The 72,089-nt window shown below is 33.8% G+C and overlaps 1 protein-coding gene and 2 pseudogenes across 2 annotated transcripts; 1 reads left to right on the forward strand and 2 right to left on the reverse strand.

The window, feature by feature from the left end:
• The first annotated feature begins 15,563 nt into the window (after nucleotides 1-15,563).
• Nucleotides 15,564-19,837, forward strand: LOC120170102 (disease resistance protein At4g27190-like). Of its 2 annotated transcripts, XM_039178120.1 has the most exons (5): nucleotides 15,564-18,236; nucleotides 18,510-18,751; nucleotides 19,179-19,289; nucleotides 19,650-19,718; nucleotides 19,804-19,821. In XM_039178120.1, exon 1 carries the CDS (start codon nucleotides 15,655-15,657, stop codon nucleotides 17,617-17,619), a length of 1,965 nt encoding a protein of 654 aa, XP_039034051.1. In that variant the 5' UTR covers nucleotides 15,564-15,654; the 3' UTR covers nucleotides 17,620-18,236; nucleotides 18,510-18,751; nucleotides 19,179-19,289; nucleotides 19,650-19,718; nucleotides 19,804-19,821. The 2 variants fall into 2 exon arrangements, with proteins under 2 accessions (XP_039034051.1, XP_039034050.1); XM_039178119.1 differs by having other exon boundaries at nucleotides 19,650-19,837.
• Nucleotides 19,838-21,004: 1,167 nt separating this feature from the next.
• Nucleotides 21,005-22,539, reverse strand: LOC120170092 (annotated as a pseudogene).
• A 33,966-nt stretch (nucleotides 22,540-56,505) lies between these two features.
• Nucleotides 56,506-58,536, reverse strand: LOC120170112 (annotated as a pseudogene).
• Between the last annotated feature and the right edge of the window lie 13,553 nt (nucleotides 58,537-72,089).

Consider the following 72,089-nt stretch of genomic DNA (forward strand, 5'->3'; position numbering starts at 1 on the left):
ATGTTGGAGATTGTTTGTGGGGATCATGTGGAAATGTGGAGGATGAGGTGGAAGGTTAGGAGCCTGATTAGTTTTGTGTTGGTTGATGGGAGTTTCGATGTTGTGATTCGTTGATAGCATTGGTGCTTTGGTATCATTCAATGTTATTTCTACAGCAGCCCAAGACTAAGGCTTTCGGAGAGTCCAACTGTTAAGGTTTTTCACCAGATTTCACTTTGTATAAATGTCGTGACTTAGGTTATTCACCAGACTTCTCGTGGGTCCCAGATCTTTATAGTAATAAAGAATAAGGCTGTATTTTGCGGGTCGGGGTGAAGGTCATTGGGATGTCGGTTTTCAATCTCGTTTTAGGTTTTAGTTCCTTCCATTAGTATATTTCTGTTGTATTCGTAGTACGGGTTTGGGATTTGTAGTAGGTTGGGTTTGAGCTTGTGTGATATGTTAAGCTGTGTGTTTTTTCTTATTTTATCTCTTATACCACATCATGGTACATTCTTTTTTCCTATTTAGGATTAGGAAATTTTTTAATGAGATTTTCGAAGTGGTTTACTTTGTAAACGTTCGTTATGCAAGGTATCATATTTCAAAAAAAAATCCAAACCCAATTATAGAAACACAGAGACTCCAAACCTATTGAAGCTAGGCTTGAAAAAAAATAGAGGTTCTCAGATTTTTCTAGCATCAACCAAGAAGAGATCAAGAAAGCAAAGAAACAAGATGGTGACGGCTACTCCTCCCTTATGTGCAAACGGCTGCGGTTTCTATGGTTCGGTAGAGACCAAGAATTTATGCTCCCAGTGTTACAAACAGAGATATTGAAACAAGAGCTGTCCAAAACGAATGATCCTTCTAGTTCACCGGCACAAATCCCACCTGTTTCTGTGATCCATGTGTGAAAGCTGGAACAAGAAGCTTGGTTTGATGGGTTTTACATGTCGGTGTGGCAAAGTTTTCTGTCAGCTTCATGGTTACCTCTCGGAACATTCCTGCAACTATGATTTCAATAAGGCTGATCGTCAGGTGTTAGCTAAAGCAAATCCGGTTATTAAGGGTGACAAACTGAAATCCAGGATGTAACTCTTTTTCTCTTGTATAAATGGTCAGCTTTGTTTTCCCTCATCTTTCTTCTTGCGGCAACAATTAGACTACTAATATTCTATTCAATGGGACATCAAATTCAGATGCTTATATATCTTGTTTGTGGTTATAAATAGTAAAGATTAGTTCTAAAGACGAAAGGATGAATATGCACAATAGTAACCAAACTAAAGAAGACCACCATTCAGGTCAAATTTTTTATTCAACCGAACCTAATCCAAAAATTAAACCCCCAACTCACATCCGACCTAATTCATATATATATATAATTTTTATTTTTATTAGGTAAGAACCTACTAAAAAAATATAAAGAGAGATATTATTGCAATTATCCTTAAATATATAAGGCGTATTTATAATATTTTCTCGGACCGGGTCATGTCTTTTTCACCATAACCTTGAGTTCAACCCAATTACGTCTTTAAAAAAATACGACTTAGCCCAAATTCAATTTAAAAAAAACTCAACCTGATTAGGTCGAATAGAGTCAGGTTCAAGTCAAATGTCCATCCCTACATGCATTTTTCACTTGTCACATTTCCTCTGATTAATTTCTACATTAAACATGATCTCTATTTAATTTATTACTTATGTAATATGCATGTTCTCTGGTTATTTTATGCACCTAGAAATCATATCGAGTTTTATAACTAATTTTTGATTTTATTGTACTTTCATATTGACCCTTACTCTAGGCTTAGATTATGTGTTATCATAGGGTCTCAAAACTCGCCCCATTTGCAATATTACTATGCCCTATTGTCCTAACATCTTTAAAAATGGGTTGTGAATTTTTTTGAAGTTTTGCTTCGAATAACTATTAAATATGATTTGAGAGAGTCGTCGTCAATCCTTATTAAGGTATAATTGGATAACCCAAAATCTTGTTACTTTAATAAAATAAAAATAACAAAATTGATCTACTTATCAGAGAAAATAAATTCGAAAGTTGATTACGTGTGAAAAAAATCAGCATCCCACAATATTGTTTCGGTACCTAATCAGTTACATTGTTGTCTTAAGAATGGAAAAAATATGGATTTAAAGTTTAATTAAATTAGTGATCTCTTAAAAAATAAAATAAATTATGTTTATACCTTGAAAGTGAAATAAATTCTTGAGTAAATAAAATATATTATAAAATATACTGGCTATGAGAAGAAGAAAAAAAGATTAAATACTGGCTATGAGACTGAGAACAATGAAAAGATTAAATTCAACAAAAATAAACATACACACAAAAAAGAAAAAAAAAATAAGAAACACGGATGAGTAAGACTAAATAAAGGGAATAAACTAAAAAAAAGAATCTTGCAAGGCTCAATTGAAATAAACAAAATAAAAAAGATTAAATTAAAATAAATGAGAATATAAAAACGTAATTAAAACGTTGGCGTGATTTTATGAATATATCGAGTCTAAAATCACACCAATTGTCACCAGCTCACGGTCGTTACAAAATTCGTTAAAAATCAATCAACTAATTAGCATTTGACACATGATCTATTTTGTAATTTTTTAAGAAATTCATAAATTAAGAAAACCCTTATTTTTTATTTTCACAAAACACCCCTAAATTCACAGAACCTCAAATATAAACCCAAAATTAATCTTGACAATGAACACCATCACTGCTGACGATCACCCGCTCAGGATCAGTCGACCAACATCTCTTCTTTCGTGTAGTTAAAATCAATGTGTTAAGATAAGACAACTGTAACCCCCACAGACCGATAAGGATAACCAGATCCGACCCTGATGTCACATTTGGGCCACCGGAGCGACCCACTGTAAAAATAGCGAAAAATTTAAAACTTTTTCTTAAAACTTGTAAACTCATAAAATCATTTATGAGTACAAAATAAAAGTTATCACTATTTAAAAATAAAACAGATTTCCAGACTCGTATATAAATCAAAATACAATTACATGCCCCCTAATCACATGTATCGTACTCTGCAAACAGCACCGGAAGAACTTCCTTACTGATGACGATAGTTGCACTGGTACAATTTTTTTAACTTGAAAAGATGAGTAATAGAGTGAGCTTTGGAAAGCTCAGTAATACAGAACTACCAGATGATGCTGAAGAACGTGCAGATATAGATAAACATATTTTTCCTTATCGATTCAGACATTTACAGATCTTTATACTGAGCAGAGATTCTACGGATATTTCAGGTAGTAACAAATAGTATTCATTTCAGATGGAAATATTTCGGATGTCTAGGTTCAGGAGATCAGAATAGGTTTTCTAGTGCGTTCCCGTAAAACAAGTAAAAAGATACATATCTTTTAAAACAGTAGCATTTTAAAACATATTTACCCTGTACACAAAGCAGAGGAGCATGCAAAAACGATAAGGTCTTATCCTTGCACATAGAAAAAGAGCCTGGGAAACTGTAAGGCTTATCCTTGCACACAGCAAAGGAACCTGGGAAAACTGTAAGGCTTACCCTTGCACACAGCAAAGGAACCTGGGGAAACTGTAAGGCTTACCCTTGCACACAACAAAGGGAACCTGGGGGAACTGTAAGGCTTACCCTTGCACACAGCAAAAGGAACCTGGGGGAACTGTAAGGTTTACCCTTGCACACAACAAAGGGAACCTGGGGGAACTGTAAGGCTTACCCTTGCACACAACAAAGGGAACCTGGGGGAACTGTAAGGCTTACCCTTGCACACAGCAAAGGGGCCTGGGGGACACTGTAAGGATTACCCTTGCATACAGCAAAGGGGCTTGGGGGACACTGTAAGGCTTACCTTTGCACACAACAAAGGGACCTGCTGTAACGGTAATTAATCCTTTAAAATATGAAAATGTTCCATATTTAGAAATCATGTACAAAAATACTGTAACCAAAACCCATATCAAAATATGAGGTAAATCATATATCAAAATAAATTATATTCAGAACATCGGGTATCGTCTCATAAAAATATTCAGTATGTGATTTATCAAGATCATATTTTTCAATGAAAATAGGAAACCCGATAACATTTTTCATGTAAACATAGTTCATAAAACCATTAGATTTCATGATGTCATAAATAAGGAATAATTCATATTTTTTGGTAAAACCCGTAATCGGAAAACATATAACATGTTGCCATGATTCATAAACCAGTAAATCAATAATTTCGATGAAACTCATTTAAAAACATATAAAATCTTCATGTGGTACATGTAGAACACACTAGGATATCCAAGTATTTCTCAGAGACACTTAGTAGTTATCAGAATGGATAACATGAAACTGATGTAATTTGATCAGATTCTAAAATGAGGTCATATTGAAGGGAATCAATTGCTAACCAATCTAATCCGACATTTAAGGTTGATACTTTAGAATTTCGATATGATTCATGTGCATAAGGAAAGTGTTCAGAAACTTTTTACAAAATATGGCGTTTGATTTGATTATCAAACAACTCTTAGGTGAATAGTTCCTAGAACTAATACTTGTCGATTTGTCAATTGATTGTTCTTTCAGGATATTTACTCTTTAATACCATAAATTCTTGTCCATAGATCATCTTCAAAATCATCGCTGAATAAATCTTCCAATGTCTTTATTTCATGTTCACGCTTCCACTATATCATGAAATGCTGACGTGCTTGATTTGTAGTTCAAGATCCATAAGAACATTACATCATGTATGTTCATTAACGTTTCCATACTCATCCAAATCACTTATTCAATCCTCATTCCTTGTGGTTACTTAATTTATTTAGCATTCAAGTCCATTCCAGATACTTCGGGATTTTCCAGAGTAATTCAAGCGTTCCTGATTTTCGGACACATGTTGCACTTCCGTTCCATTCAATTTGGTCTTCGTGGTTGATTTGTCGAACAAACGCCCAATTCTTAGTACTGAATGTGATCCAGAGTTAAGCTAAGCTGAATACTTCCAAAATTTATCATCGAGTCAAACTTAAGAAGACGAACACGCATTCCAATAATATCTATGCTATTCAGGCATTGACATAGCTTTAGGGTTGGTCTACTCACTTAAATTGTGTTTCATTACTTTTAAAGGTAGGCCAATACCTATGCTTATTTGGATTCCTTAATTAATCCAAGGCATTTACTTAGTATAGGTCATGAGGGTATTTTGGTAATTTTGGTATTCAGTTTTATTCCATTCATTTCAGAGCTCGAGGATATACAATCATTCCTGAGCCTTGTGATATTCTTGGGTCATTTCTATTACAAGGGTATTTTTGGTCATTTTACAGATTCAATGTACTTTAATCCTTTCCTTCCGTCTGATCTTACTATTAAATTCAATCTTATCATTTATTTCAGTCATTTCGAACAATTCTGACAACATAACACCCCCGACAAATTGTTCTTCAGGTATTTACTCATAACTCGGATATTTCCGGGTCAAGTGTCTTCTCAAATTTTACAAACGGAATATCATGAATTTTCCTGAACTAAGTCACAATCTTAATAATCAAATCCGTACTTAATCGAGTTAAGTATGAATCCTCAAAGTATTTTCTCATTCAGGGTCAACTCAGACTATTTTACCTCTCAAGGGCATTTCTGTAATTTCTTAACCAGATAATTTCAATATTAGCTCTTAACGAAAATAATTATAATTTAGAGATCCTATGATCAATTACTTTCCCGAACATTCTCTTATCTTGAAATGATTCCTTAATAGAATTCTAATATCTTGCACAAACCCTCTAGGGGTTAAAAACCGGTTATCCGTATTTCGTAAACAAAATCTAGCATTTCTTAAGCACATTTGTAGTTTTATCATATCAATATATCCTTTCAGAGTTATTAATCAACTTCTAGGGACAATTCTTGACATCTTACAACTTAAGGGTATTTTCTTAATTTTACCCTACCAGAGTATTATCATAATTTCCCATCCAAGTACCTTTAACATTTAACCTTTGATGAAATAAACTATAAGTTACAAATCCATGTTGATTTCTTTATCACTAAGCACAAAACTTGTAATTTAATTCTAACAATCCCTCAATTTCTTATAAAAATCATCTGAACCATAATCAATTGCTGAACCCTTTTACCGTATTCAAATCGAGTGTAGAAACTAATTAACTAAACAAATGAGACCAACATTATCTTAATCATGCATTTACCAATATTCACATGTTCCATAAAGCATAAAGAGGTAGTAAAGTATTACCTCAATTTCCGTGCAATAATGATCGACCATAAAAATTCCATTCAAACGCCCTTGATCTTCAATTCAACTTCCAATAATTCCTTTGATATATATTAACATAAATTATATAAAAAACGGAGCTTAATTACGATAAACGGATCGAATCAGGTGATAAATTAGTGAAAAATAGCTTACCGGGTTCGAATTTGGCAAAACGGACTTCGGATTCGGATTCAGGACGTCGAAAGCATAAAATATGACTTTTTGGAAATTTGGAATTTACAGTCAAAATCAAAGTCAACGGGTTTGACTGGCAATTTCGAGGCCTTCGGGTTCGAATTTCGAAAAACGGTCAACGGGTCGGGTCAACGAGTCGAGTAAACGGGTCGGGTTGGGTCGGGTTATGACCGGTCAAAATAGGAGCAAAACCGGTCAAACTGATCATTTTTTCTTCCCCACGCGCAATGGCGGCGCGTGAACAGTACCCTGATATCGGAAAATTCCCAAAAAAATTCTTAAAAATTATTTTAAGCGATTTCGAGATACTTATAAAGCTCGGTTCAAATTTTTGAACGACGGAGAGCTCGATTTCAACGAATCGAAAACTTTGACCGCTTCACCTCCTCACGCGCCGCCGTCGACGGAGACCAAGGATGACACCAACAGACTCGGAACGATACAAGGAACACGATGGTGTGGGAGGTGTCGTAAATGGATCATCGTATCGTCGTGAATCGACGAAAAACCAATTGAAATTGAGTTACTACTGACGATACTTTCGACTGAAATTAACGACGAACGACAACGATTCACGACGAAAGGTTTGAGGGGTTTTGTTCCTCGGTTGACAACGAACACGATGATGGTTTCGGCTCGTCGATCGGAGTTCGGACGGTGAGTAGATCGGAGTTGAAAGTTGGTTGATCAGAGAGGGAAAACTGGAAAAATTTATGCTGAACTGCGCACGGGGAGAGTTTTATAACTCATCATATAAAAAAATGGTTAAATTCTAGGTTTAGCCACTAAATTTCCTGCACTTCTTAAAACGGTCTGCCAACTTTGAAATTTTTCAATTTAATCCACTGTTTCTTTCAAAATACCAATTAAATCCACCAATTTATAATTTCTTAAATTTAGCCCCTAAATTGGGGTGTTACAATTCTCTCATCCTTAAAAGAATTTCGTCCTCGAAATTAATTCATGTCACATAATTACATAAATGAAACTTCCATCAGTTCTTTCATATCTTTCATGTAGCTCTTATAGAAATATGGATCCTCCACTAATTCTTAACTAGTTGAGTATATATTCTTATCAGAACTCTCCCTCATTTCAATAAAAGAATCCGAACGAAAATGTCCTTGAGTAATCAATTAAGTCTTAGTCATGAGAATAGGCTCATAAAGCAGCAGCGTATCCCAATTTCATTTCTAGAGTCGAGTTAGAATTTCTCAACTGAATAACTCTCACATGGCTCGTGAGGTACTTTACATCGTTTAGACAGATGTTACTGATGTTCATTTTTGTACAAGTATAACCTTAACGGATAGAAACTTTGGTTTACTCGTTACAGATAGGGACTCAGCCCTGAAGTTCCGGCTCAGAGAGATACGATTGTAGTCTAGGGACATGTATTGATCAGACATATTTTAACATTCGATCGGCCGGTCTATCTTGAAAATTTTTGACTCAAACCATAGCTCTGATACAACTAAATGTAACCCCCATAGACCGATAAGGGTAACCAGATCCGATCCGGGGTGTCACATTTGGGCCACCAGAGCGACCCACTGTAAAAATAGTGGAAAATTTAAAACTTTTCTTAAAACTTGTAAACTCATAAAATCATTTATGAGTACAAAATAAAATTTATCACTATTTAAAAATAAAACAGATTTCCAGACTCATATATAAATCAAAATACAATTACATGCCCCTAATCACATGTATCGTACTCTGCAAACATCACCGGAAGAACTTCCTTACTGATGACGATAGTTGCACTGGTACAATTCTTTTAACCTGAAAAGATGAGTAATAGAGTGAGCTTTGGAAAGCTCAGTAATACAGAACTACCAGATGATGCTGAAGAACGTGCAGATACAGATAAACATATTTTTCCTTATCGATTCAGACATTTATAGATCTTTATACTGAGCAGAGATTCTACGGATATTTCAGGTAGTAACAAATAATATTCATTTCAGATGGAAATATTTCGGATGTCTAGGTTTAGGAGATCAGAATAGGTTTTCTAGTGTGTTCCCGTAAAACAAGTGAAAAGATACATATCTTTTAAAACAGTAGCAGTTTAAAACATATTTACCCTGTGCACAAAGTAGAGGAGCATGCAAAAACGATAAGGTCTTATCCTTGCACATAGCAAAAGAGCTTGGGAAACTGTAAGGCTTACCCTTGCACACAACAAAGGGAACCTGGGGGAACTGTAAGGCTTACCCTTGCACACAACAAAGGGAACCTGGGGGAACTGTAAGGCTTACTCTTGCACACAGCAAAAGGAACCTGGGGGAACTGTAAGGCTTACCCTTGCACACAACAAAGGGAACCTGGGGGAACTGTAAGGCTTACCCTTGCACACAACAAAGGGAACCTGGGGGAACTGTAAGGCTTACCCTTGCACACAGCAAAGGGGCTTGGGGGAAACTGTAAGGCTTACCTTTGCACACAACAAAGGGACTTGTTGTAATGGTAATTAATCCATTAAAATATGAAAATGTTCCATATTTAGAAATCATGTACAAAAATACTGTAACCAAAACCCATATCAAAATATGAGGTAAATCATATATCAAAATAAATTGTATTCAGAACATCGGGTATCGTCTCATAAAAATATTCATTATGTGATTTATCAGGATCATATTTTCCAATGAAAATAGGAAACCCGATAACATTTTTCATGTAAACATAGTTCATAAAACCAGTAGATTTCATGATGTCATAAATAAGGAATAATTCATATTTTTCGGTAAAACCCGTAATCGGAAAACATATAACATGTTGCCATGGTTCATAAACCAGTAAATCAATAATTTCGGTGAAACTCATTTAAAAACATATAAAATCTTCATGTGGTACATGTAGAACACACTAGGATATCCAAGTATTTCTCAGAGACACTTAGTAGTTATCAGAATAGATAACATGAAACTTATGTAATTTGATCAGATTCTAAAATGAGGTCATATTGAAGGGAATCAATTGCTAACCAATCTAATCCGACATTTAAGGTTGATACCTTAGAATTTCGATATGATTCATGTGCATCAGGAAAGTGTTCAGAAACCTTTTTACAAAATATGGCGTTTGATTTGATTATCAAACAACTCTTAGGTGAATAGTTCCTAGAACTAATGCTTGTCGATTTGTCAATTGATTGTTCTTTCAGGATATTTACTCTTTAAAACCATAAATTCTTGTCCATAGATCATCTTCAAAATCATCGCTGAATAAATCTTCCAATGTCTTTATTTCATGTTCACGCTTCTACTATATCATGAAATGCTGACGTGCTTGATTTGTAGTTCAAGATCCATAAGAACATTACATCATGTATTTTCATTAACGTTTCCATACTCATCCAAATCACTTATTCAATCCTCATTCCTTGTGGTTACTTAATTTATTTAGCATTCAAGTCTATTCCAGATACTTCGGAATTTTCCAGAGTAAGTCAAGCGTTCCTGATTTTCGGACACATGTTGCACTTCCGTTCCATTCAATTTGGTCTTCGTGGTTGATTTGTCGAACAAACGTCCAATTCTTAGTACTGAATGCGATCCAGAGTTGAGCTAAGCTGAATACTTCCAAAATTTATCATCGAGTCAAACTTAAGAAGACGAACACGCATTCCAGTAATATCTATGCCATTTAGGTATTGACATAACTTTAGGGTTGATCTACTCACTTAAATTGTGTTCCATTACTTTTAAAGTTAGGCCAATACCTATGCTTATTTGGATTCCTTAATTAATCCAAGGCTTTTACTTAGTATAGGTCATGAGGGTATTTTGGTAATTTTGGTGTTCAGTTTTATTCCATTCATTTCAGAGCTCGAGGATATCCAATCATTCCTGAGCTTGGTGATATTCTTGGGTCATTTCCATTACAAGGGTATTTTTGGTCATTTTACAGATTCAGTGCACTTTAATCCTTTCCTTCCGTCTGATCTTACTATTAAATTCAATCTTATCATTTATTTCAGTCATTTTGAACAATTCTGACAACATAACACCCCAGAAAAATTATTCTTCAGGTATTTACTCATAACTCGGGTATTTCCGGGTCAAGTGTATTCTCAGATTTTACAAACGGAATATCATGAATTTTCCTGAACTAAGTCAGGATCTTAACAATCAAACCCGTACTTAATCGAGTTAAGTATGAATCCTCAAAGGATTTTCTCATTCAGGGTCAACTCGGACTATATTACCTCTCAAGGGCTTTTCTTTAATTTCTTAACCAGTTAATTTCAATATTAGCTCTTAACGAAAATGATTATAATTTAGAGATCCTATGATCAATTACTTTCCCGAACATTCTCTTATCTTGAAATGATTCCTTAATAGAATTCTAATATCTTGCACAAACCCTCTAGGGGTTAAAAATCGGTTATCCGTATTTCGTAAACAAAATCTAGCATTTCTTAAGCACATTTGTAGTTTTATCATATCAATATATCCTTTCAGAGTTATTAATCAACTTCCAGGGATAATTCTTGACATCTTACAACTTAAGGGTATTTTCGTAATTTTACCCTACCATAGTATTATCACAATTTCCCATCCAAGTACCTTTAACATTTAACCTTTGATGAAATAACCTATAAGTTACAAATCCATGTTGATTTCTTTATCACTAAGCACAGAACTTGTAATTTAATTCTAACAATCCCTCAATTTCTTATAAAAATGATCTGAACCATAATCAATTACTGAACCCTTTTACCGTATTCAGATCGAGTGTAGAAACTAATTAACTACTCAAATGAGACCAACATTTTCTTAATCATGCATTTACCAATATTCACATGTTCCATAAAGTATAAAGAGATAGTAAAGTATAAAATTCCATTCGAACGCCCTTGATCTTCAATTCAACTTCCAATAATTCCTCAGATATATATATTAACATAAATTATATCAAAAACGGAGCTTAATTACGATAAACGGATCGAATCGGGTTATAAATCAGTGAAAAACAACTTACCGGGTTCGAATTTGGCAAAACGGACTTCGGATTCGGATTCAGATTCAGGACGTCGAAAGCATAAAATATGACTTTTCGAAAATTTGGAATTTTCAGTCAAAATCAAAGTCAACAGGTTTGACCGACAATTTCGAGGCCTTCGGGTTCGAATTTCAAAAAATGGACTGTGGAATCGGATTTGGAATGTCGAAAAATGTCAGGATAGGTATACTCGGTCAAAGTCAAAGGTCGTTTAATGCCCGATCAAAGCCAGTCAAAGTTTTGGTCAACAGTGGTCAACGTCAGTCAACGGGTCGGGTCAACGGGTCGGGTCGGGTTATGACCGGTCAAACTGGTCAAAATAGGAGCAAAACCGGTCAAACTGGTTATTTTTTCTTCCCCACGCGCAATGGCGGCGCGTGAACAGTACCCTGATATCGGAAAAGTCCCGAAAAAAAGTTCCTAAAAATTATTTTAAGCGATTTAGAGATACTTACAAAGCTCGGTTCAAATTTTTGAACGGCGGAGAGCTCGATTTCAACGAATCGGAAACTTTGACCGCTTCACCTCCTCACGCGCCGCCGTCGACGGAGACCAAGGATGACATCGGTGGACTCGGAACGATGCAAGGAACACGATGGTGCGGGAGGTGTCGTAAACGGATCATAGTATCGTCGTGAATCGATGAAAAACCAATTGAAATTGAGTTATTACCGACGATACTTCTGACTGAAATTAACGACGAACGACGACGATTCACGATGAAAGGTTTGAGGGGTTTTGTTCCTCGGTTGACAACGAACACGATGGTGGTTTCGGCTCGTCGATCGGAGGTCGGATGGTGAGTAGATCGGAGTTGAAAGTTGGTTGATCGGAGAGGGAAAACTGGAAAAATTTATGCTGAACTGCGCACGGGGAGAGTTTTATAACTCATCATATAAAAAAATGGTTAAATTCTGGGTTTAGCCACTGAATTTTTTGCACTTCTTAAAACGGTATGCCAACTTTGAAATTTTTCAATTTAATCCACCGTTTCTTTCAAAATACCAATTAAATCCACCAATTTATATTTTCTTAAATTTAACCCCTAAATTGGGGTGTTACAACAACCCTCTTCTTCAGCTGCTTTGGTGGTCATTTTCGCAAGCTCTTTTTCCTTTTTAATTTAACAAAAGCTGCTCCGTACTCACCTAATTAAATTCAGTTTGTTTTGTGTAATCATGACACTGTTAAATTAGAGATTTGAGGCGACGATAATGGTGATGAATGGTCAGTGGGTGAGTGAAAATAGATTGTTGGGTGAGTGAAAAATAGATTATTGAAATCGATTCCTTTTTTTCTAGTGAATATCTTCTCATTTCCTACTGTTAATATCATCTATCTATTTTCGCTCATCCAACGGTCTTAAATTGTGTAAAACTAAAAGAGTTTTATATTGTGTAACACTATCCTATCCCTAATCTAAGCCATTTTCACTCATCCAAGGTCCTAAATCTCTGTAAAACTAAAGAATTTTACATTGTGTAAGTAGATCTTAATCCATATATAAAAGTTATATTAAAAAGTTATATATTTGTCCAAATGATAAATTTTTTAGATTTTGTCTATATATATAGTTGTTATTATATTTTTAAATTGAAACAACTATATGAATTATATTAAATAAATTTTTATTATATTTATATTATCCCAACCAATAAAATTTTTCTGCATTTACCATTAGATAACTTCCTCTAAATTACTTCAAACCTAGAAGAGTAAATGATCCGAGCTTGAACGTATAAGGTTATGTTCGTGTTCGTTTATTTATTTTTAAAAAATGTTCATGTTCAGTTCGTGTTCATTTAAATTTTTAATATTGTGTTCATTTATTTATTTTTGAAGGTTTTTGTGTTCGTTTATTTATTGTTCGCGAAAATCTTCGTTTATAAGTTCATAAACATATATATTTAACATTCGTTTAGTGTTCGTTTAACATTTGTTTATCGTTCGTCTAAAAATTCAATTTTTAGTTTTACTATTTCATTTGCAAACCTATGGGTTTTACATGTTTTGGGATTCTCTAATTATCAATTCTTAGTTCAATTTTTCATACGATGATTAGATTTTAAAATATTTTTCATACAAAAACTATGACGTTATGATAAACTTTGGCCAAAATTTTAAAGAGGGGAAGGTGTGGTTGGCTTAAAATGCTTTCCATTTATGGGTGAAATTTTTTGTTAATTATTTGACTACGCGTAAGTTATGAATTTAGTCTCCGAATTTTAGTTTGACAAATTTAATGATATATTTTTTGAATTTTAAAATTTTAGTGGTACTTATACGGTGAATGGATAACATGACTAAATTGCATAGACTTAAAATAATCAATTTAAAAAATAACAATCAAATTTACAACTTACTGATCAAAAGAATAGAACTTGACTTAATAGATTCATCAACTATTGTTTAGGTCATGCCCAAAATTTAGTCGTATTATTCATGTACCGTTTGAGTTATGACTGAAATTTTAAAATTAAAAGATTATATGAACTAAAATTGACTAAATTAAATTATATGGACTAAATGCAAAAAATATAAGAACGCATGACTTAGTTTAGAAAAAAAATAAGAAGTTTAGAGAAAAAGGGTTTATTGGCCAAACACACCTTTGTCCAACTATGTCTTTGAATAAATAATGTCATGAGCGTAATTAATGTGAAAATGATGCTACATGTATTATTGATTTTTCGGAGAATAATATATCAAAAAAGCAACTAAAGTTATTAAACAGTACCGATCAAGCCTTAGATACTAGCGAGTGGGATTTGGGATGGTGTGATCTGATCTATGACAGTTTCTGATATTCTAACCTATGCTGGTTTATTACAGCTGGCAATTAACAAGATGGCCCAAAAAAACAAATCCCGTGTTTTGGGTTTTCATGGTTCTGTAACTCTTGGTTCATGCTTATAACTCCAGCAGTATTCTGATAATGCTCCATTGATTTCAAGATCCTTGATTCAGTGGCATCCAATATAATCTGATAGAAATTGGAGGGAAATGATTCCAGGTATCCTTGCTACTTGTCCTGATCGGATTTTCAGTATCATACTGACTATAAAACACATTATTGCTTGTTAACCTGTATCATTTACATTGCATCCTACTCTAATAACTGATCCAATTTTCTGTGTTTTCAGGTGCACACAAAACAATGTATGCCCCAGAACCACTTGATGTTGGTCGAGTTTTGCAGGCCGAGATTCTCTCTAATAGCCAAAAATTCTGTGACAACTGCCAATCCTATTGATTCTGGTTAGTTTAAGCCAAAATGCGTTCAAAAATTAATATCCTTTAACTTTATATAAAATATAAAGCAACTTGATGCTATTGCTTGTTTCCACTTGATATAAAATAAAATAAAAATTAATATCCAATCCTATTTCTTGTTACCACTTGATGCTAGATGTATTATTAATTAATATCCTTTTACCCTAAAGTTTATATAAAATTAATATCCTTCAACTTTATATAAAATATGTAATCAATTTTTTTTAATCTGAAACCGACAAAGTATTTCCTAAAGTTTTCAACTTTAATTTTTTTTAATCATATAAAAGAAAAAAGGTAAAAGTAAAAGTTCTGACATGGAAGACCAAGACTTGCTGCTTGGGAATATATTATTGGAGGCAACATTAAAGTAAATATGGTGATATTATTATAGGAGAAGTATCACTTTCCCACTTCATTGCTCTCTGTTTGCAATCTCACTTTGTTTTGTTTCTCAAAAATTGAACTAAAGGAGGTATGCTTTCTTCAACTCACTGCTCATTCCCTATAGTTTTTTTCATCTTTGATTATGATTATGCTATCTTCTTCAATATGTTGTTGTTTCCTTCTGCAGTGACCAGGGGCGGATGCATATGATCACATCGGAATCAAATATATACTCATTATTTTAGATTAGATATTAAATATAATTCAATATATTAAAAAATAAAAAAATAAAAAAATAAAAAATTTTTACATACCTATTATATTGAAAAATATTAAAATTTTTAAACCCTCAATAAAAAAATATTAAAATTTTTAGACCCCCATTTTTTAATTTCTGAATCCAACCCTCGCAGTTACTGTTATTTTTCTAAGGGTTTGCTTCCCAGTTGTTATATAGTTTGTTCTGCTACTTATCATTTTTTATCAAGGGAAAAGATGGAGGTTCTTTTTGCCATTGTCGGATCTCTTGCTGCTAAAGCTGCTGAGTACACCGTCGATCCCACTGCACGACAACTTGGTTACTTATTCAAGCCCAGGAGCAAGTCTCTGAACCTCCAGAGTAAAGTTCAATACCTGAAGGATGCAAGAGAAAGGGTGCAACAATCTGTTGAAGCGGCTACCAGGAAGGGGGAGTTGATTTTTGATGATGTTCAAAGGTGGTTGACAGTGACCGATGAGAAGATCTCCGAGCAGGCCGCAAGGCAGTTGCGGGAGGATGAAGAGAAAGCAACCAAGGGGTGTTTCGTCGGCTTTTGCCCCGATTTCAAGTCCCGTTATCAGCTTAGCAGGAAAGCGGAAAAGGAGGCCAATGCCATAGCTCAACTCCTGAGTGAAAAGGATGCATTTGAGGATGTTTCCTACCTTCCTGCAGTTGAAGTGACAGACATTATCAGACCTGTCAAAGAGTTCGAGGCCTTCGGATCAAGAAGCGTTGCTTTTGATGGGCTCATGGAAACATTGGAAGATGATACTGTCAGTAAAATTGGAGTGTACGGGATGGGGGGTGTGGGTAAAACCACACTTGTCAAAGAGATCGCCAGACAAGCCAAGGTGAAACTGTCTTTTGATGAGGTGGTCTTCGTAGCTGTAACACAAACTCCAAAGACAGTAAATCTTCAAAATGAGATCGCCAATCAGTTGGGAATGAAACTAGACAACGACCCAAGCCCTGATGTGCGAGCAGCCCGGCTATGCGATCGACTGAAGAAATCCAAGAAGGTTCTTGTCATATTGGATGATATCTGGGAGGAACAGGAAGTGGACACACTTGGAATTCCTTCAGCAGACCAACACAGGGGATGCAAGATATTGATGACATCTAGGAGGCTTGTTGTGTTAAAAAGGATGGATTCTCAACCAAACATTTCAATTGAAACATTGAAAGAAGATGAAGCTTGGAAACTGTTCAAAAAAATGGCTGGTCATATTGTTGAATGCTCTGAAATACGATCTATAGCAGTTGAGGTTGTCAAAAGATGTGCAGGATTGCCAATCGCTATTGCTACAATTGCAAAGGCTTTAAAGCCTAAAGATAAGTTGTTTGAATGGAGGGATGCTTTGCGACAACTAAGTAAGCCCTCTAAAACAAATTTCGAAGGCATACCAGCATATGCATACAAAGCAATAGAGTTAAGCTATAAGTTTCTAGAAGGTGATGAACTTGGGCCAATCTTTTTACTATGTAGCATAATGGGTCATAATGCTACCGTGGAGGAATTGTTGAGATATGTGATTGGTTTGGGTTTTATCCATGATGTTAACACCATGGAAGAGAGTCGAGGTAGAGTATTGACATTGGTAAACAATCTCACGGCCTCTTGTTTGTTACTCGAAGATTCTCACCCAAACTGTTTTGACATGCACGACGTTGTACGTGATGCTGCCCAATCCATAGCTTCAAGGGATCGACATTGGCTAGCTTTATTCAAAGAGTTGCCAAATGAGAAGAAAATGAAAGAAAGCCAGCTGATAAGCTTACAGAATGCGGAGGTCAATGAGATTCTTTATCATGAGTTAGAATGTCCAACCCTTAATTATTTCTCAATTGGTATGGATCGTTTTTCATCTTTGAAAATTTCAAATGACTTCTTTAAGGGAATGCAACGACTCAAAGTCTTGGAATTTGGTAAAACAAATTTTACAACCTTGCCTTCCTCTCTTGGTTTTTTGAAAACTCTCTGTACATTGCGTTTGATAGACTGTGATTTAGAAGATATAGCCATCTTTGGAGAGTTGGAAAACTTAGAAATCCTTGACCTCCGTGGATCTAGAATGGAAATGCTTCCAAAGGAGATAGGACAGTTGACCAGGATAAAATTACTAGATTTGACAGAATGCCGCCGTCTTAAAGTAATATCACCGAATGTGTTGTCAAGTTTATCTAGATTGGAAGAACTATAACTATATTATAGCTTTGAGGAAGCAAAGCTAGTCTTGTTGAGTTGCAGCATTTGTCTCGTCTAACCACTTTGGAAATACATATTCGTCATGCGAAAGCCATACCAAAGGATAACTTGTTTCTCGGAAAGATGAAAAGGTTCAAGATTTCAATTGGAAATGAGATGTGGAGTTGGTCTGATCTGAAGAGGGTGGAAACATCAAGAATGTTTTAGCTCCGTATGAATAAAATTATTCATTTGGTTAATGGGATTAAATTGCTGTTGGGAAAAATTCAAAGTCTATATCTCGAGGGATTGGAAGATGTTGAGGAAATGCTGTATTACCCAAGTGTTGAATCTTTTGGGCAATTAAGATTCATGAAAGTCAAGAGCTGCCATAGGTTAAAGAATTTGTTCTCATTTTCCATAGCTAAAAGACTTCGCCTGCTTGAAGAACTTGAGGTATCAGATTGCAAGAACCTCACAGAGTTAATTGTAGAAAAGGAAGAGATTAGCAAGAATGACGTTTTGGAATTTAGTAAACTATGCTTCTTAAAGTTAGAAAGACTGAATAAATTTAATGGCTCTGGGCATTCAAAAAATACATTCCAATCCGTCACATGGCTTTTTGATAAAAAGGTAATTATATTTATCTTATTTTGATAAAAGAGTATATATTTATTCACTATTTTATGATGCTGTGAGCTAAGTGGCATCGATTCAATTAATTTTTTTTAAGAAATTAAATTTTAAAACAATTATAAGAATTCTTTTTCATGTCTTTTATTATCTTTATGTAATATTTTAAAAAAACTTATTACTTTCCAAAATAAACTATATGTTCTGCATGATAATTAAGAAAGAATTACTGTTAATGATGGGATATGAAACACGAGTTTTATATATTTGCAGGTTTCCTGTCCTGCTTTGGAGGAGTTGAACTTAGAGGCAGCATAAGTGTGTTCCCTAAACTTGACTCTGTGTCTCTCTATGGGCTTCCAAAATGAAAAAGATTTTGTAGTGGAAATTATCCAATTGAATTTCCCTCGCTAAGGCATTTAACGCTAAAAAAATGTCCTGAATTTAATACGTTATTTTGTTATAGTGGTGGAAAGAGCGATGAAGCACCGCCAAATTATATCTTCAGTGAAAAGGTATGCTTTAATTATTCATGAATACATAGATATTTCTTATCTGGAAAATAAAGCATATATTTTGATATATAAGAATTGTTTCACTTCTAGTTATTAGTTTTAGTGATAATACATCCAGGAATAAAAAATAGTTACTATTTTAATTTAATAAAAAATCATTAATTGTAAAAAAAAATATAAAAACAATATTTTTAGAGGAAAAAGAAAACAAAATCAATCATATGCAGCCTATTTGCAGTTCTAGAGTTTGGTTCTTGTACAATTAGCTTCTTACACCACAAATATTGTAAGACAATCCAGCATTTTAGAGTCAAAAAGTTCAAAATTATTTTTAATGTTGGATGCATGATGATGGGATTTATGAGAAAATTGAAAAAAATAAAATGATATATACTTGCTGATACATTCCAATCAATTACGTATGTAGGTTATACTTCCTGTGATAGAGAGATATGAAATTTATGAAATGGACAACTTGAAGAGGCTGCAATGGGAAGGCAACCTTAACAGCACCATACAACACCTATTCAGAGAAAAGGTATGTTTTTTCAAATTTCATTTTTATATACTATTTTACAAATTTGCTGTAATTGCCTTTACATTCTACTCACTACAAACAATATATACACATTCATTCATACAGGTTAGTATAAATCTTATACAAATATAATGAAAAAATTGAAAATCCATTAATACAGGTTCATATTATACTAACAGAGGACCAAATTACATTAGATATACGAATTAAAAAATATACGATTTATTCAAGTTGTGTATTGTAAATCACAGATTGTGTATGAACTTATACATAGTCATTGCATCTAATACAAATCTATGAGTTACATGGTAACATAAAAATATATATTTCATTATGGTATTCACCCGATAATCATAACAGCATGCGATGAAGGAGGAAGGTGAGACTTCTAAAGAAGATCAAAGCAAACCTTCTACTTCTAACGCTCAGGTAAGTCTAAATACATTTTAATTTATTCTTTTGCTTTTCTCTATCATAAATGATACTAATCTCTCTTGAGGATTATTAAATGTAGAATCTCACATAGGAAGTGGAAAATTCCACAAAAGATCAAGGCAGTTCTTCAATTTCTAACTTCAAATGGCCTAAATCAAGTAAACATATATAATGTGGATGGTTATTGTTAGCTTCAACAAGATAGCTTCTTTGGTAATGATTTCTTCATCTTAGGTTCAAAAGTGCAATAGTACTTATAATTCTTATTTCATTAGTGTCTCACTTGATTTTATTTTATATATTAATCATTTGATTTTTTCCTCTTCTGGCCTCATATTGGAATGTCTGTTATCATCAATGTAACAGTGTATGGTAGCAGAAAACTAATCGAATCGAATGCTACCCCTCCTATTTTGTTCTGCCTTGATTGAAGTTTGATGGCTTGTGAAGAATGAATCGAAGGTTAACATGGATTTGATAGAATTTGTAATTAATAAATTTTCCATCTTTAGAATATTGTTTGATTGGTTCTAATATTTGTGATGAATAGCACAAATTGTGTATGTCGAAGTATGCAATTTATGTTATGAAGATTTGTGATCTAACTAAATGAATCATGTTTGTATTTGTAAGTATATATTTGTAGTGAAAGTGTCTTTGGCAATGATGTATACTCATTCCTTTATTGGTTTTGCAAAAACAAAGTTCCTTGGGTTATCCTTAGCCTCGCATCTTCCCTTTCAGCTAGGAAGCTTGACCCTCCTTTGTCTTCGTAGGTTACTTGCCGTCGGGAGGCAATGTCTCCTCTACCTTTGCTTTGTCTGTATGCTTTTCCACATTTTTGTCGGAGTCGAATTTCCGTGTTTATCCTCTAACTTGGTCATCTCCTATCGCCTTTTAGTATCTCCACCTCTTTAGCATGGATCAGCGGTCAAGCTTCGTTGTTGCTTCAATGTGATTTTTGTGGGGTGCAGTGTAGACCACAGTTTTCCGGGCAGTATTTTACCGTCTTCCTTCTATGGAGGTTTTCAATGGAGGAAGAAAAGAAAAAGTTGTAACATTACAAGCTGATTATTAACTTGTCATCAAATTTTACGTATTAAGAGCACTCTGAGATGACATTGTTAGAAGAATGGAAGTGAAAGTCGCAAACATCGAACATGATAAATCAAACATTAAGTAAAAATGAGGAGCAAATGAAGCACAAATCAAGCAATCAAATCAATTGAAAAAGAAAAGCAAAAACATGTTACAACTGGTGATTAGGCAAACCGAAAAACAATCATTCAGTTAAACCCCTTGCTTTTTATCTCATTTATAAAGACTCTCTTTCAGTTAGATATATTTTTAACTTCTACATTTCATCATCTGGTCCTGCCAGCATCACCTGCATAATCACAACATATTCATTCACATTTCAGTTAAGTTCTGCAGCAAAAATGATGTATCAAGATAGATGCAAGTAACATGGATTTCTGAGATTCTTCGAAAAGTTGTTAGGAGCGTACGTTACAATCAAGAGCGTGCTTTCGTGCAACCATGATAGTTGCATTTCTTTCCTTATCTGATTCAAATATTAATACATAGGAGAGCCCTTTCCTCGGTTGCCAAAACAATGACTTGGTCGGAGCATTTGCCTGGCCTCTAGCTCCACATAGCTTCATTAGGAAAATCCGAAAGAATGTTAGAACGGTAAAAAAGTGTTTAAAGAATAATAAAAAAAACTTGTAAGAGAAGAGTAAAATAATCTCCAGCATTGATGTAGAATAGTTTTCTCTGCACTTTGTGATCCATCCTCTACAGAGCTTGATCCTCATCTTTCCAATATTGAACGTGTGAGTCGAGCGTGATGAATGATCTTGTCCATTGATCTGGGAAATGACTACTTAGAAAAGACATGGAATGAAGAAACTTCGATTAGAATTGGATGAGACAAATATTCCTACCACTTCAACTGGTTCTAGAATAAAATTTATGATGGACCAAACTACTCAATGAGACATTCTGGAAAATGATATTCAATGGATATCTATTTTCTTCCCTTTCTTTGTATTATATCAATACATTCATACACTAGCAAAGCATCACATACAGATGATGATCATGATATCACCAAGGACAAATCGAAAGGAATCAAACGCACATTAAATTCACCGCTAGATTTCCGCAAAAGTGTCTACGTAGCTTCCCAAACCTGCAGCTGTAAAAGTAACTTTCTCAGCCTTTCTTGCCTTCTTTTCCATTCATCAATACACAAACGCATTTTGGCAAAAACTAACCAGAATCAATAGGATTGGCAGTTATCACAGAGACTTTTTGGTCATTTGAGAGAATCTCGGCCTGCAAAATTTGACCAACATCAAATGGTTCTGGGGCATACATTGTTTTGTGTGCACCTGAAACGCAGAAAATTGGATCAGTTATTAGAGTAGGATGCAATGTAAATGATACAGGTTAACAAGCAACAATGTGTTTTATAGTCAGTATGATACTGAAAATCCGATCAGGACAACTAGAAAGGATACCTGAAATCATTTCCCTCCGATTTCCATCAGATGATATTCGATAACACTGAATCAAGGATTTTTGAAATCAATGGAGCATTATCAGAACACGGCTGGAGTTATAAGCATGAACCAAGAGTTTCAGAACCATGAAAACTGAAAACACGGGATTTGTTTTTCTCGGCCATCTTGTTAATTGCCAGCAGTAGTAAACCAGCATAGGTTAGAATATCAGAAATTATCATAGACCAGATCACACCATCCCACTCGCTAGTATCTAAGGATTGATCGGTACTGTGAAGAGACAACATGCTAGGGAAAAAGGATAGTCACAAAAGATAATTAATGAGGAATTTAAAACCAACTAGAGACCTTTTAGAAGCAAGTACATGATGTTCAATACTCGGAACATTAGCTACCAACGTCCAGCAACAACTTTGAACAGAGTGGCTAATGGAATTTACCTTCCAATATGGTAATATTACAAAATATTCAACTTTCAGAGAAACAAACAACTTCCGGTAAGAGTTTTGTGGGCTGTTAGCTGGATGCACTTTGGAAAGCAAATACTAATCTTCATCAAGGTAAAATACCAGACATTTCATAGCAACATTAGTACTTTCTTCTTTTCCAAGTACTTGTGTTTCTTTTTCATTTTAATAGAGTTTTGCATTTAACTATATGTGTGTGTGTATGTGATACATATTGTGAGAGAAAGTGGATCAGATTGTAGTGTTCTAACGATTCCAATTGTCACTCTCTTTCATAACTTCCAGTTCAATGAATATTTTGACAAACCAACAATTGGATTTAAAAACTTATCCAAATACATTATACACTTTCAATTTCCAATCAATCTGATGTCTATATCCCATCAATCAAGAATACCAAAACAGTGTCGCCTTCAATGTCATATAATGAGGAAGAAGAGGCGAAGCATTTAATACCAAAATATTCAATCTTGATGCAAAAATATCCATCTTTGACATGCATCTCTATTCTAATCACATCGTCCGCAAGGGGATAAATAAGACCTCTGTTGGTCAGACTCTTCATTTTTCTTGAAGTATCTTTGTCTCACACATAGATATGGGGATATGATCAACAAGGATCCTCCAAATATAGCAAACCTTAGAAAAGTCTAACCATACTCACGTCGGATGCATACCCATATCCGACAAACACCCTGGTCCAAGTAACATAAAATAAAACAACAAAAGAAAGGAAACATGCATGCGAATACGCAACAAAGGGTCAATTTCAAATATAAATTCAAAAGAGGATGAGTACTAAAACCCTTCATTGTCAAATAGAATCAAAATGAACAGTTATAACACCAAAGAACATCCAAGAGTATAATTCAATGCTAGAAACTGAATTTTACTATTAGGAAATGAAGTCAAAACAGAAAAGACTGGCTGAAAGAAGTATACAATAGCCATATCAACCATATCATCAAGTGTTGTATTGACATGATGATAATCGTCGTTTTGTTATCAAAATAATTCATATTTTCTTAATAAATAGAAAGGGAAAGGTAATATAGAGAAGCAAGGTCGATCCACAGGGACTGTGGTGTTTCTGATTCATTAAAATTGTTTCTTGATTTTAAGAGAAGATAGAATTCCAAGTAAAGTTGAAAAGATATATTAAAATAAAATAAATAATTATAAAAAAGGAAAAATAATAAAATAATAAATAATACTAGTAAATATAAAAAAGGGGTTTTAAAAGTTGTTTTTAAAATAAAATATAAGAATTAAATAAAAGAAAATAATTAAATATATAAGAGATTAGATAAGAGAACTTATAGTGAAAGTAGCCTCAGACTTTAACTTTGCCTCAAATTCCTCGGATCATTGAAACTGATTTTTACTTCAAGATTCACGTCGTCTTACAAGGACAATTCTTTGCTGCTGACTCGGATTATGTTGTTTCAACAATAACTGGTTCCGATCTCAGTTTCCTCTTAGCAAACAATTTTGCTAAGTGTGTTCTCGGGAAGTTGAATATGCTTCAATAAGCCAACCCTTCTTCGAATGTTAACCATAACAACATCCATACCAATGTCGAAATCGTTTTGATTTGAAAAGTAAGCTCAGAAAAATAGAGAGAAAAATCTGAAGCGATTTAAGTACCTTACAATTGTCACGTTTGAAATTGAGCCTTTGCTTTAGCCTTCGGCTAGAAAGAAATTTTGCTAAGCATGGCCAAAGTCATGCTTAGCATATTTGAAAACCAAATTTTAAAGGGAAATAAAGGAGTGTGCGAAAAATAGAGAGAAAACTAGAGAGAAAAAGAAGATTTAATTCTCAGATGAGAGAGATATATTTCTAGGCTCACCCTTAGAGGGTATTTATAGCATTCAAATTCCTAAAAACAAGCTAAAGAAAATAACATCTTAAATCTTAATTAAAACACTTAACACTATTTAAACTAAAATACCTAAAACAAAAATAAAATTAAATAATATCCTAAATCCTAATTAAAATACTAAAACCTATTTAAACTAAAATACAAAGATAAAATATAATGTTTAAAATATTATCCTAAACTTGAGTTTGTTTCAAATCCGTATTCCAGAAACGTGCGACCAATTCATTCATTCTTCTAGAAACGCTGACTGGATCTTCTAGAAGGTGCTGACGTCATCACCTTGTTGGATGTTTATGCCCGAGTTCATGCACACTAATCCAGATTCGATTCCGAAAATTAAAAAACTGTAGAATTCTCTCATTTTAGTGCAATTTCCAGAATCTGACGTCCTGTACATAAAATGAATGAAAATGAACAATTAAGCCACAAAAACCAACAATTAAGGAGTAATTTAAAGCTAAATATTAACTAATTAAACTTATCAATTCCCCCTCACTTAATCAATGCTGTCCTCAAGCATTCTTCAATTAACATATCAAAATCATAAGTTGCCATCTTCAATTTCAACTATTAAAAACTGTAGAATTCTCTCATTTTAGTGCAATTTCCAGAATCTGACGTCCTGTACATAAAATGAATGAAAATGAACAATTAAGCCACAAAAACCAACAATTAAGGAGTAATTTAAAAGCTAAATATTAACTAAATTAAACACTTATCAAATTCCCCCTCACTTAATCAATGCTTGTCCTCAAGCATTCTTCAATTAACATATCAAAATCATAAGTTGCCATCTTCAATTTCAACTTATTTTTTAAACTTCCAATCGAACTAAGTCCATGACAATTGTCGAATTCAAGTTACCATCAAGCAAAGACATAACTAAGAAAATTTAAAGCAAGTAAGATATCCCAATTAATTACCAATTTCAATGAAACATGACTCAATACATCACAAAGATTCACACATATCCGCTCAAAGTGTTTGGGGTAAATGAAATAGTTCAAACCGAAACTAACCAAAATATTACCATAGGCTTGGAATCCAATCAAGTCTCCACTACTATAAGTGAACATAATGCAATAATCAAGGGGTCTTTAAACAAGGTGTAACAGGGCTTAGGTTAGGATAGGAAAAAGGCCAAAAAGAAAAATTTAAAATACTGAAACAAGAGATTAAAATAATTAAGAACAATCCATGAATTAACATGAAGCGCAATAAAAAACTAAAAAGGAAAAGAAAAAGAATAGATGAAAGACAATTGAAACGATAGATTTTTCCTTTTTCTTTTTTTTCATTCTTTGTTCGAAACACTGGACATTTTTTTCTTTTTTCTTTCTTTTTTTTGATGTTCGAAACAGTGAAATTTGTTTCTTTTTTTTTTCTGCTGTTCGAAACAATGAACAATTTTTTTTCGTGGAACAAGAATGATACCAGATCTCAAGTCTCGACAAGGGTGTGAAAAGAGAGGAAAAACAAAAAGAAATGCTTCGGGTTTAATTATGAGGTGCCCCTATCACATTTAAAACATTACGTTCAACATGTAGTCTCGATATGCATTGTGATTACAAGTTCTAGAATATCCTAATTAGTCAAGCACACACAAGTCAACCAATGAGCAAGAAAGAAAATGTATGCTCGTTTAGGCTCAAATCTTACAAGAAAAGTTTATGTGCATTGAGTCAAGTTCATATCTATCGACAAAAGAATGAAATATCAATACTCAACAAAAAAAATTCACCAGCTATACCAATCACTAATCATGCAAATTAAATTCGATCAAAACATGATCACAATCCAAAAGGAAGCAAGAGTATAAAGCGAAGTTCAAGACTAGCAACCAATGATCCCAACATCAGAATAACTCAATTTCAAACAATTAAACAAGTCAAGGAAAAATTCGACGACATGCTTATCCTTCCCCCTCACTTATTCCATTTTGTCCCCAAAACATATATTAAATTGAAAATAAAAGAGAGGGAAAAGGAATACTCCCCAATCTAGTGGAGACCGCGACTACGGCCATGTCGAGATGAGCCCAGGTGAAGGTAAGGTTTATGGTGGCAGTCGAATGAAATAAAGAAAGGAAGGATAAGGAGGGGCATGCGGTTGGAATGAAGAATGAAGATTATTGGGTTATGGGGGGGGGGCTTTTCACGTGGGGTGGAAAAAAAGAATAAAAGAGTTTGATTTTAGTCAAACTAAAAAGGTGGAATGAAAGAGTGTTGGGATTGGTTTAGAATTGTAAAGGTTGAGATAGTGATAGATAAGGTGGGGCCCACAAAAAGAAATTTGAAACAAAAGTAGCTTCAAATTTGGAATTTTCGACAGAGGAAGGAACCAAAAATCTTGCGTATGCTAACGTGTGCCTCCTGGGGGTTGGGCTATGCTAACGTGCGCCTGCCTCCTACTTCCAGACGTGAAACACTGTTTTTTTTGTTAAATATTCTATCAAAATTCAGATATGTTCAGACAAAAATAAAATTAAATAAATCAAAATAAAATAAATATAATGAAATAAATTTTGCTAAAAGTAAAACAAAAACAAAACGAGATAAAATAAAATGAAATGGGTTGCCTCCCATCAAACGCTTTTGTTTAACGTAGTTAGCTCGAATACCTGAATTTTCACACTATAGGTTTCGAGAGAAATATTTTCTTCACTTCATTCGTTTCTTCCAACTAAGAACTTTCTTATGAGAAATTCTACGATCATATAATTCTTTTATTTTTTTTCTTGTAGATTTTGGCTTTCTCATAGGCTTTTCTTCAGATCTTTTTTAGCTTTAAAAGCTTATCTGAAATAATAATCGGTGAAGTAACATTTTCTCCTAAAAAGGCATTCTTTAAGTGTTTCAGCATTTGTTTCAATTTTATCTCAGGTGCCTGCAAAACAGAAGGTAAAATTTTAGTTTTAGAGGAAGGTAAAGATAAATCAGAATTGATTGAATGAATATTTTTAAACTCCCTTTCTTCCTCTTTGTGGAAAAGTTCAGGATCCTTGGAAAGATTATAAGAAAAATTAGATTTAATATATTTATCAATTAAATGATCTATAATATCAACATAATTAATTCTTTCAACTCGATCAGGGTATTTCATTGCTTTGTAAACATCAAATTCAACGATCTCACCATCAAATTCCATTGTTAGTATACCATTTCTAACATCGATCTTTGTATGTGCAGTGCTTAGGAAAGAGTTGGCCTAAGTGTACCTCGGAATAAGTATCTGACCTGTCATGTTCCATGTCAATGATATGGAAATCTGCAGGAAAAAATAATACATTGACCTTTACTAAGACGTTTTCCATTACTCCCACTGGATAGATCACGAACCGATCAGCCAACTTTATGGTTACTCCCGTTTCCTTCAAAGGCTCGTTAGTAATCATTTTATAAATAGAAAATGGCATAACGTTAATTGAAGCTCCTAGGCCAAACATTGCACGTTTAATTTTAAAATTACATATTTTACAAGGTATAACGAACATACCTTGATCCTTTATCTTTGGTAGGAGCTTACGTTGAAAAATTGCAGAGACATGTTCTCCAAACTTTACCTTTTCGTGCCCCATTAATTTACTTTTTGTAGTGCAAAGTTCTTTTAAAAATCGAGCATACCTTGGTACTTGTCGAATTACTTCAAGAAGATGTATGTTGCCTTGAACTTTTTGGAACACCTCTAAGATCTCCCTTTCTTCAGCTCTTTTATCATACTTCATCAATCTTTATGGGAAGGATGGTGGCGTGATTTCATGAGAAGAAAGAGAATGATGTAAGTCAGACGTTCCTTGTATTTCTAGAGGTGGTATTTCTTCTTGTTCTTCCTGATGTGCGACATTTTCTGCTGGAACTTCGAGTGAGATGACTGTTCCACTTTGGAGTGTGATAGCACTAATATTCTCTCTTGGGTTTAACTCCGTTTGAGAAGGTAGTCTTCCTTGTGATTCCAATTTCCCCACAGTTTGAGCTAGTCAGCTCACTTGGTTATCCAACTCTTGAAGATGTGTCTCTGTTCGGCTTTGGAATTTTTCCTGGGATGCAATGAACTTTTCTTGTGAAATTGATAAATTTCCTATCATTTCTTCCAATGATGACTTTTGCGTTTGCTGTTGAGGAGGAGGTCTTGGTTGATAGGCTGGCTTTTGATTTGCCGCATAGCTGAATTTTGGGTGGTCTAACCATCCTGGATTATAATTATTGTTGTATGTGTTGTATTGTCTTTATGGAGGACTTGGAAAGATTCCTATGACATTAATTTCTACATTGCCTCATTCTTGTATCAGCGGACAACAATCCGTTGGATGGTCTAGCTTTGTGCATATCCCACATGCTCTTGTTGCTCTAGATTTTCCTACAACAAGTGAGTTAACTATTTCATTTAATTCATCTAACTTATTTTCAAGGGAAAATGTACTTATCTCGCGAACCCGTCTGCTGGGTTCACTTTAAAATTGTTGAGAGTTGGCAGCCATGGTTGAAATTAATTCCCTTGCTGTTGTTGGGGTCATGTTGACTAATGCTCCTCCACTGGCGACGTCTATCATTTTCATTTCCATTGGTAAAATACCTTCATAAAAGTATTGAATTAATGTTTGCTCACTTAATCCGTGTTGCGGACAACGTGCGCAAAGCTTTTTAAATTGTTCCCAATAGTCATAAAGACTTTCTTCGCTCTTTTTTGAATGGAAAGAATGCTCATTCGTAACTCTCTTGCTTTAGCCACTAGAAAGAATCTGTCAAGAAAAATTCAACTCATGTCATCCCATGAATTAACTGAATTAGGAGGTAAATAAAATAACCAATCTTTAGCCAAGTTGGCTAAAGAGAAAGGGAAAACTCTCAATTTAATATGATCCTCGGTAACTCCCTGTGGTTTCATGCTAGTGCAAACCACGTGGAACTCCAACAAGTGTTTGTGCGGATCTTCAGTGGGAAAATTGTTGAAAATATTTTGATGTTTCGATATAACAAATTAAGTGTTAATTAATTTTAAGATTTTATATTTTAAAATATATATTCGATTAAATTATTCAAATATCAAAATATTACTCTAAGTTTTTCAAATGTCAATTTCAATCCTTACTTAAGTGTAAAATTGTGTTTCAATCTTAAAAATATTTTTGAAACAAATTTTTACAAAGTATTTCGAGCCTTAATCAAGCCAAAAATAAATTTTAAATAGGGAGGTACCGATACCCCTCATAGGGTGTACCGATACTACTATGCCAATTTTGGCTCCAAGAAAAACAGAAAGCCCAATGGGTACCGATACCCTTAATAGGGTACCGATACCCCTATGCTAATTTTGGCTCCGATAAAAACAGAATGCCCAATGGGTATCGATACCCCCTAGAGGTATCGATACCCCTAGTCATTTAACAGTCGAAATATTTGAATTTTACACTGTAGGTACCGATACCCATTGAAGGGCAACAACCCTTTTCAAGAGAGTTTTCACACTACAACGGCTCTAACATCACCCAAATGATTTCCAACTACTAGAATCAATCCAAGGTGTATTTAAACAAGTTATGAAGCCATTGATCACTAAGAAGTGATTGAGAAACAAGAGAGAAAGCATCAAACATCAAGTTTGTTCAATTCAAGCCAATTTTCCTTTCAATATTCATTTTGTTTTCAAGAACACACATTTTGCTCAATTGTATTCATTTTTAGTGTTCTTAATTCTTGAGGGAGTTGTAAGGTTACTATTTGTCCTAAAAAGAAAGAACAAATTAGTGAATTTGTTAGAAAATCCTTAGTGTGGTTAGCTAAGGTAGTGGACATAGACTTTGGTTGAGAAAGTCGAACCACTCTAAATCCCTGTGCAAATATTTTTTATTTTCTACAAAAGCTTCCACCAAAATTTTAATTTCCAATTCACCATCTCTTGACTATTTCATCGATCGGTTAACTCAACAATTGATTTTAGAGCCTCACTTATTTAAAGGTTTAATCGCCTCTTGAGTCGATTCGGGAAGAGTTATATCGATAATCAAGTCATCAATGGCCTCCACTTCAAACTTCGACTCTGTTCTTGATTCAATGCCCGTCAACAAGCCTTCTTTCTTCAATGGAGCTAATTATGCTTATTGGAAGAATAGAATGAGGTACTTCATTTAAGTAAGTGACATGGGAGCATGTAATATCATAGAAGATGGATACATCGTACCTTCTACTCATTCAAGATTGTCGAGTGAAGTAGAGACAAGAATTTTCCAGCTCAACTCAAAGGCTATCCATATTATATTTTGTGCTCTTGACCAGATGAATATGAAAGAGTTTCACCTTGTACAACTGCCAATGAAATATGGGATAAACTATAAGTCACTCATGATGGCACAAACGAGGTAAAAGAATCTAAAATTAGTCTTCTAACTCATAGCTATGAAAATTTCAGGATGAAACTGGATGAAGACATCAAAGCTATGACGAATAGATTTTCTGTGATTGTCAATGGTCTCAAATCATATGGAGAGATCATTCCTAATCAATTTCCTCCTCACGCATTAAATCATGCTTCAAGATGAGGTAGACCTCGAAAAGACGGATGAAACAAAGAAGGGGATGGAGAATAAGAAGAAAGTTGTAATTGCTCTCAAATCTACAAAAGATGAGAGTGATTCGGATGAAGATGACGATGACGAGGAAATGAAATTATTTTCCAAATGATTCATAAAACTGATGAAGCCCAACCGAGGAAGAAAATTCAAACGAAATGAAGGCTTCAAAACTGAATCGAAGGAGAAAGACCATATTATTTGCTATGAATGCAAAAAGTCGAGGCATGTCAAATACGATTGCCCACAATTGAAGAAAAATGGTCAATCGAAGAAAAAGCACAAGGCTCATGTAGTTACATGGAGCGATGATGAAACTTCCGATGAAGAGGAACAAGAAGTAGCAAACTTGATCTTAATGGCCATCGGGGAAAGCTCTCAGGTAACCTCTAACTCATCTGATTGTGAAGATTATTCCTTTGATGAGTTAGTAGAGGAATATACGGGGTTGGCCTCAGATTATGAGAAATTATTTTCAAAATATAAGAAAGATATTTCAAAATTGAAAAATGAAAATAATCTCATATGCAAGACCAACGTTGATTTTGAAAGTAAAAATAAAGATTTGAAAATCAAACTAAATGAGTTTGAAAAGAAAAATACTGATTTGCATAATTTACTTTCAAGACTAAATGATGATCTTCAAAAGGAAATTGATGGTCTTAAAACTTCTTTTAATAAAGTTGGAACAAAACATTTTGAAAAATGAGAAAATTCAAAATCCAACTTTGTTAGAAAAAGTTTTAAAAACTACAATCATAGAGGTCCCTAAAGAACCTCTAATGGAAAAATCGTTAGAAGTATATGAGTTCCTAAAGAACTCATTACTACTAAAGATAAGGATATCCTTCACAAATGGATACCCAAGGGGACTAGGATTTTAGAGACTAATGAATATGGACCCAAAAGAAATTGGGTACCAAAAATAAAAAATTAATCTATGTTTGTAGGGAATGGAGCATTGCTACAAGGCACGGGAAACAAATTCAAACTCATGGTACCTTGATAGTGGATGCTCAAGACACATGACTGGAGACAAGAGTCGGTTCATAGAGCTGAACGACAAAAATGGAGGAGATGTGACTTTTGGTGATAATTCAAAAGGTCACATTGAAGGTATAGGTACTATAGGTAATACATCTTCCATACAAATTAAAAATGTGTTATATGTGAATGGGTTAAAGCATAATCTATTGAGTATTAGTCAATTATGCGATAAGGGATACAATGTCATATTTGAAACTAATGGTTGTAAAGTAATTGACATTGCATCTAATCGGATTATGCTTATTGGTCATAGAATAGGAAACATATACATGGTGCATTTAGATTATATTGATATGACTAATTTGTGCCTAGTTGCTAAAGATGAACATGATAGTTGGTTATGACATAGGAGACTAGTACATGCTAGCATGAGTGTTTTGCAACGATTAATTCAAGGAGATTTAGTAAGAGGGTTACCAAAACTAAAATTTGATAATGATAAAATTTGTGATGGTCGTGCTAAAGGAAAACAAAAGCGAGTTTCTTTTAAATCCATTAATGACGTATCTACTAGTAGAGTATTACAATTGATCCATATATATCTTTTTGGGCCAACTAGGACTACTAGCTTGGGTGGAAAACAATATGCATTTGTCTTGGTAGATGACTATTCTAGATATACTTGGGTTCTATTCTTAAGTACTAAAGATGAAGCAGTATGTGGACTTTTTCTTGATAGTGTTGCAACGTGGGAATGAATTAAAGACCATTGGAATATCTATTCGTCTCCTTAAGATAGATTCATCAATGATTCTAAAGGTGATCTATTGACAAGAATTGTTGGTATAAAAGAGTGAATACCCTAGAAGGGTAACGAATTGATCGATCGGCATGCATTAGTTCTGGGAGTTGTTCAGCTTGAGTTATTTCGATAATCCGATAGATCGACACAAATTGCAAATGTCCTGAATCTTCGGTTCTCCCTTATCAGCTCAAATCACTCCGATCATAACTGATCACACAAGTAACTCAGATGCAAGGATACTGAATACCCCATTTGGTTCTTTGGATTTAATTCAATATAAAATCCTGAATATCCCAGATTGTTGAGTAATGGAATCACTCTTCGTAAATCTAAATCTAGAATTTATTCAGTATAAAGGTTCTTGAACACCTTCCTGGTGCTCTTGAATCTTAACGAGGTTCTAAAGTGTCAACTTTAAATATCCGATTAGATCCATTAGTAATCGGTCCCTTTTAATAGGACATCGTTCTTGGAATCCGATCAAATTACATAAGTTTCATGTTTTCCATTCCTGATAAACTACCAAGTGCCTCTGATAAATACTTGGATCCTCTAGTGTGTTTCACATATACTACATGACAGTTTTATATGTTTTAAAATGAGTTTTATCGAAATTATTGATTTACTGGTTTATGAACCAATGCAACATGACATTCGTTCTCTGATTACGGTTTCCACCGAAACATATGAATTGTTCCTGATTTATAGAATCATGGAAATTACTGGTTTATGAACTATGCTTTTCTGTTTTCACTGGTTATACATGAACTGTTTTATTGGGACTTTATCTGGGTAGGTTGAAGGTTCAGCTCTAATCAAGCTGGTAAATCCTTACAGACCTAAGGTAACCCTTGGGTAGGGCTCTGTGGCCCCGAGAAATTTTATTGGGTAGGCTCTCAAGCCCCAAGGCACTCCCTTGGGTTGATCATGGGACTATATACGGTGTACATGTGAAGGGCAATTATATGGTTTATTCCAATGTCACGTTTACGAGATTTTACTGGATCACGATCCAGATATTATAGTTTATTGTTAAAAGTGATTTCTACTGGATTTTATATGGGTAGGATTCTAGAGTATGGAGGTTCAACCTTGATCTAGTTGGTAAATCCTTACGACCCTAAGGTGATCATTGGGTAGGCTCTGAGGCCTCGAGATCTTTCTTGGGCAGGCCCCGTGGCCCCGAGTAACTTTCTTGGGTAGGCTCTCGGGCCCCAAGGCATTCCCTTAGGGTGGCTCCCTATGTTGTGTGCTTAGGGTAAGCCCTTATGGATGCAGTTTTGGGGAACTGCATAACGGTGTTCGGTTGGAGGGTTCTGCTATGGTTTTGAAAATATGTTTTAAACAATTATTGTTTTAAAAGATTTATATATTTTCACTGGTTTTGGTTGGAACACACTAGACACACTATTCTGATTCCCTGAACCTGGATCTTTGAATGCTTCCACTGAACTGTAATCTTCATGCTTGTTACTCGAATAAATATCAGTGGTACCGTAGTTCATCCCAAAAACCTGTATAAGTCTGAGTCAATAAGGAAATTTTACGGCTTTTCATTTATCTGCACGTCCTGTAGCATTAAGTGGTAGTATTGTATTATTGAGCTTCCCAAAGCTCATTCTTTGCCTCTCTATTTCAGGTTGAAATAATCAAACCAGTGTAGCTTTCGACATCAGTAAAGGAGTTCCACAGGCGTTGCTTGCGGAGTACGGTGCATGTGATTAGGGGGGCATGTAGCTTGTATTTTGTTTTATATCCGAGTCTGGAAACTGCTTTATTTTTTAATAGTTAAAGTTTACTTTTATATTTATAAATGATTTTATGATTTTACATGTTTTAATAAAAATTTTAATTTTTTCCGAGATTTTTACGGTGGGTCACTCCTGTGGCCCTAATATGACACCCCGGATCGGATCGGGACATTCGCATTGGTATGAGGGGGTTACAGATTTTTATCTAACCATTTTAAGTAGATAACTAGATTACTATTTGTATAAGAAAATTATAAAGCAAATGTCTTTTTGGTTTTCCCCTAAAGCTCAAAGTAGTAGGTTAACCACTATGGTTTTAGATCTCAACCCAAGTACTTGAATCATCGTATAAAGGATCATAGACTTCTAATGATTTAAGAATCCACACCCAAGATGATTAAAACTAAAAAAAAGAATTTGGATATTTTAATGGCAACAAATGGTCTAAAGAAATTAAACGTATCCCATACAATTTCTTTAACCTCTATAGACTCACATATTTGTAGTTCTCACACATCTACATGGGCTAATATAAAGATAATATAAATAAACTTGGTATGATTAAATGTTTGTTCCTTTGTGAAGTGATATATGTGATATGATGATGTGTATATGGTTTGGTTAAGAATGTTAGATACAAGAGTATATGATTAAGAGATAAGAATGGAAATAATGCTAATAATGATAAGAATATTAATAGAGTGAATAATGATAATGATTGTATCAATATATGTATGTTTGCAATGGTCATATTAATTGTTATATGATTTTGCCTAATATTAGTGTGTGAATGGTTAGTGCATTGTTAGATAATTAAAGTTTTCGTATTCATTTTATATGTCTCACTAAGTCATCGACTTATTGTGTAAGTATTTCACACGTAAGTTTCGAAGAGATAGAAGAGCAAAGAGGAGCAAGACATGTCAGCTTCTCCTTTCTGAATATCATATCAGAAAAGCAATTTGAATTATATGTATTTTGTTTTGTTGAAGTAGTTGGCATGTAATTAAAGATTTGAATTATATATGCTCTGATAAGTTTTGTAAACTCTTTGGTGGACATTATATAAATTATTAACTTTCATTTGATAAAATTTAGAATTTTCCTACTTTTGTAAAAGCAAATGTTTTGAAAAGTTAATGTGACACCTCAGATTCATATCTGAGTTGGGTACGGGTTGGGGTGTTACATATAGATTTCTTAAAGACCTCTGTACCATAGAAACAAGTCTTACCGGAATAGAAATGGTGAATTTGGAAAAGCATGTTTCAGCTGTCTTCCAATAAAATATTCCACCAAAGTTAAAATATCAAGGTATGTTTGCTATACCTTGCAAAATTTGTAAAGTTGGAATTAAATGTGCAATGTGCAATTTAGGAGCTTTTATAAATCTTATGCCTTTATATGTGTACAACTTACTTTCTAATGAGAACTTGAAGGATACAAGAGTGACAATACAGCTGGCGGATCGGTCAATAATATATCCCAATGAACTTATATTTCCAGTAGATTTCTATGTCATGGACATGGAAAATGACCGAAAAATAATTGATCCAAGATACTTTTGGGTCGTCCCTTCCTTAGCATAGCAAATACGAAAATCGATGTAAGAAATGGAATTCCTACAATGGAGTTTGACGGTGAGATTGTAAAATTTGATGTATACAAAGTAATGCGACATTTAGATAAAGTTGCAAGTATTAATTTTGTTGATATTGTTGAGCCTCCTGATCGCTTGTAAATGTATATGCTAAGGGAAGCAAATTTGTGCAAGTATACACAATCGATGCAAGTAACATAGGGTAAGTGAGTATTGTCTCCACAAGGATTGGATTAGAAATATATTTTCACCACAACTAGAACTAGTGCCACGAGCTAAATCCTACTAAGTTTCAGCTTAAGTACTAATATTAATAAATGAAGAAGTGATTTAAGGGTTTTAGAAAAGTTTGGTCGAGGCAAAATAAATATGCAGACTGGTTGGATAAAATAAAACAAGTGTTGGTTTAAATATAATGCAAACAACCTCACATATTCAGACTTGTCACAGAGCACTTATGCTAAAATTTTGTCTTAACAACAATTATTCTAAGTCTAGAACGAATTCTTATGACTTGCTAAAGCTCTCCGACAGGATTACTAAGTATTCTTAGATGATTGCTATGGCAATACTCCTCACCGTTAACTATAACCCTTAGTTTGTCAAACTGTTGTCGCAAGAATACCTCTCAGCGTGAACTATAGGCATTGTCTATCCTACTCTAGTGTCTATCCCTTTTAGTCATTTGAAACTCACTCCTTATCTCTAAGGTAGACAAGTTAGAACTTCACCATCCCGGATTCATTCCATTGCTCACGTGGATCTATCTTAATTATTTCGAATCTAAGAATCACTATCTAGAAAAAAGGTTATCTCTCGATGCTCTTACATTGTCAAGACTTGTTTTACCAAAACCCTAGGCGATCTCTCGATGCTCTTACATTGTTAAGGTAAAATATTTAAACTATGAGCAAAATAGTTATAAGCAAACATAATTCATCATTCATAAAACATAAAAATATTGTTCAGCAAAAACAAAGTTTAACACCAAGTAAAGTATTCATGGTACTATCAAAGATCATCCAAGATTCAACGTTTAATACAACCCCAAATAAATAAAGAGTTAATAACAAAGGAAGAACGACTCCCAAAACCGGGGGCTCTGTCACGATAATTCTGATCAACACCACGCCTGCCTTGGTGATCAACCTCTCTCGAGATCTGATCACCGCTCTGCTACAGTCTGGCTATGGAGGACACCAAGAAAGGTTGGTTGGTAGACGATGGGGAAGCACTGCAGTTGCTTGTTCACGCCTTAGGGAAAGCTCTTCTTTCTTCTTCCTTGCCTTTTTTGTTTGGCGGTTACGACTGACTATTTATAAGGAAAGATCTCCTAGGGCCTTGCATGTTTTTTAGAGTTTCCTTAAATAACCGTTATTAAACGCCCATACTTAAAAAGGAAAGGCGGCTGGAGGCTGTCAGAATGATTAAGGCTTGCTTGCATGTGAAGTAGGTCATCTAGCTGGCGTGTGACATAGGCGGTTTCGCCACACCTGCTTCAGATTTCTTCAGATAAATCTTGCCTCGGCGAGATAAATCTGCTCCTCACGTTCTCATATGTTCCGTTGGCCTTTGCAAATTTACGTTGTCATGACTGAAATGTTCTTCCTCTGTAGGTTTCCTGCACAAACACAATCCAGACAACTCTTTCTCCTCAGCAACATCAATCAGACCACATAAATCTTGCCTAAGCAAAACTTATCCACCACAAGCTAATATAACCTATATGCAACTAAATGCAACTAAAATGCAGTGCATACTTTGTTTAGACGAGAAATAACTTAAGTGAAAATACTAGAAATTGAGTCTTTTTACGGAGTTATCACCTCCCATTGATAATTATATGGTGTATAACTTTATTAATAATCTATGTAGGGAATTAGAGGAATTTGAAAATGAAATCAGGGAATTCGAGAAAATATTTTTGGTTAATTTTGATTCATGCTTTACTCCCTCAAATTCTAAAATGCTACATTCTGTTTTGTAGGCTCCTCAAATCTATTTCAAGCAGTTGTCAGAAAACTTGAAGAACACATTTTTGGAAAAAATAGATAATTTTCCAGTAATTATTTGGAAAATTATTTTGAACAAGATGAAAAGGATTTGTAGAAAAGCCTATGAGAATGCCAAAATCTATAAGAAAAAAAATAAAAGAATTACATGGTCGTAGAATTTCTCATAAGAAAGTTCTTAGTTGGAAAAAGTATATGAAATGGAGGAAGTTATTCTTTATTTCTTCTTCTTTTAGCCTTGCGCCGCCTTCACCACTTTCACGAGACTAAACAAGCCTTCACTGCCACACCTCACCTCCTCCGCCACTCATTCACCATCGCCATTTACGGTCGCGGCCGTCATTAGACTAGGGGAGTAATTTTGTTCCCTCTCTTATGTTTTTCTATTCAAATTGAGACAATATGGTATAAGTGAGGAGGTAGAATTTGCTATCAAATTTTTCACTTGTTTGTTTGATTGGTTGGAATTAAGTTGTTCTGCTATTGATGTGGTGGAATCTTTAGTTGCTTATCTTGAAATTCACTTTATACTCTTGCTTTCTTTTGGATTATGACCATGTTTTGATCGAACTTAATTTGCATGCTGGTTATTGGCATAGCTGGTGATTTTCTGCTAAGTATTGATATTTCATGCATTTGTTGATGGAGATGAACTTGACTCAGTACATATAAACCTTTCTTTGGGAGATTTGTGCCTAACGAGCATATATTTTCTTTCTTGCTCATTGTTTGACTGAGTGTGTTGGGCTAATTATGATATTCTAGAACTCGTAATCTTAATGCGTATTGAGACTACATGTTGGACATAATGTTTTAATGTGATAGGGGCTTTTAGGATTAAACCCACTTTTTCCCAAAAAGCCTACCCATTTATATATCCACTAGTGAACCACTTTTTGAGCCTTCATCCTTTTTATTTGTTTTAAACCATATAATTAAATCCAAGCCTTTATTTTTATCCATATTTTCTACCATTATCAAGATAAGTAGATTAGTTATTTACATTGATGTATATTCTTTATATTATTATTTTGCTATTTTTGTTATTTTATATTTGCAAAAAAAAAATTGGTTTGAACAATTACAACAGTACACTACAAAAAACAACAAAAGAAAAAAACATAAAAAAAGTATAAAAAAGAAAAAAATGAAAAAGATTGAAAAAAGGGCATTTATGTTTATGTTTATGCTTATATGTTTATATTTTACTTTTATTTTATTTTATGAAGTTATGAACTATTTGTAAATCTCTTGTCTTGGTACTTAAACAGATTATCATGACCTTTTCCCTACCCTAACCTAAACCCAATTACACCTTGATTTAAAGACCCCTTGATTATTGCATTATGCTCACTTTTAGTAGTGGAGACTTGATTGGATTCCAAACTATGGTAATATCTTGGTTAGTTCCAGTTTGAGCGATTTCATTTTACCCTAAACACTTTGATGAGATATGCGTGAATTTTTGTGAGGTATTGAGTTATGCTTTATTGATGTTGGCAAATAATTGTGATATATTGCTTGCTTAAAATTCTTCTCAGTTTTGTCTTTGCTTTATTTTATCTTGAATTCGGCAATTATCATGGACTTATTTTGGTTGGAAGTTTGAGGAATAAAGTGAAATTGAATATGACAATTTGTGATTTTGATGTGTTAATTGAGGAATGCTTGAGGACAAGCATTAAATAAGTGATGGAGAATTTGATAGGTGGATTATTTTGTTATTATTATTCTTTTAAATTGCTCCTTAGTTGTTAGTTTTTGTGGTTGATTTGTTCGTTTTGATTCATTTTCTGTGCAGGACACCAGATTCTGGAAATTGCACTAAATAGACATAATTTTGTAGTTTTTTTATTTTCGGAATCAAGGTTGGATTAGTGGGCATGACTCTAGGCATGAGGCATCTGACGAGGCGTTGAGTCAACACAATCAAGAAGGTCCAATCAGTGCTTCTTATGATTTTAGTTTAAATATTTTAAGAATTATCTTTAGGAATCATCTCTTATTTTAGGAATTATTTTTTCCTTGTTTTTTGGATTTTTGAAGCCTATAAATACCATCTCAGGGTAAGCCTAAAAATACATTCAGAATTAATTCTTCTTTTTCCTCTGGGTTTTATAAAAGCTTTATTTTCTTTTAAAGTTTTCTTTATTTTCATTTTCATTTTTTATTTTTAAAGATGCTAAGTATGATTGTCATACTTAGCTAATTTCTCCAAAAGTCAAGGGCTAATCAATTCCTGTTTTGAGGATTGAAAAGCACTTAAAATACATTCGGGTTATTTTCTCAATTTTTTGGAGAAATAGGATAGGTAAACAACCTATCCGTTAAAAATAAAAACGCTTTTAAATTAAAAAGTAGACATTGGGTTGGATGTTGTTCTGGTTTAAAGTTAGGAGTAAGAATCGATTGGTAGCAAGTTCGACTTCCTATGAACACACTTAACGGCATTCCCCTTTTTTATCTCGTCCCTGTCTTATATTCCCTTTTATCTAAATCCCTATTATTTTTCTCTTTATCTAAATCTAAAATCGAAAAAGTCCACAACTTCAAAAACTCTAAAGTCCATGTGGACCGACATTGCTTCTCTTTACTACACTTCCTATTTATTTATTTAATTTTGACAAGAAGGAATTTTTTACAGTAATATGACACCTGTCAAAAGGTAACGAGAAGGTAGTCTTTGGTTGTTGTAGACGTTTTAGATGTTACTTTGGTGTAAAAATGATGTATGATGACATCTATTGACTTTCATAAGCTTTAATAAATCAAGTTAGGCCTTAAAACAAGTGTTTGGGGTGAGTTTGTGAGTGTTTCTCGTGTGAAAACAATGTATTTTTGGATTGTAGTATTAATACTGGATGGAAAAAAAGACAAAAATTAGGGTATTTTATAAAGATAGTACCCATACTACTCCATAGAAAATTATAGAGTATTTTTTTATTATTTCGAAGTTAATTTTAGTACCGATACTAAAATATGAACAAAATTCTTCTGCCTATTATGTGTCTCTTTAGTAATTTATCGTTTACCTCACTGTTACGTTCTCTTCCCTCCCCTTCCCATCTACATTCTTGTTCCAACATCCTCACTCTTGACTCACTGTTAAGAGAAATTTTATTTCTCTTATGATCAATATTTTCTCTCAATTCTCTCACTGTTAAGAATTTTCATGCTTTAGTATTTTCAATTTCATCACAATTATTCACAGATCATAGTATCAAGATTTCCCAAATAATTTATTCATCAATCTTTACTTCACCCGTCATCTTCCTTCCTCATCTCCAAATCCTCCATGTTTTTGTCAATATTTACTTCACCCGTCATCTTCCTTCCTCATCTCCAAATCCTCCATGTTTTTATCTTTAAAGTTCAAACAATGGTGAAAATTCAAGAACTTGGATAAAGAAATTATATGGGAGATGTTTAATTTCTTTGGACCATTTGTTGCCATTAAAATATTCAAATTCTTTCGTTTTAGTTTTAATCATCTTGGGTGTGGAGTCTTAAATCATTAGGAGTCTATGATCTTTTATACGATGATTCAAGTACTTGAGTTGAGATCTAAAACCACAGTGGTTAACCTACTACTATGAGCTTTAGGGGGAAACCATAATAGACATTTACTTTATACTTTTCTTATACAAATGGTAATCCAGTTATCTACTTAAAATGGTTAAATTAAAAATCCAACAATAGAATAAAGGATAACACCACAAGACTTAATATTTGCCTTGGTTTCAGTCTGGGCCTGGACAGGGGGCGCACTTGTCTGGAACCCAAAATTTTTATAATGTATTATATTTTAAAAAAATAGTTTTATATCAATTATAAGATCCAATTATTTTTAATATTTATTATTAAATATTCAGTTTTTATCTAATATTTATTATTAGGGTCTACTCTTATAATTTATTTAATACTTTTTATTAAGGGATAAATTTATCTCTAATATGCCAATGAGTGTTGGCACAAGTGGTTGAGATTCAGAAATTAGAGCTTGTACGGCAAAGTTCTAATCCTACCACCATCACTCTTGGTAGGCAATCAGTAAACCCCTATGTAAATCCCAATAAGGTCTTTGTAACACCCTTAACTCATATACGTACCCGTATATGAATTAAAGATGTCACATTATTCATACAAAATAAATATTATTCGAAAATCGGTAAAATTTTGTTTCTTTTAAAAAATCAACCAATATAATTAAAATAATAACAATAACTAGTCATTTTAATATTCATTTAAACTAAAATAAAATACAATTTAATAAAATACTATTCATATCTAATAATGTTCATTTAATAAACTAACATATATAGAGTTCAAATCAAAAGCAGTTCAGACATATCGAATCAGAGCATCAAAATATAAATATGTACATGCCAAATAAGAAATGTCAAAAATATCATAAAGATGTCATACTCGTTCTTGTTGTTTGAATGGTGTTTCAAAATATGGGATGTTTGACCTGGCTCCTTACTCCTCTGTTGACTTCCCTTTACCTACGTGTGAAACAATCACACGCTAAGTATTTCTACTTAGCGAGGCAACATAATAGAATAAATAAAACTTTTAACATATAGAACACGTGATATCATATAAAAATATTATTAAAATTTAACATGTGTAAATCCAATTGCGATCATTAACATTATTTGCATATACTAGCATTTATAAATGTAATTGTCAGTTTAAAAGCCGTAATAAAAATTTTACTTAAACAATCTGACAGTCAACAATACTATGTCACATCAATTATGTACTACTCTATTTCAATTCATATTATTGCCCACTGAATCATCATGAGAATATATGGACGCGAGTCAGTAAACGAGTGAGCGCGCTATTTGCAGTTTTATTATCAGTAACAGTTTGCACTTTCAATGCTAGTAATAGTAATGTACAAGTACTGTAAAATACAACATCACTATACCAGTGATCCGATATGGATTTCACAATGTCACAACATCGTGAACCCATGGTGCACATATAGTGTATGTATCTGTAATCAATGAACAATAATCAGTAATCACTCCACCTCATGGCATGCTATTTGTACCACTAACTCTCAATCTCATTCTATGAGTAATTCATAATCATATACAGTTCTCCAAATAAAACATATATAATTGAATATAAATAAAAATGTCATAAAAACCAGTATTGGGCAGTTCATACCCAAAATATTCACATGCTATAAAATAAACAATAATAAAATGTGTATTTTTAAAATACAATTTGAAAACATTTTCTTTTCAATTCGATTGAGGTTGACTCATCGCAAGTCGTCATCGTATCACTATATATAAAAAGTTAGTTGCACTCATCTGTTAACTCGCTAGCTTTAATACTACTATTGATTTAGTTTCGAGCTTAATCCTTCTCTTTCAAATCACTTTGACCTTTTTTTCGGTCGCGATCTACACGTCAATTGATTTCCTGACATATATAATTTCAAACATATATTAGTATTTCAACTAGTATACTAAACTCAAATTTGCATAATATTCTAAAAAGGTTATCAATGTAAGTTCGATAAAAATTTCAGTCACCCACTTGAGAATTAACTTTAATTCTATCAAATCCTTAAAATGTCATTTATCACAATAATTTCACTTAACTTTTCAACCATTCATTTTTAGTCACTATTCACCATTTCTTTAAAATTAAACTCAACATTTTACTAACATAATTTAATCCTTGGTGATCACTTCATCCAAATCAACCATCTCATTCAACCAATTTCACAATACTTTCAAACATACTTCAACATTGCCAAATTCTCATTTCATCACCAATCTTTCCAAAACTTGCAACTTGATCCTTAGGATTTATTTAAATTCCAAATCAATCCAATACAACATTCCATGTTAATCTAAATGCAACATTTACTCAATCAACCCATAATTTCCAGCATGGTACTCTAATTTTTCAACAATTTCCTATTAATCCTTCACCTTTGAAATCATGCAAAATAGTCCTTAAAACCCAACAAAGTTCCAATTTGATCCAAAACACAATTCCAAGCATCTAAGATCATTCTAAACCTTTCACATATAAAACTAATAAAATTTAACATCTCTCCATAATACCCCATCATAGCCAAAACTTTCAATTAAGTCCTCCCCTAATCATTTCCAATCAATTTTCATACTTGTTATACTCCCATAACATTCCTAAAGTTAGATTACAACCCTATCTCAATTAAATTCAACTTTATCTTAAACCACCATAAATAACCACTTCACCTTTTAAGAATGAAACAATGAAATACCTATACCAATTTGTAGAGAATTAAGTGTAGAATATTTTCATATTTCACACTTTAGTCTAAATTCTCACTAAAACGAACCAAAAATGAAAAATAAAAACTTGCTTACCTTTGGCTATGGATTCACGGCAGAATGGAGAAGTTGGAATGAGAATTCTTGAGATTTACATGAAAATCTCTCTTTAAAAGCTCAATTTAAAATGAATTAAAATTCATTTTAGCCCAAAAGTCAAAATTACCCTTAATGAATTCAAATTTTTACCACCATGCCATCCTTTTATCTCCATTTTAATATCCTTAAATAAATATAAAAATCTCATTTATCTATTTCCACCTTTTCCCCTTCAATTTTCCAAAATTCAATTTAGTCACTAAAATTTAACTATTCCACTCTAACATAGAAATTCCTCCAAATTTCACTAATTCACATAAAAATTCCACTAATTAAAAAAATATCAGTATAATATTTATAGCCCCAAACTACCTTCCTTCAAATTTTTGAAGACTTCCAATTCGATCTGGTTATCCGAATATTTTTATTGATCTTTATCGCTTAATAAACTTTTATACAAACTTCAAATCAAAATTCTAAAACCCACTAAAATTTTATTCTTGGGATGAAATACTCAATTATAGTCCCAAAATATAACTTTTGAAAATTTACATTTTTAGTCTCTAAACTTTTACAAATTTACACTTTGATCCCTAAACTTTCAAAATTTACTTTTCAGTCATCATTCCAAAATTTGTTATATTACAGTCTTAGGTATGCACTGGCCCTGGATTGGGGGAGTCGTCCCTGACCTAAACTTTTATGTACCAAATTTTTTTTCTCTAATATTTATTATTATGGGCTCAATTGTTTTCTAATATTTATTATTAGGGTCTTACTCTTAGAATTTATTTAATACTTATTATTAAGGGTTCAATTTTTCTCTAATATTTATTATTATGGGCTTAATTTTTTTAATATTTATTATTAGGGGCCTACTCTTATAATTTATTTTTTATAATATTTGAATAACAGTCCAATTTTTTGCCAATGTTTTTTCCTTAACATTTGTTATTAAAGGCACACTTTTTTTTTAATACTTATTATCAGGGATCCAATTTTTCAATATTTGTTATTAGAGACATATTTTTAAAATTCAATTTCTTTTCTAATATTTATTTGTTATTATGAGTCTAATTTTTCAGTACTTTTTGTTAGAGATCCATTTTTTTTAATACTTATTATTATAGAGTTGCCCTTAAAATTTATTTTTTTCAACACTTGTTATTTGGAGCAATTACTTAAATAACGGTATGTAACCACAACAATAACCATTATATAGCGGTAACAATATTGTTTGAAATCGCGTTATCCACATTCATTATGTCCCACAATAGCATATTTTATTAAAAATTCACAACCATGATACTTGCAAGACCACAATATCATCTGTTATGTCCGCAATAGCGATAAATGCAACGCGACCGAAGAAACAAATTCAAACTGTAATTTAAATCTATGATTAGAGGTCTAACTTTTTGTTTCACCCCAGGACCACCAAAATATCAAAAACGGGTCTGTTTGACTTCCAGCTTATCCTTTTGACATATAACTTCAAGGCTATGTTAAAAAAAAGCAAAAACTTCAGGGGAATATAAGCTCGTGTTTTACAATATCTGTATAAAACTTCATCTTAATTTTAGGAGAAAGCACCAGCCAAAATATAAAATTTCAAGTTTATTTCTTCATCGAAGAACAAATTCTCTGATTCAAAGAAGAAAACCAAGTGAATAAGTAATTTGTATTACCAAAAAAGAAATGTGATTTGGAATGGAAATAAGGAAGTAAACGGAACAAAGTCAACAATGTTAATGACTCACATTTCATTAATCCACGTGTCAATAAATTAGAGGTGAGGCACCTAAAGAGGCACATAATAGGGTGTACTATTAATATATTAATGGATTAGTGTTAGTTTATTTTCCGAATAAGAGTTCGATGCAAAATTTGACGCGGCTGCTTTGTTTTGTTTATTTTATTTTAATGGATTAGTGTTAGTTTATTTTCCGAATATGGTGTACTATTTTCCTCGGAATAGAATGAGGGATGTTTTTAACGAGGTTCATATTTAGAAAGTAATTGATTTTTATGATTAATGAATACAATCAAATTTGCTAAGGGAAAAAAGAATTAAAAAGTTAGTTGGATTTAGTACTATGATTTGAGAGTATGATAATTTCATTTTAGTTACTTGTAACTAACTGAAGGAAAAAAATGAAAGAAATATGCTTCGAACATAAAGTAATTAGCTGCTTATTGATGTGATAATAACACCACCTAACTAATTAATTATTGATTGATTTTTATGTATCAAATGAAATTTAGAGTTCGTTTGTTTCACGTAAAACGTTTTCCGGAAAATGTTTTCTTCATTTTTCAGTGTTTGGTTGGAGGAAAACTGGTTAGTCAACGTAAAACATTTTCCTGGTCAACAGAATTTCCTTTGTGTTTTTTGGAAAATGACTTACGGTATGATTTTCCGTAAGTTATTTTCCGAACTTTTCACTTCAAAGAATAAATACTCAAAATAATTTTATTTTGAATTTAATATTAATAAAATATTTAATATCATTTAATCAAAATATTAATTATTAAAATATTTAAAATATATTTATTGATATTTCTAATAATATAATATTATATTTTTAATATTATAATAAAATAATCAAATATATTATAATAATATAAGATATTATATTATTAATTTCTTAGAAATAATATTATTAAATTATTAATAATAAATAATATTTTTTTTATTATATATTTAGTATCAATCTAATAATCTAATAATATTTTAATAAAGATATTTAAAATATACTAATTAATATTTTTAAAATATAATATAACACATACTTTAATAAATAATTAATATAATTTATAATATTTTTATTGCAATAAAATGCACCAATATTAATATTTTTATTAAAAAAAATAAAAAAAATAATATTTTAATAATAAATAAATTATTTTTATATTTTAAAAATAATAATATTAAGTTTTATGATAAATAATATTATTTATTGTATTTAATATTTGTAATAAATAGTTTTTAAAAAATTCATCAACTAGTTGAAAAGGGGTTTAAACAACATCTTCCAAACATCGTAAAGCGTTTTCTAGAAAATGTAATTCATTTTACAAAAAAATTTTTCCGGAAAACGTTTTCAGTGAAACAAACAGACACATCAAATATTATGTGACAAAAAATATAAAAATATGTACTCCCAAATCTTAAACAGCAACAATCCATCCCTTTCAACTAATCCTTACTTTTAAACAAATTTTGTTAGAGATATTTATATTTTAGATTATATCAAGTTTGTATAAAATATTATTTGTTTCAGATAATTGTAAAGTTCATTCATTATTTTTTGTTAGTATCAAAATATTTTCTATCAATAAAATGATTAATCTTTATAATACATATGCTTTCATTTAGTGATAAACGATTAATTATTGGTTGTTGTTATTGTTCTTGTTCTTCCCTTTGTTTTTGAGCAGGTCATTTGCAGTTTCTTTCAGCTACTACAAACTAAAAGAATATTTCACCATGCTCATTTGTAGTTTCTTTCAACTGCTACAAACTAAAAGAATCCTTCTCCTTTGTTTAGTTGCTTTTGTAAGTAGGAGAGACATCAAAAAAGAAGAAGATAATTGCAGCCCATAAAGGGAAATTATTTGTATTCTTGTATTATTGCAAAGAGAAAGATAATATCAGTCCTGTGTCATTTCCCTTTTTTAATAGATTTTTGCTTTATTTGTCGTGAAATGTAAAATTACAATCTATCTTTCCAGCTCAGAACACAACTTTAGCATTTTTTCCCTAACTGTTGGAAATTCCATAGGCTCTCTTTAGTCAAATTTGAAAGTAAGTTGAAATTTTGTAGTGTCTAGTTGAACCTTGGTACTTGCTAGCTGCTTCTCTAGATATGAGAAACACTTTAGATTTATGCAGGTTTCTGTTGTGTTCTGGATTTATTCAATATTGTAAATTTGTATTTTCGTTTTTATTTTATTTTATATATACTTCAATTTGGTCGAGTTGATTTGCTTTTGTTATTCAAGTATAGGTTTCTATTTGCTTGATTTTAGCCAAGAGGGGATAATAATGGTCTGCCACTAAAGGAAGTTGTTGAAAGGTATTAGCAGTGTAGTTAGCAATGTTGAGTGTAGTTAGCAATGTTATTAGTGTAAATGTACCACTCTGGTTGTGTAACTGGGTGTTGTGCCACGTTGGCAGGTTGTTAGGAGGTTGTTACTCGGTTGTTAGGGTTGTTAGCGTTAACTACTTCATGCATTGTGTATAAAAACAAGCTTGTGCTTAGTAATCAAATAAACCATTTCATATAGTCATTTTCTGTGTTTCAACAGTATTCTAATATGTTATCATTCGCTACTGATCTTGGGGCTTTCTATTTAGCTTTTATTGCTTGAACGGTTTCTTGATGGATTTCACCACCGGTTCTAAATCCTTCTCTCACAAGAAGGTAAATGTCGTCCTCGATGAAATAAACTTTCTCCTTTGGAAGCAGCAGATTTTGCTCACCATTAGGAGTCATCGATTGGAGCGATTGCTTACAGGTGATGTGGTGACTCCATCGGAGACTGTGGTTGATGATGATGGTATTGTCTGTGTCAATGAAGCGTGTGAAGATTTTGTGGCTCAAGACAGTGCTCTTGCCACCTGGCTATTGTCTACTATTATCCTCATCTTCTTCCTCAATTCATCGGAGCTGAAAAGGTGGTGGCCTTCTGGAATACAACTTTTTAGTTTTTTTTATTCGCTCGACGACAGTTGTCATGAGCCTTCATTAAAAACTTTAGTCCTTAAAAAATGGAGGAGACAATATGCGTGCTTACGTGACTCGTGTGAAGGAGGTTTGTGATGCTTTAGCCTCATATGGTAGTGTGGTACCTTAGGTTGAGCATATTGTGAGTATTCTGAAAGGTCTTCCACAAGAATATCAGTCTTTCATGGAGATTATAACTTCCATGAGGGAAAATTTGTCCTTCGATTGCATTTACACTATGCTTCTTGATGCAGAAACACAACTTGCTAGTTTTGATAATCCGCTGGAAACCTTGCCGATGAGTGCAAATATTGCACAGGGTGAGATCAGGAGCTCATCGATGTCCATTAAGGGTTCTGATAAGAGATCTATTTATCTGTATGGATCTCGAGCTGGTGGTCGGGGTCGTGGCAGATATCGGGTGCAATGTCAACTTTATGGAAAGGTTGGACACCTAGTTGATCGATGTTGGCATAGATATGATCAAGATTTCTCGTCTGTTACTTCTATCAATCATGGGCAATACCAAACGAATTATAAGGATACCTCCTCTATAGTTAACTTTACGGTTTCATCCACTGATGGTGGCTATGAGTGTTTTGCTAAACGAAACACTGGTTCAGTTGTGGATGGCCAACCGCATGCTCATGCTACTTCTATGCCATCTGAGCATTGGGTTCTACTTCACCTAATGTGATAAGGTGGTTGATGGTGGCTTTCAGCACACCTTTGATGATGTGGATACTACTGCTTCAGAAAATGTAGCACTTATGGAAACTGATGGTGTAAGTGCAGAGTCTAGTGATGATTATGATAGCGTAGGTGGTGACACTATTGCTATTTATGAGCCTGATGTCAATGTTCCTCCCTCTCATGTTCATCCTATGATGACACGTAGTCGATGTGGGATTTTCAAACCTAAAGTTTTTTCGAGTGTGTGGATGATGACGTTCTTGCTACAATATGTGCAACACTACATTCTTCTCACTAGGCTGCAATTGTTCATGATGAATACAATGTGTTAAAAAAATGGAACTTGGACAATGGTTGACTCCCTGAAGGCAGGATTACTATTGGATGCAAATGGCTATTTCGTATTAAGCACAACCCTAATGGGTCGGTTCATCAATACAAAGCACACTTGGTTGCCAAATGGTTCTCTCAAATTTTCGGGTATGATTTCAAGGACACATTTAGCCATGTTGTTCATTTTTACACGTTTAACACAGTACTAGCCATTGTTGTCTCTAATTGTTGGGAGCTTCGGCATGTTGATATAAACAATGTATTTCTTAATGGAGATTTAAGTGAGGATGTCTACATGCAACAACCCAAGCACACTATTTCTTAATGGAGATTTAAGTGAGGATGTCTACATGCAACAACCCCCTGGGCTTGAGCAGGTTGATGAACATGGCAAGGCTCTTGTGTATAAACTTCAAAAAGCTCTTTATGGTCTTTATTATGCACCCCGCAATCAGCATGTTAAGCTTAAGGATAACCTGTTGTAAATGGGGTTTATAGATCTCAAGCATATCCTTCATTTATTTCTCAAGCATGTTGATAATGACTATATTTACAACCTTGTGTATTTGGATGATATCATTATGGGACAATCTTCCACTAGTATACAAAGGTTGTGTTAATGTTGCATGATCATTTTACGCTTAAGGATCTTGGAGAGTTGAGCTTTTTCCTGTGAATTGAGGTCAAAATTGTTAATGGTTCAATAGTTTTGAGTCAGAAAAATATATACTTGAGCTCTTAGAGAAAACAGGCATGTCAAATGCAGCAGGTTGTGCCACTCCAATGGTAGTATCATCCAAACTCTCTCATGAAGATGGTGAGCTCCTTCTTAATGCTAGTGAATACAGAAGTATAGTTGTCTATCTTCTGTATGTTTGTCATACACGACCTGACATTTCGTTTAGTGTGGGACAAGTGGATCAATATATGCATACACCACGAGAAGCTCATTTTGTTGCAGTAAAACGAATACTTCGCTACTTATCCTCCACTCTTGACATTGTTGCATTTACTGATGCAGATTGGGGTGCTAGCATTGATGATAGGCACTCCATCACTAGATATGGTGTAATTCTTGACAAATGTCTCATTACATTGTGCTAAAAAACAATGTACTCCTGGTCCACAATGAAGGATGAATACAAAAGTGTAGTAGAAGCAGCCACTGATATAACTTGGGTAAATGTACTTCTGACTGATCTTGACATTCAGCAGTGTCATGAGCCGGTTGTCTGGTGTGACAACACCAGTGATGTAGCCATGAGTGTCAATCCTGTCTATCATGCTCAATCCAAGCATGTTGATCTTGATGTCCATTTTGTTCGTGAGAAGGTAGCTGCTGGTCAACTATGCGCTAGTTATGTTCCTGCTATGCATCAAATAGCTGATGGATTTACTAAGTCTCTTTCTCGAGCTACATTTGAGGAGTTTCGTTCCAAATTTTGTGTTTATTCTTTTTAATCAAGGAGACAAGAAGAAGTAGAGAGAATATTAGCAGTGTAGTTAGCAATGCTGAGTGTAGTTAGCAATGATGTTACTGTAAATGTGCTACGCTGGCTGTGTGACTGGATGTTGTGCCATGCTGGCAGGTTGTTAGGAGGTTGTTACTCGGTTGTTAGGGTTGTTATTGTTAACTGCTTCATGCATTGTGTATAAAAATGAGCTTGTGCTTAGTAATCTATATAAGTCATTTTCATATAGTCATTTTCTGTGTTTCAACAATATTCTAATAAAAGGGAAACAACACAATTATCCAAGCAGCACAAGCGACTCTCAGTTCGTGACCTTGCTAGTAAATTCGACAAGAACCTTGCTACTGCTATGAAATTGGCTGATGAGGTTGGAGTCATCTTCATTTCAGTTGCCCCAATATCATCTCAATTATCCTCTTTTTTCCATCCTACTTGATCTGGAATTTTACAATATCTGAATGGAAAAGAGATCATATGTTGTTTCAACAAAACTTTAGCTCCATCTGTAATTTCTTTGTTTTAACTCCCTCTTCTTCCATGCATTTTGCGGACGACAATATCGGTACCCATCATTCCTTCTCATCGACAATGGATGATATAGTGAATAACACTTGTTTTCTTGTAATCTAGGCCAACCTTAGAGAAGTTGCTTCTTTGGAGGGGCATGCTATTTTGAAGAAACTTAGAGGCGCCTTAAAGTCTCTGAGAGGTTGTATGGCTGGGAGAAACAAGGAAGATGTAGAGAAAGCTATCTCTATTATTAGCTTCTTTTCCTCATCATTTTTATATTTTCAATAAAGGTTTTTGTTTGAAGCTTAATGCATTATACCTATCATAAGAAGCTGTGTTATATTCACAAATTTGAAACAGGTCGATGTTTAATGTTCCACTGCGCCACATCATGCGTTCATATAAACACGATGCCCTCTTCATTTTCATGCCAAATTGTCAATGTTTTCCATTCTTAAACGTTTTCTCTAAATGTTATTTCTTAAGCTTGATGCAAAATGTCCTATATATCTCTATGGTATTTCCTTCATGCATTCTGAGAGGTTGTTTTCTGATCGGATTTTCAGTATCATACTGACTATAAAACACATGGTTGCTTGTTAACCTGTATCATTTACATTGCATCCTACTCTAATAACTGGTCCAGTTTTCTGCGTTATCAGGTGCAGACAAAACAATGTATGCCCCAGAACCACTTGATGTTGGTCGACTTTTGCAGGCCGAGATTCTCTCAAATGGCCAAAAAGTCTCTGTGACAACTGCCAATCCTTTTGATTCTGGTTAGTTTAAGCCAAAATGCGTTTGTGTATTGATGAATGGAAAAGAAGGCAAGAAAGGCTGAGAAAGTTACTTTTACAGCTGCAGGTTTGGGAAGCTACGTAGACACTTTTGCGGAAATCTAGCGGTGAATTTAATGTGCGTTTGATTCCTTTCGATTTGTCCTTGGTGATATCATGATCATCATCTGTATGTGATGCTTTGCTAGTGTATGAATGTATTGATATAATACAAAGAAAGGGAAGAAAATAGATATCCATTGAATATCATTTTCCAGAATGTCTCATTGAGTAGTTTGGTCCATCATAAATTTTATTCTAGAACCAGTTGAAGTGGTAGGAATATTTGTCTCATCCAATTCTAATCGAAGTTTCTTCATTCCATGTCTTTTCTAAGTAGTCATTTCCCAGATCAATGGACAAGATCATTCATCACGCTCGACTCACACGTTCAATATTGGAAAGATGAGGATCAAGCTCTGTAGAGGATGGATCACAAAGTGCAGAGAAAACTATTCTACATCAATGCTGGAGATTATTTTACTCTTCTCTTACAAGTTTTTTTTATTATTCTTTAAACACTTTTTTACCGTTCTAACATTCTTTCGGATTTTCCTAATGAAGCTATGTGGAGCTAGAGGCCAGGCAAATGCTCCGACCAAGTCATTGTTTTGGCAACCGAGGAAAGGGCTCTCCTATGTATTAATATTTGAATCAGATAAGGAAAGAAATGCAACTATCATGGTTGCACGAAAGAAATGCAACCGAGGAAAGTGATTGATAAAAGTATTTTAAAATTTAAGGATTAATTTAGAATGAGATCATTATTTGGGACTAATTTAGAATATTTTAAAAATTCAGTCATAATTTTGAGACATCCTTTACAATTATCTCTTACACTTTTAAAGAAAAGTTTACATTTAAACCTTAACGTTAAGGATAAATTTTAAAGATAATATTATTGAGTAGGAAAAATCATGAATTTTAAATATATACAATAAAATGAATACGAAAAAATACAAAAATAATAAATGAAATGATAAGAGAAAAATGTTGATATGTAATTAACAAGAACTCTTTTATAATTGAAAAAAATGGGGTATTGTAGAATATCAAACTGAACGATGATAAGAAAATTATGACGTTTACGAAGGTAATAAATTGAATCAAGAAAATCTTTTAATAATAGATTTATATAAAATTTAATCTGAAATAATCGATCAATAGATTAAATATCGACGATTAAACATAAAAAATAAATGAGGGTAGAAAATTGACATTTATTTGTGTCAATTTTAACTTTTAATTCACCTCCATTACTCCATAAACAAAATCTCACATTAGAAATCATTACAAGACCCATGATAATCCCAAAATAAATAGAAATCAATATTGGAGTTATTAAAATCTGTGATGTGATTTATTAAAAATAAAAGAAATACATTAGCTTTTCAAATAAAAATTGTAGACATGTAATTTATTAAATACTGTTTATAAAAAAAATAATTTTTTTTATTAATTTAGAGTAAATACAAGACAATATTTATTTAAAGATAATTCTCAATTATTTGATGTTAAATGCTCATATCCTGGGTTTTAAAGATAATTCTCAATTATTTGCGGATATCGCGATCGTAAATTTTTTTGAAGGAGTTGATTTTTTAATAATTTTTTTTTTAAAAAATAAAATAACGGAAAAATAGCGGAATAGCGGTCTGCTATTGCCGCAATTGGCCGCGATCCGCTAAATTGTGGCCGCGATCCGTCGCTATTGGTGTGATTCTGCTTCATACCGTTATTTTCCGCGATAGCGGTTTCGAACACCGCCTCAACCGTGATATTACGGCCGCGACACCGCTATTCGGCCGCTATTTAAAACCCTATTCATATCCCTAACCTTCTTGTACTCAATCTTGAGACTTTAAGAAATACCATCAAATTCGCTTGAGTCGTGCAAAATCAATTAAGATTAGATGAAAAATATCGTCTAAAATTAACCGTAGGAATTAATAGTAAGAGGAGAAAGCAAAGAAAAAGATAGATCAAACAGTTTTCCTTTTTTGCAATTGAAGAGAATAATAAATAAGAAAAGGTAGGGGGAGTTGTTGGGCATTTATTGGCTGATGAAAGTTAGGGTTGGATGCCTTTTTGTCTTTGAATCTTCTATTTCTTAGTTTTCCATGTGAACCCCACGTTTATGATTATCTCCAACAAGTATTTTTTAATAAATTATATTAGGGTAAATTACATCATATACTACCAAACTTTAGATGCTATATCGTTTATACCACTAAACTTTCATTTTTACCAATTATAGCACTAAACTTTGATTTTCATTTCAATTATACCATTGGACCGTTAAATCTTAAGAGCCAAATCAAAACGATGTCGCTTTGGTTAGGTGTCTGCGTCGACAACCGTTAGTCACGTCATTGTGTCGTTAACGATTTAACGGTACAGTGGTATAATTGAAACAAAAATCAAAGTTCAATGTTATAATTGACAAAATTGAAAGTTTAGTGGTATAAACAATACAATGCCTAAAGTTTGGTTGTAGTTTACCCTAAATATTATACGGGTAGTTCTGTTGTACAACCTAATAATTTAAGACTAAAAAAGGGTAGAAATAAGCGTGACAAAAAATGTTATAAAAATATTTTTTTATTATTTCGGGTCGGGTTTCTAATTCATATATTCGGGTCGGGTGAAACTTTATTTTGGTCTGGTCGAGTTCGGGTTTAGGGTGAAAAATACCCGACCCGAAAATATATATAATTTTACCTTATATATTTAGGAATAATTACAATAACACCCCTCTATATAAAATTTTTTTCAATTAAGTCACTGTTTTTATTGAATAAAAATATTTTTTTATTATTTCGGGTCGGGTCGGATTTCTAATTCATATATTCGGGTCGGGTCGGGTGAAACTTTATTTTGTTCGGGTCGGGTTTTTTAAGTGTGATATTCGGGTCGGGTCGGGTTCGGGTTTAGGGTGAAAAAACCAGACCCGACCCGAAAAAATATATATTTTTACCTTATATATATAGGAATAATTACAATAATACCCCTCTATATATAATTTTTTTCAATTAAGTCAATGTTTTTATTGAATAAAAATATTTTTTTTATTATTTCGTGTCGTGTCGGGTCGAGTTTCTAATTCATATATTAAATAAAAATAGTTTTTGGTATATTTTTTGGTAACTAATTAACATACTCCGATTGGAATGTATCGAAATATTGCTCTATCTTTTGGTAACTTATTAACATATTTTGATTGCGATGATTTTAACTTATGATGTTTATTAGCATGATTTTTAAATTTATTGAAATGAATAATCAATCAATAAAATGAAATTTAATATTTTTTTAATTTTTTATAATATATTATTACATGTAAGTTGTAAAACAAACTAAAATAAAGCAAAAAAACAAGAAGGGCAATTCTGTCATTTTACATTATTAAAATCAAATTCATTTTACATGTCTGCGAACCAAACAGAATATGGAATTAGATTCCAATTCCATTTCTTGCCAACCAAACAGAATATGGAATTGGATTCCAATTCCTGACAGATTTCAATTCCTTCACAGATTTCAATTTCCTCAGAAACATTCCAGCGAACCAAACGCCACCTTAATGTTGGTGTTAGTCATGATAATTATTCATAGGTTGGCACGCTCAATAGATACTGTTGACTGACAATAAATTTTGGTTTTGACTGATCACGTTGGCATGCTAGAATTTATGTCAAGAGGTCACAATTTTTCAAAAGATATAAACATTTGAGATCATTCTTTCGAAGTTGTTCTCCCGAAACTTTCGAAAGGGTTATTCAAAGATCTTAATATACAAATACTAATCTTAAGAATATACAGAGATGGTACAACAATATTCATGTGGAGCTCTCTTATTACAAAATATTGTGGGACTCATGATTGAAACGTAAAGAGTAAGTGATTTAACTCCGTAGATCTAGATAGAGTAATGAGCAAGTAGGATGAGACGTAATTGTTTAAGGTGCTATGAATCTTTTTGATAGAATTTAATAATGTGCTTTATAGTTAGGAGAGACATATTTGCTGAGTAATGTTTACAAACTTAGGTGACGGAGAAAGTTTACAAGCGAGCTAGCAACTAGGTTTCTTATGGGACTGATTGGAAATACTATCTAGCGTTGTCTACTACATATCCTAGGCAAAACATGCACCGCCACCACTTCCAACCCACGCGGTGGCGCCACCTCCCAAAACCTGGCCGGCCTATTCCCAACATCCACCACTATAATCCTTTCCCCATTCCCTGAAACTGCACAAATTTTCCCTCTCGCCGCTGCTATCTGCTCTGCACGTTTGAGCTGTTCCAACTCAATCACTTTCACCCAACAATCTCTTTCACCATCATATCTGCTTAAGCTACCTTTGACTTCATCAACCACATAAATCACATCTTCATCCATGGCGGCGGCCGGTCCATTCCAACCCGCAACCATGCCTTGAGGCATCTCTTCCCACTTATCCAATCCCACATCGTAAACTGCACCTTCTTTCACTGCATTGCCTTTGACATTAACCATGCAAAGCTTCCCTCTATACCCAACTGCTTCCACTGCTTCTCTGCTAAACCTTCCATCTTTAAGCTCTGCCTTGTTTTCCCATCTCCAATTTTCTCTCTTCTTGTTTAGGTCCCATTGTTCCAATGACCTCGCCACATCTCCCTTGTAAAGGGAGCCAATGCCGCTTGCCATATAGACCACACCTCGGACTGAGCCTGTAGCGCACCACCCGCCGCGGGTGGGATTTGGGGGCCGTAAAACCACTGCTGGACTCCGGTTTGAAGACTAAAGGGCTGGAAAGTGCAGGTAAAAGCTTGTGACTTGTGCAGCTATGAGGATTAACTGATTGGAGACTGTCAAGGATTGTATCGGAAGGTTCCGGGATAGAAAAGAAGGGTGGCGATGGAGGAGATGAAGAGGAGAGTCTTGTGGAAGGCTAGGAAGGGGTGTCCAAGATGATGAGATTGGATCAAAGGAGATGAATTTAATTGTGTTTTGAGGAACAACTTGTCCAGGGTGTCTCGGAGTTAGATTTTGCAGAGGAGAAACAAGAGCATAGAGGGAGAAGAAGGGAGGGAAAGTTGGAGAGTAAAGGAAGCGACGCCATGGATGGCAAACGGAGAAAAGAAGGGAAGGAGAAAGAGAAAAGAGGCAACGTTGAGCTAGATCATCAGGTAGACCTGGTAAAAGGATTCCATTTTCATCAGAGGAATCATTTTTAGTTTGGTTTCTGCATTGAGGAGTGGTTTCCATGAAGAAGAAAAGTAGAAGAGTAGATGGGGGAAGGAGGGGTGGAGGGGCCCGGCATTTTATAGTTATAGACTTATAGTATGGGCTCACAACACATTTCTTTAACGTGAAAGTTTCAAATTTTTTTAACACTATGAGTTTCCAAAGTTTCGTCTTATTAATTCTGATTGATTTGAGTTATACATTTAGTTTTAGTGGATGAGTTTTCCACTAAATTTTTTTTGCATGTACAAATACTTGAACTCAAAACCTGATTAAATGATATCAAGCTGCTTATCGTACCGCTTAAAAGTTTCAAATTTTTAACATAAATGCAAACGGTTCGTCAAAACATTAATAATATTATGAGTAAGTTAAATGATGTATAGTCTTCTATTTGGATGAAGTCTTAAAACGATTTATATACTATTTTTTATGACAATTCATACTGAGTCAATAATTAATGCATGTGTAGATTTATAAAGCTACTTTGTATAGTTTTTGGAAGAAAAATATCTTGATTATGTACGTAAATTTTGATTGAGATGAGGAAGAACCTGAACAAAGATAACTAAATGATGAGAATGAATCCATCAAGCGGTTTTAATGGTTAAAGTGAGTGATATTTTCCTTGAAATTTTTGATTTGAACAGTTGTATTTACAGAGTGTGTACGTCATCAATGATTAAAAAATATTTTAAATAGATATTATCCTTATAATCTCCTCATACTAATATACGAGGAAAAGAATTAGTTTTAATTAATAGGACTTGAAGGAGAGCTTGTGAGGATTAGGAATCAGGTGTTTAGGGGCCTATCATTTATCATGTAGTTGAGGTTTATTCATTTAGAATTTGTGATTATTTCTCTTAATAATATTATTTTTAATGTTTAAAATTTCTGGGTTCAGTGTATCCTTTTCAATTTTTTTAAAAAAAATTGATTCTTAGCATGATAAGTATTAATTTTAGGATTAAATCTTGATTTATTTTAAATTTTTAATAATACGGAAACACATTTCACTGAAAAAAAAACTTTTAGAAAACATTCTTTAATAATTTGAAAACAAAAAACTCAAGCACAATAAATAGAGTTAATTGTATTATATGTCCCTAAACTATAACCTTTATTTTAAATTGGTCTTTAAACTTTTTAATATTTCAATTTCATTCTCAAACTATAACTTTCATTCGAAATTATCCTTAAACTATTGAATATTATAATTTCTTCCCTAAACTATGACCCTCTTCTAATTGGTCCCCAAACTTTTAATTAATCCAAATTTATCCCCAAATTCATCCAAATATGTAAGTAGTTTTAACCATAGTTTAACCTAAATTTTGTTTTTTTTCAAACATATAATAATATAACTCGGCCTAACGATTTTATTAACAAAAGATATGATTAATATATACGTGTAGTTTGAGATGAAATTGGAATATTCAAAAAGTTCGGGACCAATTCAGAATGAAGATCATAGTTTGAGGATGAAATTGAAATGCTCAAAAGTTTGAGGACTGATTTAAAATGATAGTTATAGTTTAGGGATGAAATTAAAATATTTAAAAGTTTAAGCACCAATCTAAAATGAAGGTCATACATTGAGAACATGTGACCAATAAATATTAAAGAAAAAGGAGGTACCTTGAACTAAAGGCATTGAATTGTTTTAGTAACTTTACCCACTCTATATAATTAAATTAGCCACTGATATATTTTTATTATTGAGATAAGCGTTTAATTAGATCTTTATAATCACCAAATAACTGTTCCATTTGCTCTTATGAGGGGCCTAAGTTCGAAGGATGAATATATAGAGAATCATATGCTATAGAAATATGGACCTTACATATATGAGCAAGAAGTTGGACCTGCCAAACAAATTTCGCTTTCCCGTGTGACCATACAAATGAAATTATTCTTGATTCATGAATCAGTTGTTTTTTATTCCCTTTATAAAAGGCTTGACGGATAGGATATTTATACTGGAATGAATTAGTGTATTTAATAATCTTATTTATGATCAACAGATTGGTTCAAGTGGTAAATAACTTGATATCGTTTAAGCAGGTTTTGAATTCTCGGGATCTTGTGTATGCAGAAAATCATTGTTGAGAGACCCACCCATCAAAATCAGGTGTACGACGCGGGTCTATTCGAATTAATAATAGCGAAGCCTTAAAACTGAAAGGGAAAAAATAACCTTATTTATTCGAAGTCGATTTTTTAAATGATAAATCGTTTTTTCCCTATAGATGATCAACTTTCATCTTTTAGGATTGTTTTGAGATTGATCTAGAATCGATCATTCAATTTAAAAAAGACACGAAACCCCTTTTAAAAAACAATAATAATATGAATTTAAATTATTTTCATTTGAATTCTTTAAATCCTATAAATAAATGAATAGTCATAGTAAGTAAGAAAGAAAAATCATGAATCCACACAGCGAAAACCCTAATGGTTACAATATGAGGAGAACTATTATAGTACGTCTTTTGGGTCGTGCCATAGGTTATAAAACCCTCATGAATAGGATTCAAATGTTCTGGAAATCACAAGGGTAGTTTCAGATTGTGGATCTAGATAATGAGTATTACCTAGTTAAATTTGAGAACGAACAAGATTATGTTCATGTGTTGACTGAAGGGTCATGAATGATATATGATAGTTATTTGACGATCTAACCATGTAATAGGACCTTCTCAAAAACCGAAAGCTATCCTTCACAGGTGATTGTCTAGGTAAGATTGTCGGGCTTACCTTTTAGGTATTACTCCAAGGTACTTTTATGTCATATAGTTGATGCGTTGGGAAGGATCATAAAGATTGATTATAACACGCATGCGGGAGATTGAGGATGATTTGCAAGACTAGCAATGATGATAGATCTAAACAAACCGTTAATCCTTTGCCTTAAGACTGATAGGAGACTACAAAAAGTGGAGTATGAAGGACTCCAACACATCTGTTTTAAATGTGACATATACAGATACGCCAAGACAACTAAGAAATAAACACGACACAAGAGTCGAAAGAGCAAGAACAAGCACAAGGAAGCCATAAGATAATATCGGAAACAGAAAACAAAGAAGAATTGATGTTCGAACCGTGGATGGTAGCTGCAAAAAAGAAGGCAATGACACAAGGACCTAGAGACACTAGTAAACTGCCATTCAAAAACAACAAGGTCCTGAATGAACAAAGGATAAACTCCTTTGAAATCTTGAGCATGGAAGACGCAAAAACCAACGACCCAATGGCTGAGGGTATCAATAATGAACAAACAACCAGGATGAATAAGAAACCCAACAACCCAAGGGTTAGGGAAGGTAGCAATGACAATAAAGAAGAGAAAACAGGAAAGGAAATAGAGGGAAATAAACATAGGAATAGAAAGAACACAATAGATAAACAAGGTATCATTGAACAAGTAAGGGTGATGGCAAACATAGATGGCCAGGTGCCACAAGTAACGACTCACCACATGATCAAGACATCTGGTAACCACTGAGTAGTTTTGATTATAGAAGAGGGGCATCAAAAACAACGATCCAAGGGAATGAAGGGAGGTATACTAAAACCTCATTCAGATAGCCCTCGGAAGGGCCTCTGTGTCAAGATTAACAAAGTTTCTTGATTACCAAACCTTTTAAACCTATCAGATTAGTTGAACCCAACTACACAAAAGATCGACTCGACCAATCAGGTGAGAAATTCTAGCAACGATACACCCTCATATTACACCGATGAAAGACCTGATGCCAAGGATATCCATGACACGACTTCAAACATGGCAGAGGTGATGGGAACATAAGACGAACTAGTTAAGATTGAAGTGATTGATGATGAAAATCCTGAATCAAAGCAAAGAGGTCCCCTACTCCCATAACATTTATTTATGATGGTAAGGTTCATATTTTGGAATAGCCAGGGTGCGGCGAGCCTAAAATTTCAATGACATTTCAATGAATTATGTAGAACTCACAAACCTGAGATTGCGACCCTATTTGAAACACAGATTAGTGGTGAGACTAGACGGACAACTATAAAATGGTTTGGTTTTCTTAACTCATTTAAAGTTGAGGCACAAGGCTTCAACTGTGGCATTTAGTTAATATGGAAAAGCCCAATCAAGGTGGAAATTCAGAGTATTTCCAACCAATTCATTCACGGAAAACTGAAAGAGAAAAATAAGACAGAATGGGTGAACTTCACCACTATAACACCCTAATCTAACCCGACCCGAAATTTAGAGGATTATATATTACACGAAACCATCGAGGTAGCCAATCTTTTTTTTTTCTTTTTTGAAATCATTCATCATGTTCATCAATAAAAGCCATAATAATCCATAATTCAAAACATATATAATATTGTGTTTACAAAATGGGGAGCTCCCTATAATATATCCCAAAATATACTGAGTTTATCAAAAGTAGAGTTATGACTCAAATATATATATAAGGTCTATGAATAGTGCATACTCACTAAAATACTCGTGATGTACTATAATACTCAGCCAAGTCTTGAATTCATAGTTTGGCTATGAGTTTTTCGATCCGACGCCTAATTACCTACGCACATAAACAAATTTCGAACGATGAGCTCACAAGCTTAGTGTCACACAAATAACTATACAATACTACATACATTCGCTAAATGAGCATGCTAACATGTATAGTCATGAGCGAAAAGATAATCAAACATATAACACAAGTAAACATCATGGTGTAGTTCGGGGTCACATCATCATCACGAAACTCACACCCCTATTTGCTTACGAAATGTACCTTAGGTAAGACTTGGATCATATAGCATCAGCGTCTTACTTCCAAATGGCACTCGTTGCCAAGTACCTTGGGCAAGATCTGGGTCACATAGCACCAACATCTTACCGGCTAGTGTAGTCCTCTAGCGTACTTAAGACATGTTTGGGTCACAGAATATCAGAGTAACGTCCAACTAACATTTAATCCTTTAGAGTATTTGGGACATGTCCAGGTCACGGAGCATCAAAGTAACATCCAACTAACATTTATAGTGCTCCAGACCTGAATTGGATATATTCAGATATTCCTCAATAACTAGACAATCACCATACACAAGTAACTATGGTATCCTCATCGTTTCTCGAGCATCAATCAAATGCATAAGTATTATGAAATCTTATCTCATAATTTTTTTATGCAAACACACAATTTATCCAATGTTCCACTTGCAAGCTTTTAATAATAAAAGTTTCACGTCCTTAGACCCCTCACTCAAGTCCTTACACGAAATAAGAGCTCAGACAATTTTTCTTTTCAATGGTACCGATAATCGACCCTGTAGTATCGACTCTTACCTCTTGAGTATCGATGCTAACCTTGGGCACCAATATCATTTTTACTTTCGATGTTTTGAATTGGACTTCTAGTATCAGTACCCCTATAGAGTATCGATACTTCTCTCTTAAGGTATTAATACACCCTTGAGTATCAGTACCAAATCTGGATTCGATGTTTGGAAAATCACCTCAGTATCGATACCCTTACCTAAAGTATCGATACTTCCCTTTGGTGGTATTGATATTACCCCGAGTATCGGTACCAATTTTGCATTCTGAAATTTGAAATCAACCCCTCTTATCGATACACTCCTTTGGTATCGATACCCTATGAACAAAGTATATATACTACCTGATCAAAACCCTTATTTTTGGCCTTTCAGACGAACATTATCGATACTGTTCATCCAATACTGATACCCCTCAACCCAAAGCTCTCTTAAGGCCCTCAACGTTATTTAAAGCTTATGTGAGGGGATCATAATATGTTATTTTTATGCATGAGTAACATCATAACACCCCATTTTCCTCATGAACACAAATGGACCCATTATGCCTCATGCATTCAAACAAGCAAGTACACTACACATAGAGATCTACAAGCATTATAGATGAGTTAAAGGTGTGTTACCTTAATCCTAGTTGCAGAGAAACAACCCCAAGTTTACCCAAGCACAAGCTTCTCCTTATTATTTCTTTTGAAGCTCTCACACCTCTTTCATTAATTAAACACAAGGAAATGAGTTACTAAATCATCTAAGAACTTAAGAGAATAATAAAGGTGGTTTCTAAGCTTTAGAAATGGATTGGATACATCCTAGATTCCCTAAACTAAAACCCCCACCATGACCAAACCATGAGGTTGAGAGCTTAAATTGAGAGCTCTAAAGGAGGAAATTATGACTCTTACCTTCAGAATTTTGAACTAGGAATATGGAAGAATAAAGGTTCTTCTTTTTCTAACTCAAACTTGAAGAAGAAGGTGGGAAAAAGAGAGGAAGAAGATAAGGAAGTGTGAAGAAAATGAGGGATATGGTCATCTCTTTTTTCACCTATTTCTGCCGATTACACCACCCAATTAATATGAATTCAACGTTTGAACTTCCCAATGGTATAATTACTTTCTTAGTCCTCCCTTCTTATAACACAATTCAAAAATATACTTGTTAAGTCTAAATGAGCTCAAACCCAACAAAAAACAAGCCCAACTCAACCCAAAGCTTCTTAATGGAAACTTGGGTTCATCTAAAACCCACTCAAGTTAACTCGAAACTATTAACCCAGAAATTTAGGGCATTAATATAATGATTTATGCAGGCTTGGACATTACAAAAATAAAGCACTTATGGAACCAACTCATACGACTAGAACTTTTGCGGGACGAGACGTGTAGTTGGAAGGGACTTTAACTCTATTATAAGAATATAAGAACGAATAAGGGTACTGACTTGAACTCCGGGATTAGTAAATCCTTCAATGATTTTTTTTATAGTGGCTTCTTAGAAGTTGAATAAGGTAGCAAAGTTCACTTGGAAAAGAGGTTCCCTAAGTAAAAGACTAGACTATTGCTTCACTAACAGCTCCGGGACAAACAAATACTCTTTGACAATGGTAACACACTTAGAAAGGGTTGGGTTGGATCACAGTCCCCTCTTGATACACCTTCATCATACAAAAGAAACTAAAAAAATAGGCCATTCCAATTCATAGTTGCATGGCAGGACTTTCCGAAGTTCAATGAATTCATCTCAGAAGTATGGGATAAAAAGGGGTGTGTTAATAACAATTTATCAATATTCCAAGAAAAGGTTGAGTAATGGAACACTAAGGTTGATAAAGTCTCATAACACACCCACTCTGATCATTTAATGACACTTTAACGACAACTAAAAATAAAGATTTATGAAGTATTATGATAGAAGGAGATGTTATGCTTCTAGAAAGTAAGTACAACATGGAGATAGAAATATGAAGTTCTGGCATGTTAGTGCGACACAAAGACAAAGAATTAATCATATTACATCCCTAAAATAAGGTGATAGGTCAGGGTGTTCGGGTCCTTCAACTCTTAAAATAGAAACATTAGAATTCTATAAAAGGTTGTATACTTGCAGTAGGAATCAGAGCACAAACTACTCAATCCACGGTTTATTCCCACAAGTATCAGCAAAAACTATGCTTGATTTGTGTTGGCAGGTAGTAGATGAAGAAATCAAGGGGGTAATCTTCGACATGAACCCGCTCAAAACACCCGAAGTAGATGGCATACATATATGTTCTATCAAAAGAATTGGGTAATCGTAGGCAATAACGTTTTTCGAGACTAATTAAAGAGTGTTTGAAGGGAAAGGTTTGATGAATCATTCAATCGAACCATTTCGATTCTTCTACTGAAAGTCAAAGCCTGAAAGTGATCACTCAATTTTTCCCCATAAGCTTGTGCTTCGTCTTGTATAAGGTGGTAACAAAAATTATGGTAAATCAACTTAAACCATTACTCAAAAAATGGATCTTTTGCAACCAAACAACCTTTTTCCATGGATGCAACATCAAAAATAATATAATCATTGAATAAGAAATGGCACATTCCATGCTCACCAATAGAGGTATAAGGGTTGGATGACCACTAATATTGATACTGAAAAGGCATACTATAGACTTGAATGGTCCTTCGTTAACAAAACATTGAGAGATGTAGGGATTGCAGACAAAATGAGAGGGTTAATTATGCATTGTGTGTCATCGGTTACCGTATAAGTTCTATGGAATGACTAGTACAAGTGATCACGTGTAAATATGTGTGTTATGGCACGTAAATAACTGCAAGACACACAATCGATGCAAGTAATATAGTAGTGAGTGAGTATCATCTCCACAAGGATTAGAGGGCTTTTAAAAGATTGTTACAACTAGGAATAGGTGTCACTAACTAATCCTAAGTATCTTATTCTAATGATACAAACAAGAAAAATATGCAGTGGTAAATGGTATGAACAGATGGAAAAAGTATGGCCGAGGCGAGAAAAATTGTAAAGTGAAGTGAGCAGAAAAGTTTTGTTGAGGCAAGAAAAGTATGTAAAGGTAAACAAATAAAAGTTACTAAGGTTAAAATTGTTAAAACTCTGTAAATATGATGGCAACCTCACATAATCAGAGTTCTAACAGAGCACTTGGGTTGGATTTTCTATGGCGAGAAATTATTCTATGGCTAGGATAATCTAGTATGCTATGCTTATGTTGTCCGACAAGATTTACTAAAGTGTTCCTAAGAGTATCTCTAACATGAAACCTAATAAACTTTTGCTACGACAATACTACTCAGTGTAAACTGCAGCCCTTGGTTTGTCAAACTATTTATACAACAATACTCCTCAGCATAAACAATAGCGCTAGCCTATCTACTCAAGCATTTATCCCTCTTTATCACATGAAATCCTCTCCTCGTCTCTAAGACGGATTAGAACCTCACTATCCCGGATTAGTTCCCTTGTTCACGTAGATCTACCCTAACTCTCTCAATATTAGGTATCAAATCCTATAAAATTAGGAATCTCTCAGAAGATCTTACAAATTCTAGGAATGTTTTGCTGTGGCACCACGCAATCTCTCAAAAGCTCTTACAATGTCAAGGTAAAAAATTAAAAAAATGAACAAAACAACACTTAAAAAAACATACTTAATAATTCATTAACAGTAAAATAAAATATCATCCAAGAATTTCCAACACCAAATAAAACAGTTTATGGTGAGGTTAACATCATCCCAAAAATATTCATTGAGTACAAGCTCTTAGAAAAATAAAAAAATGAAGAAAAAAGGAAGAAAAACTCCCAGAACAGAGCTCTACCGTGACATCAGACCACCACCTTGACTGCTCTAGCACACCAGTCTCTCTCGAGGGCCTGGTTGCTGCTTCGGCGAAGCCTGGCTGTGGAGGACACCAAGGAAGGACTAGAAGGGGAAGTTGGAAAAGAGGTTTTGTAGTGGCCTTTCTCCAATAATTTTTTAGGGTATTTTTTTCTTCTCTCCTCCTCTCTCCCTTTATGGAAAGGTATAATGAGATTTTTATAGTGGGAATTTTTAGGGTTTTGTGCCCTTTGAAATTCCCTAAATACCCTTGTTTTCATACCCATTGTGTGAATAAAATAGTAGTTGGTAGTGGTCCCAAATTCTTAGCAGGGGCAGGGGTTCACGTGAGTTGCGTTGGATAGCCGACCATGTAACATCATCAATTTTATCTTGTACTACGTCAGACTGGTGAGATAAAACTCACATTGGCAAGAAAATTTGTTCTTCACTATTGTCTTCTTCTGTTCCACTGGCTCTAGCAAATTAATTTGTCTCGGGAAATAAATTATTCCTCAGTCATTTCCTACATCATTACAACCAACAAATAACCCTTCTCCTAAGTAGCATCAGTGTAGTCAAATAAACTTTGGCTCGACAAAACTTATCCACCACATGAAAATATATCCTAAATACAACTATATGCAGTTAAATGTTATGTCAATGGCTTTTATACAATCAATAAATTAAGTAAAAAGACCTAAAATATTTTTTACGGAGTTATCACACCCCCAAACTTAAGCTATTGTTTTCCCTCAAGCAATGGGTAATGAGCAATAGAAAAATGAAATGCTATGGCTAAGTCTAAATCAGGACAATCAAGTGGTTTAAACTTTGAACCCTTAGCAACAAGTTTGGCCTCAACATGATAGACTAACTGAGAAGTCAAGTACCTTTCCCTAGGCCATGACCATTTGTTAGTGTGTGTGCGTGATTGTATCTAGTCTATGCTTAACAAATTTAGAAACTCCTAAGAGATTTATTTTGGTTAGCCAAGGCATAAAATTATTCATTAAGCACAACTTCACTCCTATTTATTCAACATGTAACTTAAATTTTTTTTAACACTACTTCAAGGGGAGTTAGCCAATCACACTTACCGTCCCACACTCTAGGTGAAAGAGAGCATACCTTCCACCCTCGAGCTAGTTAGGTAGAGTCATCCTGTGACTGCTTTCATTCACTCATGTGCCAATGTTACTATTTATTTAAGTAATGTTTCCAGGTAACCTAGATGTACATAGGAGTGTCCCATTACAGTTATGCAGAGGCATTTATTCACAAGTCACCACAATTCAAAACATTAAGGAGTTTAACTTAGCCTTTCAAACATTGATATGACAATTTAGTTCATTACCAGAATTTTATGCCACGATGCGCAAAAGTTCTTTCATAAAAAATTTCTAAGTTCCTTAAGCATAGAAAACATACAATCGTGTTCAAAGAGTCACAAATAATCAAGTCCTAGGGTTGATTCTATCCTCCTCAACAGTCATGTACAATAATTTCAGCCAAGATAATGTTTTTCATCATCGGGCATCATCAACTTATTCCAAGTAACTAACCTGATCCTAACTAATTCCATAACAAAAAAAAAAAACAATTTCTACTAAACATTATCAATGCAAATGACTAAGTATGAACAATACCTCCCCCAAACTTGAGTGATGCATTGCCCTCAATGTATGAAGACTAAACTAAAGATGAAATGCAATGTAAGGTACCTTGACTAACATCTACTTTGATGGTGGTGGGGTTGTTTTGCGCAGATTCCTCAGGTGGAGAAGTATAAACGTGATTGGCTGTCCTCTTCAGGTGATGCTTGATCAGAGGTGTTGCAATTCGCCGTGGCATTTGTACGGATGGGTGGACATCATCAACAATGTCATCATTTGTGCCAACTCCAATTAAGTCTTCTTTCTAAGTGGGTGTAGCATCCATAGGGGCTTTACCCTTATCCACATGCTTGGTAGCTTATTCTTCTAGAAACTAATATTAAAAGTAAATAAAGAAATAAAGTAAAGAAAAAAAACACACAACAATAAAAATAATTTTGCAATGACAGAAAAATAATAATAAAGAAAGAAAGAGGGTTGAAGAGATACAAACTCCAAACATCCTGAATTGATATGATAGTTTTGTTGCGTTCGATTGCAGCACCAATATAGACCAAAATGATCCACACATAACAATTCCACCTTCAAAATATTTTATCCTGACATTTTGTGTCTTTCACCTCTGAATTATAGGACCTTTGCAGTAGTCCTCTCTCATTCAAAGTGTTCTTGTGATGCAGCTAAATAGTAGTGGAATGAGATCTCTTTTTGCTCATGTTTTCTGTGGTAAATTTTAATCATTTGGCAGAAAATGCTTTGAAGAGGTAGGAGTCATCCCAATGATAATAGCCACCATCATGTATGACCTTGTTCTTCCCCTGGATATTTAAGTAAGGAAGTAAAACACCACTAACGAGAAAATAGAAAATGTTAGCATACCACAAAATTATCGTGGAAAATAATAATTTATCGTAAGGGAATTTTCCCTTAATCTCCATTTCATTCCTTAATTCTTTCATAAGATTTAGCCTAGAAATATGGGCAACTACTTGGGTTTTAGGATGAGTAAATTCAATGAAATACAAAGGTTCAAATAACGTACCTATTCTAGCTATGAGTAAGCTAGACTGACTCATCTCCTTTGGAATATCCTTGATCTCCTCTTTGTCTTCTTCATCGAGCTTCAAGTGATTATCAGTGCATAAAAATTTGTTGCGGTAAAATTTTACAGTTTTCCTTTGGTCATCAACTCCTGTTGATGGGGGTTTATATTTTGTCTTCATTGGTTGCACTCTTCAAACCCTTATCCATGCTCTCCATAGAATGTGAGTCTTTTCGCATCTCTGGATCCTCGTTCACAATTTCCCTGAGCCTTAGTGACTTTAGTATCACTAGGTAAACTGCCCCGTGGGCGTGCATGTATTGCCGCAGCGATTGTTTTACTTGGATTTCCAAGGCTTGCGAAGATGAACTATGACATTGCAAACAAGCCCCTTGGATTTTTAAGGCTCGCAATAGATGTGGCATGATCTTGTAATAGAGCCTTGGTAGTTGCCATGAAGTCTTGGAGAGTAGCTTCCAAAAAGTTGGTATTCGCTGAAGATGCTGACCCCTGGTTAATATTTTCCATGTAATCTGTTGATGCTAAAAAAATTGAGGTTTAAAAATATTTTGCTATGGCCTGTTAAGGTTGCATGCATGGTTGTTGTTTGTCCCTTGATTACCCCAAGAAAAGTTTGGATTCTGACACCATCCAGGGTTATATGTATTAGAGTTGGGGTTGTTGTTGCTTCTATTAAAATTGCCCACGAAATTAATAGACTCATGATTTTATGGGCATTCACTTTCATGATGGTTTTCGTGGAAAAAATTGCATGCTGAGCTGGTTACCTTAACTTCTTCACCTCATTGGAACACTGCAAAATTTTCAACATATTTGTTGTGGCAGAAAGTTGGGCAGACACTGAATCCTTGGCATTATGTTCAAATTACCCAGTCACTTTCCTTCCAGTTCCAAGCCTTGTAGTTGGGAATTGATATTCGTTGTTGGATATCTTATCAAGGATATCAAAGGCTTCCTCGGGTGATTTGTCAAGTAGAATACTATTCGATGAGGCATCCAACATCATGTGAGTGGGTGCGTTGACTCCATTGTAGAACATCACAACTTGAGTCCAGTCATAGAATCCATAATTGGTGCACTTCCGAAGCAAACTTTTGTATCGTTCCCAATACTCATACATTAACTCTTTATCCCCTTGGCAAAAAGATGCTATGGCATTTCTAAGGTGGCTGTTCATATAGGGTGCATTATGCCATAGAAAAATTGTTTGCACAAGTCTACCAAGGACCTTATCGAGTTGGAAGGTAGTCTATTAAGCGTTGCCCTGGCGTGATCTTTCAAAGAATATGTAAATAACTTCAATTTCTGCACATCTTCATGCACACCTTATTATCAAAAGGAGTCACGAACCTAAAAAAATGCTCAAACATGTTGCCTTACATTCTCATGAGAATCACCACGAACCTATCCAATAAAGTCCAACATGTCGAACATAATCGATTTGAGCTCGAAGTGGGTTGCATGAATCTTGAGAGCTACAATAGAAGGTTTTAGGTCGTCCAATTTGGGATATAAGTGATCTTTAATAGTTCTTGGTCTTGTAGGGTTCTTTGCATTTTTCTTTGCCACGACATTTAATTCTTTGGGTTCCTCCACTTCATTTTGAACTTCATATGTAGTTCTTTGAGCTCCTTGAAAACGTATTCTTTGAAATAATTTTTTTTTTGATCTCAGGTTCAAAATAAGATAATGGTTCCTTAGGACTTCTAAAGTCATCCAACTG

Source organism: Hibiscus syriacus, unplaced genomic scaffold, assembly GCF_006381635.1.
Source record: "Hibiscus syriacus cultivar Baekdansim isolate YM2019G1 unplaced genomic scaffold, ASM638163v2 tig00111772_pilon, whole genome shotgun sequence".
NCBI lineage: Eukaryota > Viridiplantae > Streptophyta > Magnoliopsida > Malvales > Malvaceae > Hibiscus > Hibiscus syriacus.

What these genes read in the sequence shown, in the direction of transcription:
- LOC120170102 (XM_039178119.1), top strand. Translation starts at nt 15,655, where the DNA reads ATGGAGGTTCTTTTTGCCATTGTCGGATCTCTTGCTGCTAAAGCTGCT.